The sequence below is a fragment of the Rosa chinensis genome, chromosome 4 (assembly GCF_002994745.2).
Source record: "Rosa chinensis cultivar Old Blush chromosome 4, RchiOBHm-V2, whole genome shotgun sequence".
Lineage (NCBI taxonomy): Eukaryota > Viridiplantae > Streptophyta > Magnoliopsida > Rosales > Rosaceae > Rosa > Rosa chinensis.
Window position 1 is genome coordinate 33922546 of NC_037091.1, and position 72089 is coordinate 33994634.

The 72089-nt window shown below is 37.9% G+C and overlaps 5 protein-coding genes, 1 long non-coding RNA gene and 1 pseudogene across 8 annotated transcripts; 6 read left to right on the top strand and 1 right to left on the bottom strand.

Annotated features, from left to right (window-relative positions):
- Positions 1 to 5023: 5023 nt before the first annotated feature.
- LOC112196181 lies at positions 5024 to 9800 on the top strand. Of its 2 annotated transcripts, none has more exons than XM_024336483.2 (4): positions 5024 to 5219; positions 6278 to 7121; positions 7245 to 7403; positions 9394 to 9799. In XM_024336483.2, the coding sequence occupies exons 2-4, from the start codon at positions 6285 to 6287 to the stop codon at positions 9619 to 9621; spliced, it is 1224 nt and encodes a 407-aa protein (XP_024192251.1). In that variant the 5' UTR covers positions 5024 to 5219; positions 6278 to 6284; the 3' UTR covers positions 9622 to 9799. The 2 variants fall into 2 exon arrangements, with proteins under 2 accessions (XP_024192251.1, XP_024192252.1); XM_024336484.2 differs by having other exon boundaries at positions 5026 to 5087; positions 9394 to 9800.
- An 8396-nt stretch (positions 9801 to 18196) lies between these two features.
- LOC112199161 lies at positions 18197 to 22215 on the top strand (annotated as a pseudogene).
- Positions 22216 to 22240: 25 nt separating this feature from the next.
- LOC121048960 lies at positions 22241 to 23036 on the top strand. Its single transcript, XR_005810314.1, has 3 exons — positions 22241 to 22283; positions 22469 to 22645; positions 22725 to 23036. It is a non-coding gene; the product is annotated as an uncharacterized LOC121048960 (long non-coding RNA).
- Positions 23037 to 25320: 2284 nt separating this feature from the next.
- LOC112197972 (major strawberry allergen Fra a 1.08) lies at positions 25321 to 26022 on the top strand. Its single transcript, XM_024338958.2, has one exon. The coding sequence runs from the start codon at positions 25410 to 25412 to the stop codon at positions 25890 to 25892; it is 483 nt and encodes a 160-aa protein (XP_024194726.1). The 5' UTR covers positions 25321 to 25409; the 3' UTR covers positions 25893 to 26022.
- An 11778-nt stretch (positions 26023 to 37800) lies between these two features.
- On the top strand, positions 37801 to 38574 carry LOC112198010 (major strawberry allergen Fra a 1.08). Its single transcript, XM_024339005.2, has one exon. The coding sequence runs from the start codon at positions 37898 to 37900 to the stop codon at positions 38378 to 38380; it is 483 nt and encodes a 160-aa protein (XP_024194773.1). The 5' UTR covers positions 37801 to 37897; the 3' UTR covers positions 38381 to 38574.
- A 12294-nt stretch (positions 38575 to 50868) lies between these two features.
- LOC112197896 (major strawberry allergen Fra a 1.08) lies at positions 50869 to 51644 on the top strand. The gene has a single exon (XM_024338844.2). The coding sequence runs from the start codon at positions 50960 to 50962 to the stop codon at positions 51440 to 51442; it is 483 nt and encodes a 160-aa protein (XP_024194612.1). The 5' UTR covers positions 50869 to 50959; the 3' UTR covers positions 51443 to 51644.
- Positions 51645 to 53282: 1638 nt separating this feature from the next.
- Positions 53283 to 58365, bottom strand: LOC112197118 (probable protein phosphatase 2C 33). Of its 2 annotated transcripts, none has more exons than XM_024337689.2 (6): positions 58192 to 58365; positions 57668 to 58092; positions 57256 to 57570; positions 57056 to 57173; positions 55883 to 56106; positions 53283 to 53997 (listed from the first exon to the last, which is right to left on the bottom strand). In XM_024337689.2, the coding sequence occupies exons 2-6, from the start codon at positions 58016 to 58018 to the stop codon at positions 53773 to 53775; spliced, it is 1233 nt and encodes a 410-aa protein (XP_024193457.1). In that variant the 5' UTR covers positions 58019 to 58092; positions 58192 to 58365; the 3' UTR covers positions 53283 to 53772. The 2 variants fall into 2 exon arrangements, with proteins under 2 accessions (XP_024193457.1, XP_040373960.1); XM_040518026.1 differs by having other exon boundaries at positions 57668 to 58094; positions 58187 to 58365.
- Between the last annotated feature and the right edge of the window lie 13724 nt (positions 58366 to 72089).

Consider the following 72089-nt stretch of genomic DNA (forward strand, 5'->3'; position numbering starts at 1 on the left):
AATAGACCTTCAACTTAATTTTACAAATAACCAATATGCTATCTACATATCCCTAATTTTCCCATAATGCCCATCATCCAATAATATCAATAAAAACTTTTTTTTTTAGAGTGTTCGATTCATATAGTACCAAAATCGGTAGTTGGACCTCCATCAATTTTTGAACATTGCACAATATTATTTTACTCTTGATACAACTAAGCTGAAACCCCCCTTCAATAGGTTAGAGAATATTGCATATCCGAAATTGACTCTAGGAACTGTAAAGTAAGGAACGGGTCTGTTGATTTCTCCGCTGCTTGATAAGGATGAAGACCATAACAAAAACAAAAGGGAAAAAATGGCATGAGGATGACCATTTTTTGATTTCATACCTCTAAAAGGGAAAATACTTTTTTTTTTTTTTTTCCTTTTGTGTCTTTATTGGTAATTTGACATGAGTTGACAAAGTCAACTATCACTTGAAAAAATAAAGAGGTCCAAAAGCCAATTTTGGAGGTATGAATAGAAGCTCCCTTTTCTATTTTGACAATGATAGGAATATTTCTGTGAAATAAGTAATTTCATTGGCTGGCTTGGATGGATTGGTTTTTGGCTTTAGGAGATAGCAATGTTCATGCAAAGAATGATTTGAAGGAAAAGATACTGCAATTGGTAGACCTATATATTACATAGGTAAGGTAAGGATCTTTGCGAATCTGATATAATTGATCCAAGAAGATTTGCAACGTATAAGACAATGAACATGTAGAGTTATTAATATTATAAATTGACATGAAAAAAAAAAACATAAATAAATAAATACTATTGTGTTCGATTTGATATGATGATGTTAATAGTTGCTGCAATGCTTTATTGAAGAAATTGATGGCATTGTATTGATATCATTTTGTACAGATGATTCTCTACCTCGAAATGAAGGTGAAATTATTAGGTTTTGTAAATAGTAGGGGTTGGTTCGGTTCTGTACCGTAGCCGCATGCGCAAAACCACCTACTATACCGGACTAGTTTGGTACATAAAATGTACAACCATTACCGGCCATAGAAGTCGGTATACCAACTTCTTATACTGACTTCTCGGTATACCGAGAGACTCTGTTGGTATCGGTTAGTTAGACCTTCTTTAACATACAGCAACATTCCATATTCCATATTTATGTAGGAAAATGGGACTGTGTCCCTAAAGCATACACCTGTTTTTTTTTTTTTTTTTAAGTTTTTTTTTTTGGGCAACTTTTTAATTATATTTATTTGCTAGAATCCAAATTTAAGTGTTGGTTGGACTTTGATTCATAAATTAGGAGGGGCAGGGCATGTCAAATCAAATTTAAAACCAGCCAAACACACCAAAATAACCAAACAGTTTGGACTTTATCAACTAAATTGTCAATTACGACAAAGTCAGAACCATTTAATTTTTAAACTTGTGATGTGTTAATAAGGATTCTTTAAATATATTTGTCAGGTGTGACAACTCTTCAAACAGTTTAGACTTTATCAACTAAATTGTCAACTACGACAAAGTCAAAACCATTTAATTTTTAAACTTGTGATATGTTAATAAGGATTCTTTAAATATATTTGTCAGGTGTGACAACTCTTATTTACAGGGCTAGAATTTGCATTGTCACACCCTATTGAGGATAGGATAAATGTTATCGTCTTTCACTTATCCCTAAATCAGAGGCTCATTATTATTTGCCTTTAACTCAATCCATTTACTAGGGTCTAACAAGCAAAGTCATACTGATCTCTTAGAAACACGCCAGACACACGAAAGTGAAGAAACACACCATCTTTTTCAGAATCCAATTAAAAAAGTTAAGGGTTAAATACTGTTTAGTCCCTGTACTTTGCCTCTCTCATCGTTTCAGTCCCTGACATTCTAATTTAATCTAAAAACTCTTTGACCTCACAATTTCCCTCAAATAGGTCCCTTCTGCGTCAAATTAGGAGTTGGCCTTGGATGAAATGTCCAATATACCCCTCTGTTATTTCTTTTTCCTTTTTTTTCCTTGTTTTTTCTTTTTCCTTTTTAATTTCTTTTTTTCCTTTTTTTTCTTTTTCCTTTTTAATTTCTTTTTTTCCTTTTTCCTTTTTAATTTCTTTTTTGCTTTTTCTTCTTTTTTCTTGTTCATTTTTAATTTCTTTTTTCCTTTTTTTTTCTTTTTCATTCTGCCTACTTTCTCCTTCCTCAACCCATCAATCCCATTCCGATCAAACTCCACAACCCATCTATTTCTCTCCCCAAATTGAAACCAAACCCAACAAAGACCTAGCTTGGCGGTGTATAGATGGACATCGAGCAAAAGCAAGAGGCTAGGAGCTAATCGATCACTTCTTCACCTTCTCTGAAGCCATCTCCCTCCGTTGTCTCTTAGCGGATCCGCCCTCGTCTCCATCGTCGCCGACGCCATCTCTCAAACATAAGCAGATCCCAATCAGCTCAAAAATTCGCCGCTCAACCACTCCCCTCTTGTTTTCACAGCCTACTTCTCTCTCTCCCACTCAAATCTCACTTTCTCTCTCCACATCAGGCCTCAATTTGGAAACTTTTCACTAAAAACTACCATTTTTTCAGACTCTGAGGTTTTTGGGTCTTGCTTAAAATGGTGATTTGGATTTTGGGTCTGGTTGAAATGGTGGTTTTTGATGGCCAAGTTGACCAAAACCAGAAGTGAAGAAGAAGAATAGTGATGGAAAAGAAAAATGGCCGCCGGCGTAGAGAACAATAATTGGGGTTTCGGGTCGATCTGGATTAGTTCGCCAACGTGGCGCTACTGATGCAGCAGGATATGATGGTCATTAAAAAGGAAAAAGAAAAAAGGAAAAAGGAAAAAGAAAAAAGGAAAAAAAGAAATTAAAAAGGAAAAAAGAAAAATAAAAAAAGGAAAAAGGAAAAATAAAAAAAAGGAAAAAAAGAAATTAAAAAGGGAAAAAAAGAAAAAGAAATAACATAGGGGTATATTGGACATTTCACCCAAGGCCAACTCCTAATTTGACGCGGAAGGGACCTATTAGCAAGGTTTCAAATTTCGGTTTCGGTTTCAGTTTCGATTTTGGTACTTCAAATTTAAGGAAATTTCGGAGAAAGTTTCGATTTCGGTGGAAATTTCGGTTAAAAATAAAGAAATCACATTAATTGCATTTATAAAATGATATTTTTGAATGAAACTTTTATATAGACTAAACTAACCTATAATAAACCTATTTACAATATAACCTGTCTAAAATTATACATAAATAATAGAATTGTGATATTTAATATAGACGAGTAATTAACTAAAACTGTAGTAAATTGCTAAACTAGTGTTTTTATCTATATGTAATTATAAATGTTCTGTATATTGACAATGTGAATGTGATTTTTTATTTTTTATTTTTTTTATGGCTGGAACCCAGTGAGAGGCTTGGCCATCACTCCTTTTTCACTAATAATTAGAAAAATACGACCGGGGGGGGGGACGTAATACCAAAACTCCGTGAATGAAACTGAACAAGTACAAGAAAAGCAATATAAAGTATTAGTAATAAGAGCTACTACGATGTGGCTCGATCCATGTGGTTGAACTGCTCCAATTTAGTATCATACAATACTGGCATATTGCTCCTAAGTATATGAATTTTGGAAATGATTTTGGTACTTCATCACATGGGTAATGTATGTGTGTTGATCTCTTCCCACATGCAATCCATATATCGGATATTATGGAATTACCCAATAATATGTTTCATTGTATGAAGCATATGGCATTTGGGACGAAGAATGATAAAAAAGGCCATATGTGCTTCCACCTTGTGAGCTTGATCCAATTTTGTAAGTACTTTCTAAGGTAGAACTCATTTCATGATGAGGATAATGAGAATGGAATGGGTTAGTATCACTATATTGAGTTCCAATGTCCATTGAGTCAAGACTTGAAGAAAGTGATTCAAACTCATTTAGAGACAAACGGCTATCGCGTCTTCCTTGTGCATCCCTAGCTCTTGAATTGTATTCACGATTTGCACCAGGATAAGTAGTATGATCATCACTACTTATTGGTTGTAGTGCCATGATTTGCCACTCCCCCTGTCATTTCCATAATTTGCCTCACGATTGCAAATAGAATCATGATGTGGTTGGAGACTTGGAGCATGAGTACTTTGGTAGCAGATAAAGCAAAGAGGGTTTTGTTGTATCCAATTTCAACTTGATTGGAAAAAAAAAATCAAAATCAAAATTTCATATTTTGTCAGTGACAAACAAATTTCACAGAAATTTCAGAGATATTTCGGACAAAATTTCGGTGTGAATTTTTTAATATATTTTTTGTGTGTAGATATTTCGGAAATTAAGAATTTCGCGAAAATGTACCGAAAATTTCAGAAAATTTTGGGAAACTCCTGACGGAAATGATATAGCATATGAATTTCGTTTCGGTACTTCAAATTTACGGAAATTTCGGCAATTTCGGAGAAACTTAAAACCTTGCCTATTAAAGGGAAATTGTGAGATCAGGGAGTTTTTAGATTAAATTAGAATGTTAGGGACTGAAACGATGAGAGAGGCAAAGTACAGGGACTAAACAGTATTTAACCCAAAAGTTAAACATGGTGGACAATCAAAATTACTTGGCAAATAAGTCAATATTATCTACCTTAGTTAATTTTATCCTTTCTAGAATCCAATTTAAAAAGTTAATCAAAATTACTTGGCAAATAAGTCAATATCATCGACCTTAGTTAATTTTGTCCTTTTTATAATCCAATTAAAAAAGTTAAACATGGTGGAAAATCAAAATTACTTAGCAACTAAGTCAGTATTATCTACCTCAGTTAATTTTATCCTTTTCGGAATCCAGTTAAAAAAATTAAACATGGTAGAAAATTGAACTTGCTTGGCAAGTAAGTCAGTGTTATCAACTGAATTTTTTATGCAATGCGTCATGGCTGAGGCTACTCTTTTTGATCTGATGGGTATCCGAGTCTGACTCTGTTACAATATTAAGTGAAAATGAATTGGTGGGTACTATTATTTGCCTCCTTGGCTTCTTCTCATAGTGACACGACACGCCTTAGATATCTCCAAACGTCATCACTCTGGTAATCTGTCACCTCCATTTTTTTCTCAGGAGATTGAATGACTGCAGAATCTTGTACTGTTATATATATAGCCGTTTGATTTGTACCCATCGAACCCACTTTCTCTCTTGATCTGGCTCCTAAGGCAGTTTGGTATGCTCTGGCTTTTCAACCTCCTTCATATTTGTTCATCGTGTTGTCGGTTTACTGTGATCATGAGTATGGTTTCGTTATTTCAGAGGATTGTTTATTGATTCTTATATAACCCTTCTGCAAAATCTGAGTAGCAATCCTATAACTCTTTTGTAGTTAATTGATTTCTATACAACCATTTGCAACATTGAATAGCAAATCCTATTACTGTTTTATATAGTTTGCTGATCAGGCCCGCCCCGAGACTAGGCGAACTCGGCCCGGGTCTAAGGCACCCAATTTTATGGGCCTCGAGAAAAAGTGATGTTGCACATAGTTTACAAAAAAAATGTAAGGAAAATGAAAAAAGAATGGATAGATGGGTCTTTTTCAAGATCTGTTTCTATGCGTCGATCTTTTATGGGCTTGCCATTTTAGTAGGCCTTTTGGTATTTTTTCTAATTAAATCTCACTTAATTTATTTTTGATGCGTCGTAGTGTGTATTTGTTGAGGTTGTTTAACTTTTCATCTTAATCAATTTATTTTCTTATCAAATTATTAGAATAAGAAATATTTTATTTAATTTAATTTATTTATTGATTATGTAAGTTTAATGAACACCTTCGTATAAAAAAGTGTAACACAAGTCATATTTCAATGTTACTTTATTTGCTCATGGATTACATATTCGTTTGGAATTTTGGTGTTTTTTCCTTCTTCTATAAAATATTGATTGAACTCATTTGGTCTTCTACGAAATCTATAAGTTTATTTAAATAACATTTTTTACATCATTTGGTTAAAAATAAATAATTAAACATATTAAAATGTCATAAATCTCAAGCCCTATGTATTAAATTTGTTTTGAGCCTCCGAATTCACGGAGCCGGCCCTGTTTTTGATTTCTACATAGCCTAGTTGCAACATCTGAATAATCCTCCTTAACTGTTTTGGTTGAGGCATTCAAATTACATAGCCCATGTCAATAAGACAATAATTTTACTTGGAAAGTATAAAAATCAACTTTGTGTATGATTGGCGTCGTTGTTTAACTAGAGCTTTATCTTGACATTGGCAGAAACAAAATGGCACCTTGTCAAATTTTGGTTCTTTTGTTAGCTGTGCTAGTGCTGGGATTAAGCCTACCACGTTCAGATGCTATTCGGATCAACAAGGTTAAGACCAGGACTAGCGTTTATGTCTCCCCTGAGTTTGTGTTGGAACCAGGGTCAGTTGCTAACAAGTATTTCTATAACATTCACTTCCCAAGAGGTCATATTGCCATGAAGTATTTCAATGCTGAAGTGATCGATGAAGAAGGGAATCCTATTCCTCTTTATGATACTTATCTGCATCATTGGGTTCTTGAAAGATATTACGCCCAGACAAGTTATGTGGAGTCAAGTGGTTTCGAGGATAATAAAGATCCGAAGTTTAAGATTGTGAGAAATAGTGGATTGTGCCAGGATAATGTTCTTGGTCAGTACTATGGACTCGGGTCAGAAACACGAAAGACAGATACACATGTACCGGATCCTTTTGGAATAGAGATTGGCAACCCTGCAGAGATTCCTGCTGGATATGAGGAGAGATGGATGCTCAATGTTCATGCTATTGATACTCGGGGTGCAGAGGATAGGATGGGATGCACTGAATGCAGGTGTGATCTGTATAATGTAACAAAAGATGGACAAGGCCAGCCGTTGAGCCCAGGGTACACAGGGGGTTTGCAGTGCTGTTATGATGGTACACAGTGCAGCGTAAAACAAGGCTATAATGGTGTCAAGAGAAGCCTCTACTTGAGATACACTGTGAAGTGGGTTGATTGGTCCGATTCCATTGTGCCTGTCAAGATTTATATCTTTGATGTCACTGATAGAACAAATCATTCATCAGGACCCTCTGTTAAACATGATTGCCGGGTAAGTGAACTTAACTTATTGCATAACAAGTTGTAATGTTGGTCTCAGTGTTGATAGTTTATCACTGTTCTGCCTGCTCTATTTTTCTTTAGATGCTAAACTGTCTGGCTTTTTATTGCACAGATCGAATATAATGTTGAGCCTTGTAGTACTGTTGATACGGTAAATAATCAGTGCTTTGACAATCAACGGGCAATGGTTACTATGCCAACTGGTGGTTATATAGTCTATGGTGTTGCCCATCAGCACACTGGGGGACGTGGCTCAACTCTGTATGGAGAGGTGCTTTTCTTGTACTCATAGTAATCTTGTTTCTGCTAGGCCGTATAGTAGTTTCTCGCTGGCATATGCTGGGAGTCATTTACAATAATCTCATCCAATTCATTCGCTTATCTTTTATATATCTGAAATTGTCAACTCATCCAAGCGCAGAGTAGTTCACATGTCTTAGTTTCTATAGAGCTTTTCTAGAACATCAAGTATATATCAGTTTGGCTGACCTCTATATGTAGTTTAGTAATTGTTAAACTATAAACACTTCGATGACAGGATCATTCTGGAATCCTAATTGTTTGATAAGAGGTCTATCTTCTCTAATTACTTGTTAGCCTACATGGCTACAGATACTGCTGAGTATACCTGATCCATTGATTATTATAATGCTTGGGGCTTTACAAGGAAGTCTCATTACTAATAAGTTATTAGAGTAAAACCCACCACTAGGGTCAAAATTTTTCTCCACCGGACAAAATGATACCCAACTTTCAAAAGTGATCAAAATGATACCTAAGTTTTTAAAAGTGATCAAAATGATACCTAAATTTTTAAAAACAAATCAACTTGATACCTAACTTTCAAAAGTGATCAAAATGATACCTAAAGTTTTAAAAACAAATCAATTTGATACCTCGGTTTAATTTTTTGTAACTTTTTGTTAAAATTGATCATGTGTGATGCAGTATTTTATGGGGTTATAATAATATTTTACACAAAAAACTATTTTTCAATTATTTTTTATTTTACTTTGTTAATTCTCTTCTTCTTCTTCTATCTCTGCCTCTCTCTCTCTCTTCCCATTTTTCTTTGTTTCTTTAGAAGTTGGGAAACATCCAAACTTTATTTGTTTCTACGATCGATGGTAGAATTGAAATTGAATGGAAGATTTTTTTTTAATTCTATAGAAGAAGAAGATTGGGTTATAGATGATTGATGGCCCTCTGACCACAAATCACTTCAATTTTTGTGCTTGATTTTGCATTTGATTTAACAAAGAAGTTTTAAAAAATGGCTAAATACTGACTACTACTTAGTTTGGGTCCAAAATCAATTCAGTCCCTAAACTTCTAATTTCATCAAGAACACTCCTGCACTTTCAATTTTGATCTAATAGGTCCAATTTGTTAGTCTTCCGACAATTGAGTCATTTAACTTGTTGACGTGACTCATAAATGGCCTATGTTTTATGATGTGGTGTTGAGGTGGCTTGCATAGTCAATTTTGGAGTGAGTCCCACTATTAGAAATTTATCAAATAAATAGTTTTTCAACAAATAATTCAACTATAACTTGAACCCATAACAAAATATTAATGAATTGGACCTATTAGATCAAAATTGAAAGTACAAGGGTGTTTTTGATAAAATTAGAAGTCTAGGGACTGAATTGATTTTGGACCTAAACCACAGAGTAATAACCAGTATTTAGCCCTAAAAAAATAAACTGAGGTATCAAATTGATTTGTTTTTAAAACTTTAGGTATCATTTTGATCACTTTTGAAAGTTGGGTATCAAGTTGATTTGTTTTTAAAAATTTAGGTATCATTTTGACAACTTTAAAAAATTTAGGTATCATTTTAATCACTTTTGAAAGTTGGGTATCATTTTGTCCGGTGGAGAAAAGTTTTGACCCTAGTGGTGGGTTTTACTCAAGTTATTATTATCTTGGAGCTATTTGGAACATTTAGCACTTTACTGTCTCATCTAAAAAGCTGGTGTATGCTTCCATCGGCTAGAAAAAGTTCAATCCTGTTTGTGTATTGGAGCTATTTGATACCAGACCGGTGCAAGTCTGGGCTATTCATGTGGTATCTAGGTTAAGCTTTGAGCACTGCATCTTGGATCACATCCTTCAGTAACAGGAATTAAGAATTTACATGGCATCTCAGTATCAATTGGACTGTTTCTCATCTCTCAATCGATTTGGCCTTACAGGAAATAAACAATTTATGTAATGTATTGTCTGTAACTAATCTGCTTGTTTGTGATGATGTTAGGACGGACGGGTTCTATGTTCATCAATACCAATATATGGGCAAAGCGAGGAAGTAGGAGACGAGGCTGGTTACATTGTGGGAATGTCAACTTGCTATCCACATCCTGGCTCTGTCAAAATAAAGGATGGGGAGACTCTGGTTCTGGCATCTAATTACAGCAGCTCGCAGCTGCACACAGGAGTCATGGGCCTCTTCTACATTTTGGTTGCAGAGTATCAGAAAAATTGATACTAGAAAATTATATACATATATAGGTTCTTGTACAACAAATAAATCCCTACTAGTTAGGGATACAAAGAATATTACAAATAATCTTCTAAAAATACAAATAAGGGTGCGGCTATCGTACAATACTATAATCATACTAAGTTGTGGAAAGTACGAATCTAATTGTATAATCAACATATAAACCATGATTATTCATTATGATTCTTATTTACACTTGATTACTAGATCACAACTCACACGTACCACAACTAGTTGTTGATCGTTCGAGAAGTATAGACATATAATGATAAAAGATGATCAAGTGGGTAATTGTCTAAACTCTAAAGAGATGGGCCTCCTGGTAAGAGAAGTATAAGCGGAGAGATTTTGTCCATGAATTGCAGTTTGCTGCAAATGGGTTTTGAGGAGTGGTCACTGGTCATAGAAGAGGTGGGGATTTCAATCCTCATTGAAGATAGAAATTAGTCTTCGAATACTCTCGTGGGTTCTTACAAACTCAATAATATACTTATAGCATATATCAGAATTACATATTCTCTTCCCCAAAAAAGACATTACGAATCAAACATTGAACACGAAACCATCCAAAGAAAACAAGGAAAGTTAATTGAACAAGAGGCAATGCACACTTTTTTTTTTTTTGAAAGAAGGCAAAAGCCAATATATTGATCAAAAGCCAGAATGGCCCTTACATACCCTTCCGCTGCCATCTAAGACAGACAAGAAGATGTGTTAGTACCCACAATGGTACATAGAAACTAGGTCACTCATTTGACATTGAATACATCATAAACATAGCGAGATCTCCCTTTGGTACTACGCCGGAGGCGCTAGAAAAACTAGAAGGATCCGGCCTCCCCAACCTAACTCTGAATCAGTGAATCTAGTCGCCTAGAGACCTCAATTGATGTACAACTAGAAACACTGAGACTTAAGTCGACAAGACCAAGACCCAATACTAAACTAGATTGGAAAAAAATCCACTAGACTGCCCCAAAAAAGGCCTACAGAAAATTATTGTACTTAGACAAAATTAAACATAATTTAATGGACTAGGGCAAAAAACCCTAGCCCAAAAGGGCAGCCACCACAGAAAGCCATGCAAGGCCCATCAAGCTGGTTTAGGCCAGTCCACCATTGTCAGCCTCCCCTGCCGTACGAACCAATCCGGCCATGCTCCGTCGACCCACGACCTGCATAGCCACAATCCACGCCGCCACGGCCACTCACCATCCACGACCCGAATCGCCACAAGCAACGCAGCCACAAGCCGGTGTCGCCACGGAAAAACCATCCCTGATCCGGATCCTCGCATCCCACACCACCGTCAATCCAACCCATGGCGCCGTCGGCGAAGAACCATCAGCAGGGATCGCTTGTCGAACCTGTACTGCACACCTACCATCTCGCACCAACCCAGCCGGGAAACCACACGATAAAGCCCTGCGCGAAACCTTCCCTGACGAATCCCCATGAGCTATTGGCGTCGATTTACCCGTCCGGCATCAGCCCCACCACTGCGTCGAGGCCAGAGGCCAGCCAGGACGTCCGGGCGCCACCGGATGAGGAACGATATTGCAAAGACGGAAGTCCGGCCTTAGGGTTTCTCTTGGGAGCTTTATTCAAATAGAGGCAATGCACACTTAATTACAAACCCAGTAAGGATATCATTGTCTACATCTAATTGATCGGCAACAGTGGTATAAACAAAAATCCAACAAGAAAAGCAACTCGAATTGTTTCAAAGTTCATACCTTAAACTCATTTTCTTCAAATCGAACTACAACTCTCCAACTCTCTTCAAATCGAATTTATTTCTGAATCCAATTCTGCATATAGCCTCCTTTAGAACAAAATCCTTGAGAAAACTTATGGGCTCTTCATGATTTTATCAAATTTTTGAGTAAGGTATTGTGATTTGCTGTTTTGGAAGTCAAGGAGTCGGGGAGGAGGCTGAAGGATGCTGAGTGTTTTGCTTGTCTTTAGAACACAACCTGAATGAGTTCAACTCTTAACACACCACACGACGTCATTTTGGTGTTATAAAAAATATTTAGGAGTTCGCATAAGACACCTTATGATGCACCTTTTGCACCTTCGGCGCTTGTACTCCTCAGCAGCAAAATAGACTCTTTTTTATTAGCACCTCGGGCTTTTTACGCCTGAGGTGCACCTTCTAATTCGTTGGTCCAGGCTATGAAGCAAACGGAGGTGTAGTTTCTGAAGTGGCTGTCAAGCATAATGCCTTTATTTAAGCCAACCTAATACTCAATGATAGATGTAATGACCGAAAATAATTTGAGACAGACCTCTAATTTGAGCGAAATGACTAAGCTTGTTGCAAATTTGGAAAATGATAGGAACATAAGGACTTTCGATTATAAAATATAAATGGGTCTAGCACAGTAGCACCATTATAGCTAGCCTGGCCATAAATGTTCCCATGAGTCCATTTTGAGTTGCACCATAATCGAAAAATTGGTTTGAACCTCTAGCGTCAAACCCATCAGCCTGTAGGAAGGCATCATGTGAATTGTTGGAATAATCGAAAAATGATGATTGAGGGCCATAAGTAAGTGCAGCGTACCCATTTTTGTAGCCAATATCACTATGATATGAAGGTGGTGCATATGAATAATAGGCAGTAAAAAGAGTATGAAAGAACTCAGTAAATCCATGTAACTGCAATGTACCCATGCCGACCGACCAATAATTAGAGGCTAAACTGGTTATGATATGCAGCTAATTAGATTTCTTATTAGATATAATGTCGACGTGGGAAAAGCCATAAAACTAACATCAAAGAGTATATCACAGATAAGAGTTTTGAATGCCACATGTCGGTTTGTCGTCAACTCCCTAGATTTTCAATTAGATTTTATGTGTACGTGGCGGTTTTATCTTCAACTTCAAACTTCAATAAAAATGGTGGCTTCGGTTGCATATCTCACTATCTCATCTCTAATATGTTGCATATTCTCACTATCTCATCTACGCAAAGAGCTTCATCTTCCTTTCTTGTCCAATAAACTCCTTTGATGGATATATTTTGGACTAAGAAGAGAATATGAAGATAGAATAAGATTGTTGAAGTGAATTGTAGAAGGAAGATAGAAGGTGTGAAATTATAGAGAAATGATGGTAGTATTTATAAGGAAGAATGATAGTTTGAAAATTTTACAGTTTTGTTAAGAAAAAGAAAAAGCCGTTGTAAGGTAACATCCATATAATCCTAGCCATTCATTGCAATTATGTTTGGTAATGTTAAATTGAAGACTACTAATACGCAATTTGACCGTTGGGAAGAAAATCAATCTTAAGTCAGCTAGTTGCAAGCTACCACTTATCCATCATTTGTCTTCTTCTATCAGTCCACATGCACCAAGTCTTGCTTTTTCATTTGTCGTTGTGGTCCCAACTGTTTAGATTGGGCTAGCCAAAGGGCTAAGTTTAGCCCTCTAAGAGCATCTCCAATGGAGTAGTCAAAATGCTTGCGCCAAATTTGAATTTGAATTGGCTGATGTGTCAATTGTCATTTTTGACAAATTTCTACTCCAATGAATAGATTAAATTTAAATAGTAGGGCAAAATACAGATTACTAGCCTGTAGTTTGGCTCCAAAATCAATTCAGTCCTTGAACTTCTAATTTCATCAAGAACACCCCTGCACTTTCAATTTTGATCTAATAGGTCCAATCTGTTAGTCTTCCGTTAATTGAGTCATTTAACTTGTTGACGTGGCTCATGTATGACATATGTTTTATGATGTGGTGTTGAGGTGACATGCATAGTCAGTTTAGGAGTGGATCCCACTATTAGAAATTTATGAAATAAAAAGTTTTTCAACAAATAATCCAACTATAACTGGAACCCACAGCAAAAGATTAACGAATTGGACTTATTAGATCAAAATTGAAAGTTCAGGGGTGTTTTTGATGAAATTAGAAGTCCAGAGACTGAATTAATTTTGGACCTAAACCACAGGATAGTAACCAGTATTTAGCCCTAAATATTATTATATTATTTTTTAGAATATTTTATAACAAAAATAAACCATCTTTTCCCAACATCTCCCACTTCTTCAGTTCTTCTTCTCCGTTTTTCTTGCTGCACAACTCCACTTTATCTCTCTCTGGTTTTACACTGGTTTTGACAAAACACCGATTCCTACTTCTACATGTTTCGAACCCCAATTTCTAGATTTGCCACACTTCTCATAAACTCAGATCCCATTAAATCTTATTCATATACCCAATTCCTATAATCACAACAAAAAAAAATCCTCAAATCTTTGGTGCCAAATAAAAGCTCATCAAAATGTCATCCCAGCAAATCCTACCTGCAACATAGCACCCACAATCTTCAAATCCTGCCACCTCTGAGACAAACATCTATCATGAAAGTTTTTAATGAGTTAATTTGGTCTGGGTAAGATGAAAGAGAGGTTTTAGTCTGTTATTCTCTTATGATTTTATTAGAATTCTGGTCGAAATCGAAATCGAACTCATCCATGGTGAGGAGCTACTCGTGGTGAGGTTGGGGACATAGCGGTTTTGGTCTATTCATGGTGAAAATGAGCTATTCGTGGTAAGGAGATCTTGGTAGAAATCTGAAGGGTTTGGTCTGGGTAGGAAGAATGATAGAGAACAGAAGAAAGAGAAGGAAAGAAAGAAAGGGAGAGAGAAACAATAAAAAAAATAAAAGACAGATGACTATGGCTCTGTCAAATTTGACAGCCTTGGTCGAACTGTCAATTACATGTCATATTAGACATATGGGTTGGAGTGATTTCAGAGGTTTTCTATTATCGTTGGGCATTTCAGGTGGCAAATGACCAATCCGTTGGAGATGGTCTAAGGCTATCTCTAGTAGGAGGGGACTACATTGGGGCAGGAGTTATAATTTATTATTCTTTATTTATGAGTTAGTGAACCGCCTCCAGTAAGGTAGGGCTAAATTTTAGCCCTTTAAAATATGGGGAAATGATCATTTACCCGATTTTAAGCTAAAAATTGCTCACTTGCTCCACCAACTGTTTTTTAACCCCATTTACCCAAAACACTCTAAGGGATTATTTCCCCTTTACCCAATTAATTTTTTTTTTTTGAGACTTTTTTGCCCTCTCCTTCTTTTTCACTTAGAGGGAGAAGTCATCCTCCACCTTGCCGGCCTCCGGTGACCAGTGGCAGGGCGCCGGCGATCGGAATCCGGCGACCGGACCCTAATAATATCCAGTAAACATATTATTGCCCCCCAGTAATCATATTATTGCCCCCCAATATATGATTATTGCCCCCAGTAGAAACATTACTGCCCTCTAATAATATGATTATTGACCCCAGTAGAAACATTACTGCCCCTAATAATATGATTATTGCCTCCCAGTAGAAACATTACTGCCCTCTAATAATATGATTATTGCCTCCAGTAATATGATTATTGCCCCCTGAAATAAGAATGAGAAAAATGGATTGGTCTAAGTCCGACATTTCCCATAAAAATCCACAAGCCCATTGAGCATTGACACATCACACATTTTATTATCCCCCAAACCAAACCGTAAATAAACACTACCATCCAGGCTTGCCACCTCTATTGCATGCCTTTTGTTCATTTCCTCCTCACACGTGTTGTCATCCTCTTTCCTTCCTTTCTTTCTAGCTATCCCCAAAACAAGACTCAAGTTCCCAGAACGGCAAAAACGCATGATACATAGACAAAGACCCACATAATATTTCATAATTTCAACCCAAAAACCCAAAAGTGCCGATACCGATGAGAGAAACACTTGCTTCATAGCAAGCCTTTTTTCTCCGTGTATTTCAATGGCCATTCAAGCTGGCCACCTCAATCTCTTCCCTCTCACCAACTCATCTACAACAACAGGTGCTAATCTCTTCTTCTTCTTCTTCTGTGACCTTGAGACTTCTACTGGGTTAGTTCTGATTTTTGGTTTTTCACAGCGAAATCATGAACCCGGTTAAGGATTGAGCCTTGATGCCGGACTGATTTGTGCCTCGACGACTGCATGACAAAAGATTGAGAGCCGCTTGATGCCAGACCGATTTGAGTGTCGACGATGGCGCGATTCCGGTGGCCTCGGATTGGGCCTCGACGACGGCGCTGAGCGGGTGGGAGGGAGAGAGGGAGAGAGAGAGAGAGAGAGAGAGAGAGTCTAGGTGACTGGGTCTGGGAAGAGAGAGAGTCTGAGAGGAGAGAATGATGAGTTTTAGTTTAATTGATAGGGCAAAACTGTCATTAAATATTAAATTGGGTAAATGAGAGTAAAAAACTCTTAGTGGAGTAAGTGGGAGTATATTGGCTCAAATTTGGGCATTGGGTCAATATCCCTTAAAATATTTTATTGGTTTTATGTAATACTTTTCAAATTGATGAATTTGTTTTATTATAGTAATATTTTAATTTAGAGCAAGATTAATTTTTGTCTATGGTGTATGTCAGATGAGGTATCTATGTGTTTGTTGACACCCAAATTTCCACAAGTTCGAATTTAACGAGTAAAAGGCAAAGGGGACGAGTCATCAACCTCGTAACCTAATTGGGCCTTCGAGCAAGCCCATTTCACGTCAAAAGGAAGCTCTCTATTTAGCAAGCGATACGAGAAGCCCAAATTCTCAAATGATTGACATGCATTTTCAAAGGAGCCAACACGCTTATTTACCATGCGATACGCGTAGACCCAAGCTACGTTTGGGGCTTATACGGAGGGATGTGGTGTGGAAGGTAACAGATTCTGTGAGGCCTATTGTTAAGATAAGGCCCATCGACAATTTTGGGCTTGGGGACCAAAATTCATGCTTGAGGGGCTAAAATCTTATCAAAGGCTAGTAGAGAGATGAATGCAGGCCCAGCAAAACTTAAAGCCCACTAGAGTTATTTCCTTACCCAAAGTCCATTACAACAGCCTTTAGCCCAAAGCCCGTTGAAACCATCTTCTTCCCTAAACCAGAAATATCGTGCTATCAAAGTTGCTGCTGGGATTGGTGCTTCACCATTTCTGGCAAGAACCCAGAATCCATGGAGAAGCTTTCTGATTCATATACCCAGCAGTCCCGTTTCAATTTCCAATAGCCCTCAAACTATGTGATTACAATTTACAATAGCAGAAAATAAGGGATTAGAATCCCTCAAAGATCACAGCAGCACAAAATCCGGGATTGCCACAGTCCTATACCTATACCACCAACCTTCACTCTCATAGCCAGAGCAAGCTTTCACTCTTTTGGTTTCATAGGGAAAACGAAAACTGAAGACTTTAAAATGATCCCACCAAAATTAAGAATATCCCTTCAAAACCCTAGGTTCTCAGCACGAATCCTCCCCGCCTATCTCCGCTATAAAAAGCGGGTTCACTGCCGTTGGAAACCAAGCCACAACAACCTAGAAACATCAAGCTAGAGATCAAGCTCTATCTCTAAACCTCTAGCCATCAATTCCTCCCAATCAACCTTAACCCAAAACCCAGAAATCATGTCATTGCTAGAACTCTCCTAGAAACATCAAACAAGAGATCAAGCTCTATCTCTGAACCTCTAGCCATCAATTCCTCCCAATCAACCTTAAACCAAAACCCAGAAATCATATCATTGCTGGAACTCTCTCTCTCTCTCTACTAAACTCCCAAGCATCTAGCTCTCACACCATATCTACCTATAAGTTCTGATCTCGTGAAATTAACTCCAATCGCTGCTGTTATCATCTAGCGGGTTGCAACAAAGTTGTTCTTAGGTCCAACATTTGAACAATTTTTGGCCTAGTCTCACTTAATCAAGAGGGTCTTGCTGCAAAAGGTCTAAAACACAAAATCACCCTCACAGTGTTATTGTTGATAACATTCTCAGATAGGATGAATAAATTTTTTATTTCATCATTTTATTTTGTAAATTAAATAGTACATAATTAATGGTACATTAGGAGGGAAGGGACAAAGACATATTGAAACCTGAACAATTAGGCCATAATTGATAGCATAATTGTTTACTGTTGAATTGCAACAGTTGTGTAACATGAGCCGTTATTCTTTTTTTTTTTTTTTTTTTTTCATGCGAAGACATAAAAAACTCAACCAAATAAACAAACTGTCGTTCAGATCCAGACAATCAATATAGTTACCATTTGTAAATTGATTATTTAATGAAGTAGCTTCCAGTGGTGCATGTCATTATTTGACCGGTTTGCTACGATCTTTTTATAATAAAGATACATATAGTTTTATGATCCTTTGTTGATTTGAGTCTCAAAAAAAAATTTGAATAGATGAAAACACAAATTAATAGAAAGTTTCAAATCATACAAAGAAATATAAAGTAGAGAAATACATACCTCAAATGATCGCAACTACATATCTAAGTACAGATTGGAGTGATGATTAGAGATCCCTCTGCCTGGAATCAAGGAGTGATGATTAGAGAGCCCTTACGGTGCCGTCGTCGGACGGGCCGTTTCGACCCAGATTGGGTCTGTTGTGAGGCATAGGGTCCTCGAGTATTGCAGTCTCGCTCTGATTTGGGAGATTGCAGTGGTTGGTAGGGAGTTTAGGGATAGGAAGATAGCGATGGCCGGTGGGTCTTGGATTGCTCTTCGCTGGCCGGGTTGGTGGATTGGATGGATGCTGCGATGTTTGAGGCTGGCTGGCGATGAAGTGCGGCTGATGGCAAGGCTGGGATCTAGTATTCTCTGATCTGATTGGAATGACCCGATCAGGTTGACGTTTACCGATTCTGATAAGGGGAGCGAGTGGATGGGAATCGATGGAGCTCCTCTCTGGTCTAATGGGGATGGTGGATCGATGGGGGCGGCAGTCCAACAGAAGAGGTCATGCGACACAGTGGGTTGTCAGTCGGAGGTGGTCATGTCGGGTTTAGGCCAAGCTTGGCTGGTCGTCGATGGTCTTTCTGCTTCCTTGGTACAGGCTTGGGATTGGGCCTTTTTTTTGGGCTCGGCCTGGGCTACTTTATTTATGTCTTTTGTTGGTTTTATTTACTTTTATAGTTTAATGTTGTCTCGCCTTTGGCGTGCAATAAACTCCTACAAGTGTTTTGTAGGCCTAGTCGGGCTAAATGCCTGTGTATGCACTCTAAGTGCATTATCTGACCTAACGAGGCGACGATCCATTTCGATTAAATGGGCGCATCCTCCTAGTGGCAGAATGAAACTAAGTGTCGTCGGATTTATTTTCAGGCAGCAACATAGTAAGAAAGCTATGATATTAGTAATTAAGTCTCGTTGTAATCGAGTTATCTTTCCATTATGTCACCACTATTTCAAAGCAAATGGAGTAGCTGGTAGAGCACTCTTTCCTAGTTGGTGCATGCTAGAATACATATATTTTATAGAGACTCCTGATATTATTTTGGGACGTTCTCTAGATGCTTATTGTAATAAGGGGTTTAGGCTCAACATCCCCCCGTTGAATACGAACAGTTCCGGTTCGACAGATTAGGAACCGTTCGTATTCATTGTTGTAAATTGCAGTTTTGAATACCTTAACGATCACCAATTTGGCTGAAATTTTGCAGAGATGATCTATACATTAGGATCTAAAAACTGAACGGTTAAGATCTAAATGTGTGATCTGAAATGGAGAAAAAATGGAAATCCGTACCTTTTGCTTAGGTACGGAAGTCCGCACCTGAGAATGGCTGTATATATATATATATATATATATATATATATATATATATATATATATATATATGTTCTGGTGGGAGCGGTCAGGTTGTGAGAATATGGGATTTGCAGAGAAAGAGATGTAGATGGTTGAGGGCCGACTAGAGTACGATTACTGGTGCAGCATACAATTGCAAAGATGAGCACTTGGCTTCCATCAGCTTTAATGAGGATCTCATTATCCACAACCTGGCATCCAGTACGAGAACAACCGAATTCAAGGACCCTCATGGACAGGTTGCTTTTTCGTTCTGTCTCGCGGCTTTTTCTTGTCCCTGTGGTGTTTGTGGTTTTGAGGCTTTGGCTTGCAAGCTAATTGTTTGTTTGTGGCTTTCAAGACCAAGTACTAAGAGCGCTAGATTATTCCCGGATTAGCCGACATCTTTTGGTGACTGCAGGCGATAATGGCTCTGTGCATTTGTGGGACACAACCGGTCGTAGCCCAAAGGTTTGCATTAGTTTAATGAATCTCTCTGCATATTCAAAGGTCTGCTGGGTTGTCCTGATCTTTTTGGTTTTCAAATTCCTATTGGATCAACGGAAACTAAACTCTGTTCCCAATACACATTTGTGAAACAGGCTTATTTGAATTAAAGAGAAACTGCATGTCTTACATGTATCTAATTGTTTTTCTTCCTTTGAAAAGATTAGTTGTAAATTATTATTCTTTGTTTAACTTTTCTGCCTTATTAAATCTAGAAATAGTCATAGGTGAAAAGTACTTATTACTCATTTCTCTTTTTTTGTGTTTGGAAATATAACTGTTTTTCTTCTCCTTTTCTTTTTTTAAACCTGCATATTTCTTGGTTGAAGCAGCATTCTGCACCAACTGCTGGTATCAATTTCTCACCGTCAAATGACAAGGTGGCATAAGTAAATATTAACTTTAATATTTTGATTCATTATGATTATAAGACTAGAAGGCTATTTTACCACTTGCTCTGAAGTTGTGGAGTTTTATAGTCAGAATATTTGGAAATATATTGCTTGTGCATTCTGATATTCAAAATGCGTTTTCTCTTAACAGATGTTTGCTAGTGTTGGGCATGATAAAGATTGTTGTTCTTATGAGGCACAGGGTCTGGGAGACATTCATCTTGCATCCTCTATGAGGCACCTTTTTCTGCATTGGCATTTAGAGATGATGGTTGGGTACTGGCAGCTGGAACAAGTAGTGGTCATGTTGTGTTTTTTGATATCTGGTAAACCAGAGCCTTTTACTGTTGTTCGTGCTCATAATACTTCAGAGGTAACTCTCTGTCTCTCTTTCCCCCCCACACTCCCCCCTGGGCACGCCTCCTCTCCCTCTCTCTCTATCTCATATATATATATTTGTATTTTTTTTAGTTCAGCCAAAGATTTGAATTTATGTGTCAACCAAAATGTGTCTTCACTTTGTTTTACTAGTCAGTTGCACTATTCATCACATTATTACAAGTCTCTGCTGGCAAAGATCAAAACCAAGATGCTGGTTTTGAGGCAGAAAATAGTGCATTTAACTTTCAACAGACAGTCTGCATAAATAACAATTTTTTTTTCTTTTTCAGCCAAAGATTTGAATTTTTTATATCAACCAAAATGTTTCTGGACATTGTTGTACTAATCAGTTACACTATTAATTAGTCAGGCTGTTACAAGTTTATGCTGGCAAAGGTCAAAACCTGTCATTGTACATGTAAATGAAAGCAGTTCTTCTGTTGAGACTGCGCTTGTAGGGGATGCTGTTGAAGATTCAATCCTTATGCCTGATCCACTTCCTTCTGTGACTTCATGAAACCTTTCTCTATCTATGGCAGTATCTAGTTCTCGGAATCCAGGCCGTTCTGGTTTATCTGCTGATACATTTTCAGTTACAGCAACTAGCAGTGGATTAGCGTCAACCACACTTAATGTTTCTACTGCAGAGGATACATTGCACCACATCACAGGCATTTGTGGCCAGGTGGAACATTGTCAAGATTGCATGCTCCCTGATCTGCTTTTAACTTCAAAGATGACATGGAGGTATTTTCCCCTCTTGTGGATGGTCATCCTATCACACCTACACTTGACAAGCTCTGGGATGATCATGACAGATCAAAGAACGATAGTGTAGATAAGAAGCCTTCATCACTATTATTTCCCTCGTCTAGTAGGAGGTTCCCATTGGCAGAGGACGTGTCAAGTGATCATCCAATATTTGATTGGAAGCCTAGCTCAGCTTCCAAACAGGTGTCATCCCTATAACTATAGTATCTCTAGATGAATGCCTAATGTGCAATATTTTATCTTTTGAATTTCATTAATCCAAGTGCACATAAATTATTACATGATGGTTTTACATTATTCCTTGGTTCAGGATGACGGCAAATCTTCGTTTGCTCTATTAGAATCAATTCCTGCTCCATATTCCAAGAGTGAAGACTCATCCATCACCCCTCCAGAAGCTTGGGGCGGTGAAAGATTATCTGATAAGTATACCAACCTGCTTCAGCCAAACATTATGCCATCTCGCTTTGGGATGTCAGCTCAGACATCAGGATCAAATTATATCTGGATTACCAGATACTTCCTTGTCAACAAGTCAGACAAGTATTAGCTCTACAAGCTTAAACTATGCAAATATGCGCATTAAAGATGTCTCTTTCAATCAGGATAATTCCTTGGGATTTCCAGATCACGTACGTTAACTCTAGTGCCATGCCTATGTCCCCTGGTAGCAAAGGAATCATGGGACAGTCTAGCCTTGATTCACCAACATCGTCTTTGACCCTCCATCGGAGATTCTCTACTTATGCAGAGAGGATAAATACTACATCTTCCTTCAGCGACCAAACATCACTTGCAGTGGGTTCACCAAAAACAAAGAAAACAGGAGCTGAAATGAGAGAATTGTTAACTAGCTTGGTGTCAAAGTCAGATACATCAACATATCCAAAAAAAAGTCAGATACATCAACTGCCACAGAATCAGGGATTCTTCCAGCAATGAACGTAAGATGTCTTTGATTTATTAGATAAGCTATTGCCTAATTTTGCATATGAATTGGCTTTTAAAAGAATAATAGGGGGGAAAGAAGTGATGGAACTCATCGGAAGAAGCCATTAAAGAAGTTTATTATGTTGGCTTTGTTCTGCTAGACTAACTTACAGCACATCGAATAACAATACTTTTGCAGGGAGGAACCTCACAACTGCAGAAGGCCCCTCAACAAGATGCGCAGCAGGGAAATTCCTTTACATTCCAGATTTTTCAACGTACTCTAGAAGAGATTCTTGATTCCTTTCAGAAATCAGTACACGAAGATATGAGGAACCTTCATATAGAAATTTTAAGACAATTCCACCTGCAAGAGGTATGCATCTGCTATTTCTCTGGCTGTTCCCTCTTTGCTTTCATTTTTCCTCATTCATTTGATCTGGAATAATTTACAGACGGTATGTCAACGGTATGAACAAAATTCTGGCAAACCAATAAGCTGAGCTAATGGAAGAAGTTAAATCTCTGTGGAAAGAAAACCAGCAACTCCGGCAGTTGCTCTGAGCTCTGGTGAAGATTGTATATAGTGTTAATGATTTTTGTGGATTGGAATATGCCCTCTGTTTGTGCTTTACAATTTGCCCTTCGTTAATGGGCTTCTGTTCAGTAGAAAGTTTGGGGGTTATTTTTTTCCTAGTTTAGGGTTTCCTTTTCGGCAATGAAACGTTTGGCATTCTGTACACATTATAATGAAACATCTTGATTTTATGAAGTTCAACCTGGCAACGTGCCATTTGCTGATCTTCTTTATTACCACCTCTTTATCTTTATCTTCCTTGTTTTGTCAATTGACAATTCCAAATATCAATTGAACATGAATAGCATATGGTTGCCAATACGTATGTTAGGATTTTGTGAGTACTTTTATGCTGTAATCTGTGAAATTATATTAGTTACTATGTCTATTCCAAAGCTATTCAAGGTGACGGAGGCCACCGTGAGACGTTGGCTAGATTAATTGAATGAAGTCTCCTGAAGAGAGAGAGATGGGGAAACAAGAAAAACTTGATGAAAAAGATGGGGTTTAGCGACTCACCCTTTTACACAAAAGAAGTAATTAGTTAGGTTCCGTGCTGATTATGAAAAAAATAAATACAAAAGGTGAATATGAAAAAAGATAAAAATGGAAACTAAAAAAAGATAAAAACAAAAGGTGTGGTACATAACTAAAAAACAGCTTGGCAGCTTATCATTTAAACACAACTACAAGCACTGCAAGTGGTCTAGTGGTTCTTGCCTAGTTGGGTGTGCTCCTCAACCTAGGTTCGAACCCTGAAGTTGTTAACGTGGCCAGGCACTGTGCTACAATGCACAGTTAGAGCATTTCACATGAGCCGAAGGGGTTTATCTTGGGTCTAGGAAGCCTTTGAGTTCTCCTTGACAGCATTCGATCTTCATTCCTTTATAAAGAAACTTGGTGAATCTCTCCATAAAAGGCTTTTTTTTTTAAGAAGAAAATAAAAATTATAAGGAGCTAGAATCCCCTTGGGCAACCTATACTAAGCTGGTCTAAATTAAACGCCCGAAAGCTAGAAGGTGGCAGCTGATTGCCTGATTCAGCCAAATCTTTGGAGCAGAGAGGTCATGACCAATCGAAGTAATCGCATCGGCAAATAAGTTCGCTTCTCGGAAGACATCTTGAAAGCAAAATAATGTCTTTGATCAAAGACCTCAAACGCCAAGGGGTGTCACACCTTTTCTTGATGCAATTAATTAATAACAAGAGTCCCCTCCATAAATGGCATTATGTCTCCTTACTTTGATAACTTCTTCATGTTTAATACTGATTATAAATATTATTGGATTATCAATCACACCATGCATGAATGAGATTCAGGCACGGATTCAGGAATTAAATTTGAGGTGAGCTAAATTATTAGGAATCAATAGATTTAATTAATTACATTAAGAAATCGATAAATACTCAAATTCTAACATGAATTACTCAAATTCTAACATAAATTACATTCTAATTTCGTCAAAAATTATTATAGAAGAGAAGTTAAAGTGTAATACCTTCGCAAGGTTAAGAGAATGAGAAAGAGTGCAGGAAAGAAGAGAGACTGACCCCTATAATAATGATGTGCAAAGAGAATTAGAGAAGTGAGAGCTGAGTATGAGAAATGCAAAACCAGGTAGAGAGAAGAGAAAGCTGAAAACTGAAAAAGAGGAGAGAAAGAGAAGAAAAGTTTTATTTGTCTAGTTGTCTACTTGTTATTTCCAGACTACAACATATCTTAATCATACATATATATAATAATTTTTTCCCACCAAAATGTTGGGGTGTGCCGCAGCACACCTTTGCCCACCCCTACATCCGTGCCTGATGAGGTTGTACTTATAGGGCGAGGTCGACAACAAAAGAGTTTAGGTAAGTTTGAATTATTGTAGCCTGCAGTGCATATATGGTTCCATTATGAAAAGAAAATGATGCTTGTCTGTTGTGTAGTGTTGTACGTTATTGCAGTCAAAGAAGGCTAACTAACCATTATGCTAGTTCTCAACTAAAAATAAAGTTAGTAACTTGCAGGTCGCAAAGTACGTAGACGATCATAATAGGAGTGTGTTTATCAAAGTGTTTGCAGATCATCATTTCTCCTTTCAAGTGTTTTAAATTTTTTTTTTCATTTCTCCTTTTATTCTCATTATTTCTCCTTTTATCTTTTCTTTTTCGTACTGGGAATCACAATATAAGTATTTTCACAGTTCCGGTCTGCCTGTCCGTACCTCACGACTAATTGTACTTCCAGAAGTTCAAAGTTCAAACTAGGATGACCTGACTAAAATAATATGAAAGCAGAATTCGTTCGGATCCTCCCACATGTTCAATAATTTTTTAGCGATTTCCTATTGTATTGAACACCCTGAATTGAAAATTATATCCCCTATTTTCACATGGATATAATCAACATAGGCAACAATTGAAAAAATTAAAAACCTTGTCCATACTCTCCTTCCTCCAAGGCTATAAATACCACTAATAATTCTCATACTTTCCCACATCTAATACCTTCTCCATTACCTCCACATTTAGTTACTTGTTGATTTCTTTCATTCAACTATTAACTTAAGTCATCATCATGGGTGTCTTCACTTATGAATCTGAGTTCACCTCTGTCATTCCACCAGCTAGGTTGTTCAAGGCCTTTGTCCTTGACGCCGACAACCTCATCCCCAAGATTGCTCCCCAAGCAGTTAAGAGTGCCGAGATTCTTGAAGGTGATGGAGGTGTTGGAACCATCAAGAAGATCAACCTTGGTGAAGGAAGTGAATACAGCTATGTGAAGCACCAGATTGACGGAATTGACAAAGACAACTTCGTGTACAAGTACAGCATGATTGAAGGAGATGCTATCTCAGACAAAATTGAGAAGATCTCCTATGAGACTAAGTTGGTGGCATCTTCCGATGGAGGCTCCATCATCAAGAGCACCAGCAACTACCACACCAAGGGTGACGTGGAGATCAAGGAAGAGCATGTTAAGGCTGGCAAAGAAAGGGCCGCCGGTTTGTTCAAGATTATTGAGAGCCACCTTCTAGCGAACCCTGATATTTACAACTAAAACTCTCTGTAGCTATACTGGTACTAGCTACATTCTAGAGACAACAATCATGTTTCCTTATTAATTTCTATGTTTGTGTGGCTTTGTTTTTTATTTTTCTTTTGGCATCAAGGCTATCATTTTGATCGTATATTTCGGATGAAAGAGTAATATAATTGTACTTGATATCAATCTCAATAAAGAAAGAAATAATCATTTGATAGTCTTTGCAAGTTGGATGCATGTGTTTATAAGGTTAAATCTCACTGACATCATGAAATGGTTGAGTGTGGATAAAAATTGCCATTTTTACTTTACAAAAATGAAAAAAACAGTGGGAATCTTAATTCCATTGACCATCGCTATAGAAACTTGAGAAGAAAGGTAGGTTTTTGACTAAATGTTAGTATAAGTACTTGTATTGTTGGCATTCCCTATACAAAACTACTGAGTCCTAGGTTAAGAATTGTACTTGAGAAGAATGGAATTGAAGTTCAAGATTGGTGAGCGAGACATGACCCTAAGTCCCTAACTGACTCGTATGACATTTCAGGTAAGGTTCATTCATTGCATTTTGCATAACTGAGTATTGGGATTGATAGCTGTACTTCAATCCTTAGTAGTCTGTATTGAGTCCTTGCTTGGTACATTGTCCAGTTGGCTAGTCTTTTAAAGGAAATCCATATCAAGTGTTTTTATTGTGGTTAAGTCTCTGATTTGAACGTGTGATATCTAGAGCATATATATATATATATATATATATTTTATTTAACATAAAATCTTTATTGTGTCTTGTTATCTTTTCAGGATATTTGATTCCTATTTGGTATCAATCTGCTTTTAATAGACTTAATCACACCCTAATTGTTTTAGGGGGAGTTCTATTTTTGACGCATATATATATATATAGGCTCTGCATTTAGGTTCTTTGGGATTATGCTTTGCACGACAAAAAAGTTATTTGTATCAAAAGGCAAAGCCGTGTCTTGATCGTTGGTTCATTTGTTCCATGTCAAAGTGAACCTATGAGTCAAGAATGCACTCATAAATCATTCATATCATTCTACATGTTCGAATGTCCTACGAGTTCAGTTGGGAATCAAGCATGTTCGAGAATTAAAGATTGAAGTATTCAAGACGAGTGAAGCACATCTAGAAGCTGTAGACAAATTGGTGTGAGGTAGTTCAACCGGGCTAAAGAAGAGTTTAGCTAGAGGTAACTGAGTCCAGAGTTATCCGAGAGGTTGTAAGTATACCTTGTAATTTGTTTATGATCTTATAGTGTGTGCTTGAGCACTTGGCCTTCAAGAGTTAAGGTCCCGCAGTTGTTTACCTCACGTTGAGGGTTTTACTGCGTAAACAATCTTTGTGTTTTTGTTCTCTGTTCTTGTTCTTTGTGCACACGTTAATTTCATTTGTTCTATTCTCATTGGTTAGGGATAGCAAGCCTTTTTCAATCCCTCAGCAACGTTCAGAAAATTGAGTTCATTTAGGAGTGACTTGCCTATTCACCCCCCCCCCCCCCAAGGCCATTCTAGTACTTTGGGGCTATGGTGATGGGGGATTCCTTTGCTTCCTCCTCATTTGGTGATCCTTAATTAATTAGTGTTCTTAGGAAGACACTTTAGAAAGCTAAGATCCCTGGGAAGGTCTATATATATATATATATATATATATATATATATATATTTTGGATTCGTTTCACACCAGCTCCTTTTATAAATGGCACCTGGAAATTAACATGCTTGGTGGTGAATACGCTACTAACTCAGCTGGACAAATCGATCAATATCAGCACCAAATGTGATAATTTTGACAACATCCTACATAACTATTGCTATTGGTAAGACTGCAGGCACTTACAATGAATATTAACTTATACCCTTGCATGCCAAATGAAAAACCTCATTAGATTTGCTTGCCATTTATCTTTACCAGGATCGGTAATTTGTTGTTGGGAAAGAATAGATGCACTTCTTTTTCCCTCCCTGTATAGGTCAGTTTAGTTTATTTTTAGCATTGCACATCGGTCTGCAGTCCACTATGGTTCTAAGTAGTAAAGATATGCATGATTTGTTAACAAGGAGTTGACTCATGAAATTCTAGACCCCTCATTCCAGTTTCCAATTTATATGCTAGAATCAAAGTTTTCAGCCTATTTTTATCCTCATTCGGATTGTTGTTTGTGTTCTATCTGTTTGTTCACTATGTTTGATGGAACAATGTCATCCTCTTTGCTCCTTCCCATTGATTATACTTCATAAGCTATTTGAAAGGAAACAAACAGAAACACTATGATCTGGTCTAAACATATGAATCGTTAAGGTCTTTGTAATCATGAGATGTTTGCTGCTATATCATTCTTATAAACAAATTTTCATATTATATTTTTGATGAACCTAGCTAGCTCAGTTAAAATAATACTGATACATAAATCAACCGAAACAAATGCATTTTGTGGCCTGGAAATACATCAAGCAGACCCATCATATAATGAATTATTACAGTAGCTTTAAAATGCCTACTATTTCTGGACCCTTTTTCTTTCAGCTTTTAGTGACCACATTTAAAATCATCAGCTTGCGCTAAGCATTTATGGAAAACACACAGAATACCAATTATTGTAGCTTCGTTTTTCATATGTTCATAACCACCGCTGCAGAACCCCAATCTCAAAAACTTGCATAGATGTTACCGCGTTGCTTGTAACAGATTGAATTCACTTTCAGTTTTAATTAGTACCCTGCATTCTATCTTTCTTCACCATAACTTGATCATCCTCTTTTTTAGTTTCACTTATGTTCATGAAAACCTTTGTTGAAAAGATTTATAGAATTTGATGTCTATACTTCTCATTGATAGGAAAGTATTATATACACAAAGGGTTACTAAATTACAGCTATTTAGATCCTTAGTCTAAGCAATTACAATGAGTTAGCTATTTAGATCTTTAGTCTAGGCAATTACATAATAAAGGGGAAGCTAGCTAATATAGTAAAAGCAACATGATGGCAGATTTGGTTCAAAAAATGAATAGAAATGGACCAGCTTGACTTTGAAGAAAACCAAATTGAAGTAGGAATCCACTAAGCCTCTGAAACCATGCACAAGGAACTTGCTTCAAACCATATATTGCTTTGTTGAGGCGACAAACATGATGAGGGCGAGCTGGATCGGCGAAGCCTGGAGGTTAGGTCATAAAAACTGTTTCAGCAAGAACACCGTGAAGAAATGCATTCTTCACATCCAGCTGACGGAGGGTCCAACCAAAGGAGACAGCTAAGGATAGAACTGTCTGGATGGTGGTATGTCCGACTACAGGACTATAAGTCTCATCGAAGTCAATACCAAGTTGTTGATGAAAACCCTTAGCAACAAGACGGGCTTTGTACCTCTCAATAAAACCATCAAACTTGCGCTTGATTTTAACAACCACTTACAACGGACAATATGTTGTTGCAGATCAAGAGGGACAAGAACCCATCACTACTACAATTATGGGCTACAAGGACACCATATAAGGACACTTTTTTTCCGAAGTGTCCTAATATCCCTATGAGGACGACTTAAAAAAAACAGGAGCAATAATTTGTCCGGCCCTCCAAATTTTTTCGTCCAAAGTTAAACTTCCCACTTTTGTTTCCCCCCACACACATATTCGCACACTACAATTTTGCTCGACCTGCCTCTCTCTCTCTCTCTCTCTGCGCATCTCCTCCTGGTCAAACAAATTGGAGCTCTAAACGCCCAATTTGTTCGTTGTCGTCGTCTCTCCCCAAACCCCCAACCTAGCCTCTGTTCCTAAACGCCTCCAACCCCCTTCATGATGCCATTGAGGAGCTCCAGCACCTTCATCGCACCGATGTTGCCCGTGGCTCGCAGCACCACCCGCCTAGCGACCATGCGAATAACGAGTTATGCGTCGCGCACGCGATTAGGAACTCTGCCAGAGCCTCCGGTATGCTCGCTACCTGCATCATCCAACCCATCGATATGATCAAGGTGAGTGTTGAAATTCATCAAGATTGTAATTTTTGTGAGATTTGGATTAGACCCATGATTCCAACTCAGGTCTTTGAGCATAAAGTTGGTTTCTTTTGATGGGTTTCAGATCTATGATTTGTTTGGCTCCGTTGATGGAGGAGAGGGTGGCTTTGAAATGGAGGAAGAACAAGGATGTTGGTCTTTGGTTTGGGTTGTCTCTGTTTCTGTTTTTTCCTCTTGCTTTGTCACTGAACGGTGAAGGTGGGTGATACTATGCTTCTTTTGTTTCTGTTTTTGGTTTTGGGCTTCCATTTTTGAATGTGCCCAGTTTGTGTTTTTAGACCAAAACGTTTAGGATTTTTAGAAACAAACCAGAAATGGAGAGGTGTGATTTGTTTTTGGACTTTTGGGTTTCCGTTTTTGAATGTACCCAGTGTTGTATTTTTAGCCCAACTTTCTGGAAACAAGAGGAAATGAATTGCTACAATGTGTTTTCCAAAAGTTTTATGGTTTTTACTTGTGAATTTTCTGTGATAATGTCAGCTTCTCTGTGGCCTCGTGAGTTTCTCACTCCTCTTTCCCTCTCTCTCTAAAACTGTTATTTGTCTGCATTAATACTGTTAATGATCTCCTACAGTAATTCACTTTATACAGAATTATGTGTTTATGGGTTAGTTTGTTTTAGGAATTTGTCCAGCTTGAATCTTGGCGAAGAGATTTCGCCAGCCCTTGGAGATCTGGGAAACTTGGAATCCATGTATGTTTTATGTCTATTTTAAACTCTCTCTTTTTTCTTTTAAATTTTTTTTTAAATTTTTGTGTTCATAGTGTAATAGTCCTGAAGTGGTGTGATGACTCTTTGTTTATTTTCGAATCGTAGAGACTTGCAGGGGATGAGCTAAGTAGCTAACTGGTCAAATCCCGGATGAGATTGGCAACTGTGCTTCTCTTATGTATCTGTAAGACATCTCCTTCATGTTGACTTTCTTTGTTCGTCCTTTTACTTGTTTTTCATTTTGGTTTTGCTAATTCTGTGTTGAAATGCAGGAATTTATCTTACAATAATCCGTCTGGAGACATACCCTTCTCGGTTTCAAAGCTTAAGAACCTTGAGGTTTTGTAAGTACTGTTTAATCATAAATTTTCTTTTTGAAGTATGCATGCCTCATAAATTCTTTGAATATTTACAAGTGTAATTTGGTTTGATAATGCAGGAATTTGAAGAACAATCAGTTGACTAGTCCTATCGCTACAACTCTTACCCAAATTCCAAACCTTAGAACCCTGTAAGTCCCCTGGTTTTAATCACATGAATTTCATATTTATGTTAAAAACTCTCTCCGAGAACTGACTTTTGGCTATTGGTATTCCTTTCTATTTGGGACTGATGAGTTTTATTTTTTCTGCTTTGATGCTGTTATGTTTGCAGTGATCTTTCTCGGAACCAGTTCACTGGTGAGATACCAAGGCTAATATCTTGGAATGAAGTTTTGCAGTACCTGTGAGTACCTGAAACAATTATTATTTCATGAATTTCTATGTATTGCTGCTCTTGCTTTGATTTGTGTTCTTGATTCAGTAGATTATTTACAATCCTTTGTTTTGTTGGTACTTTACTGTATTTGTTAAAAGTCCTCTATATTTCTGATTCTCTTGGTTGGAATTTGACTTTACAGTGGATTGCGAGGCAACTCTTTGACTGGAGCACTGTCCCCTGATGTGTCAATTAACTAGTCTGTGGTACTTGAAGTCATCTAGTTAATGTACACGGAAGACATTGCTAGCCAAAGCAATTGCAAGCAAGAGAGATGCTAACTTTCTAAAGGTTAGTTATTTGTGTCTGTGGCTTTTATATTGAGATTTTACTTTTTATGCAACAGTCTGCTTATTATTTGTGTTTGCTCATGTATACAATTACCTGTAAACCTAGGTTGTATCAAGCGCCATTATTGATAAGTTCATTGGTGAAAGTGCAAGATTGATAAGGGAAATGTTTGGTTATGCTTGTGATCACCAGGTTTGGGCTTGAAATTTGTTCAGCATTTTCTCTGCATATTACTGTTAAAAAGCATACCTTGTTTTTTGACTTCATGTCTAGCCCTGTATCATTTTTATGGAAGAGATTGATGCTATTGGTGGACAACATTTTAGCAAATGGACCAGTGCGGATTGTGAAATCCAGCGAACACTCATGGATTTGCCTAACCAGTTAGATGGATTTGATCAACTTGGGAAGGTACTTGAGTCCTTATTGACCTTGTTGGTTATTCACATTAAATGGATGCAAAGTTATTTATCTCGTCAATCCTTCAACTTTGGTTATCTGTGGATGTATTTGCTAAGATTGTATAGCTATGTTTTTTGCATTACATTATGTATCAATCCTTCAACTTTGCAAGCAAGAACCATGCCTTCATCTTATCACATGTCACTTGTCTCTTGTCTTCAGAAGATCTGAACATCTTTCATGAGGTGACAACTATCACAAGGTACTATTTGAACATCTTCTATTTTATTAAATTTGGGACATTTTGTGGATGAAAGAAATGTGATGCCAGAAGATATGGTTGTTTCCATTGCAGACCATGAATCACATGTTTATTGTCAATACTGATTTTGGTTTTAGAATGTTATGGTGCACTGTGAAGTCCTTAATTGACCCAAGACCACTGCCAAGATTAATGTCGGTATGTCTTTTTGGGTTCTAATTTTAGCCATACGAATTTGCTTTTCACCTTGGCACTTTCGTATAAAAACACAAGTACATGGAAATAATTGCAGGCTTGATATTAGCTTTTAATTTTTGGTTGCTGAGGAGTTTGTTGTTTGTGTAGTTTGCAAGTACCGAATAATTGATATTTTTTTGCTTTGCATTTCAAGGGTCATTACTGATCGAGCTTATTTAGTAGATGCAAGTACAAGGTGTGCCAGTATGGTTTCTTTGATGCCTCTCTTGTTGGTCCTTTTCTTGCTGCTGTTTGAGAATCATTAAAGAAATGTAAAGAAGATGAGTTTGCCCTTTGAATTATCAAGATAGAATGACATTGTTCATGTTGCGGAGATGATCAAGTGGAATATGTGAAATCTAACCTGGTTTAGTTTACATTTGAGTTGTTATCTCGTATGTTATTCATGATGTGGTCTGTTCATATACTTGTTGAACTATTTTGGTTGTTTTTCTACTTTGATTTCTGGGCTTCATGAAGCCGAAGCAATGTTAATGTGACTTTTTACTATATGTAGGTATCAATGGCATCTAGGAAGTGATTGAAAGAAGAAAGGGGAAATTGTCAATATTAGTTCTGATGCAGCTCACCTTCCTTCTTTGCCTCTATATACTCTTTATTCTACAATCAAAGCGTAAGTTTTCTTAACTATCATTTAATTTGTTTCAAGCATATTTTCCTTCTTGGATTAAAAATCTCTTAACTGCATCAGCATGCTACTCAACTTGCTAGTTACACCATGATACTACACTTATTTTTTGTTTGAAAGTATGAACTCAGGACCCATCCTTTCAAACTCTTCTCTACCAATTTATTCTATTTGATCATTTCACTGCTTCATGAATTAATTTTGTTTCCATTTATGTTTGCAGTTAAGCAAACCAGAATTATATGGAGTCTTGTATAGGGTCAGTATCCATGCTACCTGCATAAAATATTACATAATGTTATATGTGATACTTAATTGTTGCCTTTAGCATATACTATTGTCTCATAATGGATGTTAGATATCCACTGGATGCATGAAGAATGACTTGTTTGAGTTCAAAGTTTACAATTGCTGGTTAGATAATATATCAACTCCTGATGTTTCATTTTTTTTTTATCAAAACTGGGGTTGATGGAAAAGCTGGAACAAGACTTTATTGGCTTTTTTGGTTAGGTTCTTATTTTGGCAAGGACAAATCATTGGAGTTCATGCAACTCTGGATCTGTTCAAGGTTGATAGAACATACCTAATGAGAAAGTTAGTAATGTAGTAACGGCACTTTCTAATTTCATTGTGCAGTTGGTTCTCTTTAGAACGGATCTTAGTCTATATACATATTGGATTAGTGTATTTTGGTGAATAATATATTCCTTTTAGCACTTTTTAGAATGCTTCCGATATATATTTTTTTTGAATGATTTTCAACATTTAAGGACCCGGTTTATGTGTCTTAGTAAGGTAAAGAGGACACACTTTCTTGATATGAGAACAGATTTTATGTGTTCTCTATTGGATACAAGGACACTTACTTTGGACTTTAAGGACACAGTTTAGGTATCCTGGTAAGGCAAAGAGGACACAATTTCTTGATATGAGAACAGATTTTATATGTCCTCCATTAGATACAAGGACACTTGCTTTGTATTTTAATTAAGGACACGGTTTAGGTGTCCTAGTAAGGTAAAGAGGACACATTTTTCCTGATATGATAACACAATTTAAGTGTCCTCTATTGGATACAAGGACACCTGATTTGGACTTTTAAGGACACATTTTAAGTGTCCTAGTAGGGAAAAGAAGACTCTTTTCCAGTGTCCTTGTATATGACTTACAATGACTGCTGGATAGAGGACTCTTTTTTTAAGAGTCCTTAAATGTATTAGATGACTCTTTTCCAGTTTCCTTATATCCAATTCTGTAGTAGTGCATGTGTCACGTTCTTAATGTAAGTAAAGGAAAAGTACATTCATCTAGTTCGAACCAAGTGTCATCGACGAAGGTATTAGTCACTTTCTTAATGTAAGTAAAGGTACACTCATCTGCGAATACTTGGTTTGATACTTGTGTCATCGACGAAGGTATTAGAGTCACTTTCTTAATATGTAAGGAAAGTGCATTCATCTACGAAGAGTCTGTCTGTTGATGACAAAAAAAGTTCAGGCAAGTTTGTACTATGTAGTCATATAAATACCTTACAAGTAATATATATATATATATATATATATATATCAGATCCTATCCAGAGCGGAGCTCTGCTTTGAATATTAACGTGTGAAGTTCGAGTTTTGGGTCACTTTTCGGTCACATATCCACATCTTGACCGTTCAGTTTTTAGGTACTAGTGTACAGATCATCTTTGCAAATTTTCAGCCAAATTGATGATCGTTAAGGTATCTAACTCGCTTAAACCAATGGACAGACTAAATCTGTCAACCTGAACCGTACTAGCTTTAAGGCAATTATCAATGCCTTAACGATCATCATTTAGTGCAAAGATGATCTATACACTAGTACCTAAAAACTGAACGGTCGAGATGTGGATATACGACCGAAAAGTGACCCAAAACTCGAACTTCACACGTTAATTTCAAAGCGGAGCTCCACTCTGGATAGGATCTGTATATATATATATATATATATCAAGGTTCGAAAAATCGCTAGGTGCTAGTCGGGCGGTGGGTTGGGGAGGAGTGCCCAGGCGTCTAGGCAGCACCTAGGCGGTCTTATTTCTATATCATATAATTACATAAATAATATAAGAATACATAAACTTATACAGACTTAGAGTGTGTTTTAATTTAATTTTTTTAAGATCACGTAATATTTACTTATTCATCCTCAATCTGTAAGCACGTGTCTTACCTTTCACAATAATTAACATGGCAAGAATAATTAAAGCTAAAGCCTAGAAGGTTTCAAAAGTAAAACCGTGGTCGCCATGGCTTTCTAAATTCTCAACTGGTATCAGAAAAACCCAAAATGCAAACGGGTGCTCAGAGATCAGTAAGAATCAATGGAGCTTGAACTCTGTATCCCCTCGAAGACTGTACAACGTTTGGGTCCATCAGAGAAGCACAATCTCACCAAAAAGATGGCACCTTTGAATCCCCAAATCAAAAAGCTCAAAGCAAATCCTAGAGACCCAGATCGAGACCCACTTCCAGCTTCAACTTCAATTCCTTGAATCTGATCCAAAATTGACAAAAGCTTGTGTCTTTCGCTTGTGGGTCTGGTTCCCCTCTTCACTTCTGCAAATGCAAACAAAGAAGAGTAAGAAAGAGAGAGTCTTGATGTACCAAGTTAGACACAGAACAACAACAAGAGCAAAACTTGAGTACGAAGCAGAGCGTCTCTTGTTGCTGCTGTCGGTTTCGAAAATTTACACTCTTTCAATTTGGATTCCACCGAGTCGCTGCTGTCAACATGAGAAACCGCCTAGATGCCCAGTCTCCTACCTAGGCAGCCTAGTTGCCCGCCTAAGCCACCTAGGCGACCGCCCAAAACCCACCCCGCCCATCCCACCGACTTGTCATTACTCAAGGTGGAGACCCACTACCCAGAGCCTAGGCGGGTTGGGCGGCCGAGTTTTAGAACACTGATATATCTATATCTATATATATATATATATATATATATATATATATATATATATATATATATAGATCCTATCCAGTGCGGAGTTCCACTTTAAAATTACGGAGTGAACTTTGAGTTTTGGGTCACTTTTAGGTCGCATATCCACATCTCGACTGTTCAATTTTTAGGTACTAGTGTACAGTTCATCTCTGTAAATTTTAAGCCAAATTGATTATCATTAAGGAATTGATAACTGCCTTAAAGCTAGTACGGTTCAGGTTGGACAGATTCAGTTCGTCGATTGGTTTAAGCGAGTTAGATACCTTAACGATCATCAATTTGGCTAAAAATTTGCAGAGATGATCTATACACTAGTACTTAAAAACTGAACGGTCAAGATGTGGATATGCGACCTAAAAGTGACCAAAAACTCGAAGTTCACTTCGTAAATTCAAAGCGGAACTCCGCTCTGGATAGGATATATATATATATATATATATATATATATATATCATGGCCTTTTTAGTGAGGGATTTTATTTTTTATTTTTTTTGGCTATTTTAATGAATAATTTATTAGACTCACTTTTCGATCACATATTCACATCTCTCATCCGTTCAATTTTTAGATATATATGAGTAGATCACCTCTTACAAACTTTCAGCCAAAATGATAATCGTTAGGGCATTCATAACTTTGATTTACAATTATAAACATGAACAGTTCAGGTAGGACAGATTCGGTTCGTCCATTGATTTAATCTAGTTCGGTACCTTAACTATCATCAATTGACTAAAAATTTGCAGAATGATCAATACATTAGGACCTAAAAACTGAACAGCCGCTATGCTGAAATGTGATCGTAAAGTGGGTCTAATAAGCTATCCCTTAAAATGGCAAAAAAAAAAAAAAAAGCAGATCCCTTAATATATATATATATATATATATATATATATATATTAACGAAGTGTATGTCAATGAAAATTAATATTTTCTACTTTTCTAAATGACAAATAATGGTAGTGATGCTGCCATTTTTGAAAGGGACTCGAGCTTTCAAGTCTCGAATGAAGCTTCTAATAGGAATAATAATCTTGTTATAATTCTGGCTGCCATTTTTAAATTTTTTATTTATTTTCCTTGCTCTAAGCTACTTAATTATTCTCTAGTCTTGTACGTGGGAATTGGTGTCACTTTCTTTTACTTCTGCAAGAGAATCGAGTACCACATTTTGAATCAACTTGTAGGATCTCAAAGATCGAAACTCTCCAAAAAAAAAAAAAAAACAAAAAAACAAAAAGAAAGAAAGAAAGAAACTCTCCAATTGTTACTTTGGTCAAACAGTTGGTTAAAAAAAACTGAGATGTAGTTTACCACTTGAATCAAATGGGTACTGGGTCGGTTTTAACGTCTAAGTTTCACAGTTCCCATGACGGCCATGAGGCAGTCCGTACTTAACAACTAGTATATTTGTACTTCCAGAACTTCAAACTGGGATGACTTGACTAAAATATTGATGTATTAAATTGAAAATTATATCCCTTATTTTCACATTGCTGGAATAATCAACATTCAACAGCTATTGAACAATAAAAAAAAATGTCCACACTCTCCTTCCTAAAGGTTATAAATACCACATCAAGTGCTCATACTTTCCCACATCTAATACCTTCGATCAATATCGATTATCTCCACTTCTTCCACGAGCTTTTTACTAGCTTTCTTTCATCAAATCATTAACTTAAGTCATCATGGGTGTCTTCACTTACGAATCTGAGTTCACCTCTGTCATCCCACCAGCTAGGCTGTTCAAGGCCTTTGTCCTTGACGCCGATAACCTCATTCCCAAGATTGCTCCCCAAGCAGTTAAGAGTGCCGAGATTCTGGAAGGTGATGGAGGAGTTGGCACCATCAAGAAGATCAACCTCGGTGAAGGAAGTGAATACAGCTATGTGAAGCATCAAATTGACGGAATTGACAAAGACAACTTTGTCTACAAATACAGCATGATTGAGGGAGACGCTATATCTGACAAAATCGAGAAGATCTCCTATGAGACTAAGTTGGTAGCATCTTCCGATGGAGGCTCCGTCATCAAGAGCACCAGTAACTACCACACAAAGGGTGACGTGGGGATCAAGGAAGAGCATGTCAAGGCTGGAAAAGAAAGAGCTGCTGGTCTATTCAAGATCATCGAGAGCCACCTTCTAGCCAACCCTGAGGCCTACAACTAAACCTCTCACTACTATACTCGATATGCTAGAGCTGGCAAGCCCTACTTGTCCTCATTTCTATGTTTGTGTGCGTGGCTTTCATTTTTGTTCAACTTTTGATCTTTCAAGTTATTTTGATTGAGTGACGTATTTGTATTTGATTTCAATATTAAATTGTGTATTGTTTTGTTTTAATTTTCTCAGCAAACTCAAAAGTGCATGCCTGGTCGCCATGTAAATATTTAATTACTGCTAACCGATTTCAAGCAACTTGAGCTACAATCATAAAAGAACAATTATGTTCACACAGTTTGAATTCGATCAATTGACAACCTTATTAATTTGCATCGTTAAACATCTAAAATAAAGAAGTGTCCTACATGTCTTTTCGTACAGTTAATTGTCGTTCACATGAATATCTTTTGCATAACAAGCTACATTTTAATTGTTCATGTCTGTATTCTTCAATCTTCATTCTCTATAGTCACACTACTTTCACTACTATTCTTCTCATCAACATATCATATTTTTCCGTCGCTGGTGGAGTTTTCAAATAATTTGTGCATTCATACATGTATAAGCATTTAGATATGAGCGTTTTAAACAGCTGAAATTTCATTATAGTTATTTTAGTTTGAAATTCGAAGCAAATTAAATTGTTATTATGAACATCCAAAATTGTCAAATAATTCTGGAAGTGTCAGTAATGATCTCAGGTAACCATGAGTATAGGTTATCTGCCAATATAAATTTCAATCTCTAGAAACATTGTGGAATCTCAACCCAACAAGGGTACCATATGCCGCTTCGGATTCTAACTAATGATGAAACTTTGAATTGAGCTCTAAGAATAATGGTATAGCTAGCATTTGACTATAGACTAAGAGATCCTGTATCAATTCTTATTTCAATATATTCACATATGTTTTATTTGTTAAAATTTAAACTGCATTTTTTTTTTTGAAAGGAAGAAACAATCTTCAAACTTTATTGATGATAGATAAATCATCAGGGGGATATAAACCTTGACCCTGGTGTACATTACATAAATCTTCATAGAGAATATCCTAAATAATAGCAGGACTCCTCTAAATAACTAACATCATCATTAGACAAACTAGTGAAATGGACGAATCTATGTGTGTTGAAACGGAAAAAATTCCATCCATATCAGGAAAATATGAGTGCTTTATTTAAATAAAATTAAAAGCCTCTCACGAAAACAAGGATGGACAAAGTTGATAGCTTTTAAAACTCTAAGCAAAAGGAAAAAGCACAAGAGTCATTAAGCTGGTCTATTGGATTTTTACAAGACGTCAGACTTCTTGTTTTGTCAAAATCTAGATTACAAAGCAATTACAAAATACAAGAGTTGTAGTCTTCATGGAATACAAGTTTCCCAAGTAGTTCACTCCAAGTTGAACTCTAAAACTCTATGTTTCATACAAACCAAACTAATGATCGGTGCAAGATAAAAGCACTACATGAAAAGAAAAAAGGAGGGACGAACGTGAGGAGCATAGCAGCGTGAGGAGGAGCGTGAAGAAGCGGAGTTACAGCAGCCAAGGAGAGGAAGAAAGCAAGAAAGAGGAGGTGAGCCTTTCACCGATCTGCACCTTTCCTTTGCTGTCCTCAAATGATGCAGGCCTCCAGCGACAGATACCCTATGGTATATCATATATGCTCCGACACGGCGTGCCTTAGGGTGCCAATATTGTCGTCGAGCTCCAGCACGGCGTGCCTTAGGGTGCCGTAGCGTCATCTAGATCTGTCTCCCAAAGCTTTCATAGCTACGATGCTTCACCGAACTCGCTCTCAGCAGCAGCAAAGCAAATACAAAGCTGCTGGAGTACGATGGTGCTAAATGGCAACAAAGGAAACCAAAGGCCATAACCATCCCTGCTCTCTGTCAACCGTCGTAGCCAAACAGCCTACCCCAAATTTCATATCTTCTTTACAAAGCACCAATTCACCCTCTGTCAACCACCACAACCAAATAGCCTGCCCCAAATTCCATATTTTCTTTTTCAAGAGCACCAATTTAAATAACACAAAAGCGGTGCAAAGAAACTAAAAGAAATTAATGAAGGATTCACCTTCGGAATCAAGGCTTTGGAATTTCGACAATTTATGACACTGCAGCTGTTGTCCTTGTTCTGTACTTGTATACAAAAAAGTGTATTGTCAAGGTCCTAAAGTTGCAATGGGGTGCAGTGTGTCTTCTCAAGAACATTGTTCGACAAAACAATTCCAGAAGCTGTCAAGCTCTAGTTTGAAGAATATGCGATATGGCACAAAGCAAAAAAGAAAAGAAAGAAGAATGAATGTGATGGTGGCGTTGCAGGCCAGGTAGGAAAGTTTAATTAAGCCATGCACAAAACAAAAGCTTATTTAACAATTGCACAAAACAACAAAGTTAAAAGCTTGATGAGATGCCGCCATAGAAGAGAAAAAAAAAAAAAAAAACTTGGCGGTGGTTTCTAATCAAGTTTGAAGATTCAATGAAAGCTTGGTGGTGGGGTGCTCCCTAATCAAAATTGATAGTTCAATTAAAGGTTTGAACATGAAGGTTTCAATTAAATGAAATCAATGTGATCAAGACAACTGCGGAAATTGACAAAAGCACAGCAATTGATAACTACTGGAGCTTCGCAAAAGCCCTTGACATACCTGCACACCAGCACAACAAATAAGCCAAAAGTCTTGACACACAAATCACTAGACCAAGTCAAATTCATAAATATAGTGCTGTGACTTTTTTTACGTCAAAAATGATGGTGACCAAGTTGCAAAGCAATTAATAAAGCATGGACAAATCATCCTCTGTAAAGCCACGTAGTGGCTAAGGGTGTTTGTGTTTAAACTATTCCAAAATGGCATTGGCACATGAGACAGAAGCAACAAAAATATGAAAGCAATTGCTGCCGTTTTACATAAAATCAAGTAAAACAAAATTGGATGATGACAAAAACTACATCAATAGCTACGTGTTTCCTTGTTGATAAGGGAGATGATCATGGCATGTACTAGACTCCTGCTTTAAGATATGATAAGTGAAGCGGTGGCTTGTTGCCAAAAGATGAATTCGTATGATGCGTGAAGTAAAATATAAAGCTGGGTTGCGAACAAGTTCAATCGAGAAAGGGAAGAAGCAAAAGTCAATAAGACAAAGCTCAATCAAATTCTGCAGAGATTGTCTTTGGCCTTTCATCGAACAGTTGGTGGGCATCACGTTGCTATTCTACAAATAAAAGAATGAGGGACAGCGACTCAAAACAGGCTCCCAATTCGTCGGCAACCAAAACAGCAACTGCACTCTGCCTTGTTCAGATTTGCCTCAACCAAAATCCAATACTGTTAGGAAACTAGCCTTCTTGTTCGACACGTGGTTACTTTAGTTAATTATAGTTAATTAGCTTATTATATGTTAATTAGCTTTTCATGCTTAATTAGTCACGTTGGGGTTTTATCCCATATTGCTCACTACATGAGCGACACGTGTCCTCTTCTGGAGTATATAATCTCCACTGCTGTAACCTTCAGCCTTATCCATGAATCCAATTTAGTGTTATTTCTTTCTTTGCTTTTGATTTCCTGCAAATTCCTTTCAGTTAGGGCTTCCACCCTAACAAGTGGTATCAAAGCCGGACGTTCATGGGAAAACTTAAGGGGGGTGGCAAACCCTCCTCCCCACCACACGTCTCTGAGGATCCACACCTCTCCGGCGAGTTTGTTCACCTCTGAGTGTGAGCTGCAAGCATATCGTGAGGAAACCAGCTCCAGATTCGATGCAATGCAGGCCTCCTTACAGGATGCCATGGCCACTTTGTTGGCCAATTTCAAATCCATGTTGATGGATGAGTTTAAGCAGCAGCTCACAACCATCGTCAAGGAACACATCCCTCCTCCTTCCCCTGAGCTCGTCAATCACGGGAGCACGGCTATTCCCCTCCCGGATGGATCTGTGAGATTTGGATCTCTACTTTCACCGATCCCTCCATCTTCATCAGTGACTACCTCGAGTTCTTCTGGAGTGGCTCGATCTGAGGGTCTCGTTTCTCAAATTAACACCTCTCAATTTTTGGTCACTGGTGCTTTGAATGCTAGTGTGGAAATTAATTCATCCCTGCAAGCTACTAGTGGGATAATTGCTACAATTGTGAATACTGTTCCTGATCTGAATGTCACTGTGCTGAATGGTACTAGCAGAAATAAGACTATGATGAATGATGTTGGTCACTCTATTAGTAATACTAGTGGCTCAATGGGCTCTGTTGGTCACTCTGTTAGTAACATTTTTAACCATCAGTCTCACCATCTGAGCACCTCCCAACATTGCCCCAATTTTTCTAGCCCATATTATCCTGGAATGATGCAGGGAGCCAGTCAATCTATGCAAGGTCTTGACCCTTTTACAATGACTTACTCCGGGCCTTATTACACTACCATGATCAATTTTCCTTCATCAGCTGCTCAACCACCCTTGCCACTCTCAGCACCCCAATTTTTGTATTCCAAACCACCACCACAATCACACCAGTACATCCCTCCCACTTATGCCACTACTACCTCCACTCACCATCCATCACACACTCAATATCATCCCTTTCAGGCAGCTACCCCCAACTATGGCTATCCACCCAACCAAGTGTACCCTAACCCTTTGTTTATACGTCATGTTGACCCAAATCTACCTCCAATGAAGTAGATGAGGTTGGAGTTCAGTGTGTTTAGTGGGGGAGATCCTGTTGAGTGGCTTAACAAGGTAGACCAATACTTTGAGTTTCACCAAATCCCTGAGGATAAGAAATTATCAATTGCTACCATGCACTTGTCTAACAAAGCTTCTGATAGATGGTACATGTTTAGGCATGAGTTTCAAAGTACATGGCAAGGGCTAGCTGATTTGCTAATGAGAGAGTTTAGTAGCTACAACCGGTCTGAGTACCAAGCTGCCTTAGCTCGAATGAATCAAACAGGTACTGTTGAAAGCTACATGGAACAATTCACTAAACTCTCTAGAAGAGCACCTGGTTTCCCACCTGAAGTGCTTTTGTCCTGCTTTATTGGAGGATTGAAAGAAGAGATCCGGGTGGATGTGCAGGCTCAGAAGCCTAGGATTCTTTATGAAGCATGTGAACTAGCAAGGGTTTATGAAACAAGGTCTGACGGCCACAGAAATCATACTAGAAGCAGTTTCATCCATAAACCACCTACTGGGGGTTATACTAGGTCTATTGCTGATGCAAGGCCCAACTTCAAACCAGGCCAATCCATGTCCACCCCAAGAATTCCCCAGTCCACTTTCGGACCTTCAAATGGTAACAACAATGTGCGAATTAAGCTCTCTGATGCTGAGTTTGAGGCTAGGAGGGCTAAGAATCAATGCTATTTTTGTAGTGAACCTTATAAACCTGGTCACAACTGCAGAAAGAGGGGACAATTAATGAGCATGGAAATTGTACCCAATGAGGGAGAATTCATTGAGGAATCTGATGAGAAGCAGTTAATGGAGGTACCCCCAATTGTTGACATTGATGAACCACTGATCCGGCTACAAATTATGGGAGATGAGTGGGCACAGCCAGCTACCATGCAACTGAAGGGAGTATTTAACAACAGAATGGTTCACATATTAATAGATTCTGGAGCTACACATAACTTCATTCATCCTCAACTACTCAAAGGTACTAAAGTGCAAGTGCATAAATTCTCTCCCTTAAATGTGATCCTAGCTAGTAGGGCAAAAATGCAGACCAAAGGTGAAGTAAAGGTAGAGATGCAGATACAGCTGTTCAAGTTTATGGATGACTTCTATATACTGCCAGTCATTGGATGTGAAGTTGTACTAGGAGCTTCTTGGCTCAGGTCCTTGGGAGACATCCTGTGTAACTTTGAAACAATGATAATGAAATTTTCAATTGGCAATACTGTTGTTCAGTTACAGGGGGAGACTACAACTGAAGCTACTGTTATCAGCTGCAAAGCAATGACCAAGCTGCTTAAGAAGGAAAGGGAAGCAATGTTAATTCAAGTACAACCGAAACTGATGACTCAGACGATTGAGACACCACATCCTCAGATACAGGCACTCATTAACAAATATGCTGATATTTTTGTTGTCCCTACTTCATTACCACCAGCTAGAAGTCAAGACCACAAAATTGAATTGTTACCAAACACACCTCCTATCAGTGTGAGGCCTTACAGGTATCCCTATTTCCAGAAATCGGAAATAGAGAAAATTGTGCAAGAGTTACTTGACAATGGTGTGATCAAGCCAAGTGTGAGTCCTTTCTCCTCCCCAGTTTTATTGGTTAAGAAGAAAGATGGGACTTGGAGAATGTGTGTAGACTATAGATCATTGAATGCAGCAACAGTCAAGGACAAATATCCAATTCCTGTTGTCGATGAATTGTTAGATGAGGTCCATGGCTCCACCATCTTCACCAAATTAGATTTGAGGTCTGGCTATCACCAGATAAGAATGGACCCCACTGATGTGAACAAAACTGCCTTCAGAACTCACAATGGTCACTATGAATTCTTAGTAATGCCATTTGGCTTGACTAATGCACCATCCACCTTTCAATCTGTGATGAATGATGTACTGAGAGATTATTTGAGAAAATTTGCCTTGGTTTTCTTTGATGACATCCTAGTGTATAGCCCCTCTTTGGAAGCACACTTGAATCACTTAGAAAGGATCTTCATGACTTTGCAGCAACACTTTCTCAAGGTTAAACAAAGCAAGTGTAACTTTGGGGTCTCCACAGTGGAATATTTGGGGCATGTCATTAGTGCTCAAGGAGTCGCAGTAGATCCAGCTAAGATAGAATGCATCAAAAACTGGGGTAGGCCACAGACTCTTAAGGGCTTGAGAGGATTCCTAGGGCTTGCAGGGTATTACAGGAAATATGTGCAGAATTTTGGTACTATAGCCAAACCTCTCACTGACATGTTAAGGATTGGTGGCTTCAAATGGACTCCAGCTTCAATAACAGCCTTTGAGGAACTAAAACAAGCCCTCATGAATACTCCTGTGTTGGCATTACCTGATTTTTCAAAGGAATTTTTCATTGAATGTGATGCATCTGGAATAGGGATTGGAGTTGTCCTGTCCCAGGAAGGGCATCCTATTGCTTTTCTCAGTAAAGCCTTGGCTCCAAGACACATTGCTTTGTCAGTTTATGATAAAGAGATGCTTGCAGTGGTGTTTGCAGTTCAACATTGGCGGCCATATCTATTAGGGAATCACTTTAAGATCTACACTGATCACAGAACCATACAATATTTCTTGGACCAGAAGATCTCCACTCCCACACAACACAAATGGCTCCTGAAACTTGCTGGCTATGACTACTCTATCCATTACAAGGCTGGTAAGAACAACTCAGCCCCTGATGCCTTGTCAAGAAGGGAGGAGTTAAGTGATATTAATTCCGAAGTCATCACCAAGTATGGGGTACTGAATGCAATTACTGGTATTTCTTCACCAGTACATAGCTACCTCACAGAGATTCAAAAGGCCAATGCTCTTGATCCTGAGGCGAGCCAGCTAATCCAACAACTGGAGCAGGGTACCATTACCTCATCACATTATTCATTGGCTAATTCTCAGTTAATGTGCAAGGGGAGGCTATATGTACCACAACATTTAGGATGGAGATCCAAAATCATTGCAGAATTTCATAATGGTTACAGTGGTGGCCATGCAGGAGTTCATAGGACTAAGAAGAGGATTACAAGGTCTTTTGCTTGGCCAGGGTTACACAAGGATGTTAAAGCTTATGTGGCTGCCTGCCATAACTGTCAACAAAATCACTATGAGACTATCCACCCCCTAGGCCTCCTACAACCAAATGTGATCCCGGATAAGGCCTGGACAAGGATCTCTATGGACTTCATTGATGGGCTACCTACTTCTGCAGGAAAGAATGTCATAATGGTTGTGGTGGACAGACTGACCAAGTATGGACATTTCATCCCCTAGCTCATCCTTATACTGCTGCAGTCATTGTTCAACACTTTGTTACTCATGTGTTTAAACTCCACGGCATGCCTGAGTCTATCATCTCGGATAGGGATCCAGTGTTTCTAAGTAACTTCTGGGAGGCCTTCTTTAAGGCTCAAGGGACTTCACTTGATAAGAGCTCAGCCTATCATCCCCAAACCGATGGTCAGACTGAAAATCTAAATAGGACACTCGAGCAGTATCTGAGATGTGTTGTAGGGGAGAAGCCTCACTCCTGGGTTGATGCTCTACCTTGGGTTGAACATTGGTATAAACTGCTCACCACTCTGCGATAGGCATGACACCATTTTAGGCCTTGTATGGCTATGAACCTCCTTCTATCAGAGCATATATACCAGGCTCGACTTCTGTGGCAGCTGTCGATAGCCAACTCCAACTGAGAGACGAGGTGCTAGCTACTATCAAAAGAAACTTACAGGTAGCGCAGGCAAGAATGAAACAGTTTTATGACAGGAATCATACTGAAAGGACTTTTGAAGAAGGTGAGTGGGTGTACTTGAAACTTCAACCTTATCGACAGCAATCAGTCAAGAGAAGGTTGATTCACAAGCTGGCTCCACGTTTTTATGGTCTATTCCAAATTGAGCAGAAGATTGGTAAGGTAGCCTACAAGTTGAAGCTTCCACCTACAGCTCGAGTCCATCCTATGTTTCATGTGTCCTTGTTAAAAAAAGAAGATTGGGGATTCTGTTGTGGTATCTGCTCATTTGCCACCAAACATTGATCCATATAATCCCAGATGGTATCCCTCTAAGATATTTGATAGAATGCTCATTAAACGAGGAAATGAACCTGTGACTAGATGGCTGATTCAATGGATTGGTACAGCAGCAGAAGAAGCCACATGGGAGGATGCTAAGGAAATCGTACAACGCTTCCCTGATTTTGAAGCTTGAGGACAAGCTTATCCGATGGGGGTTGGATTGTTAGGAAACTAGCCTTCTTGTTCGACACGTGGTTACTTTAGTAAATTATAGTTAATTAGCTTATTATCTGTTAATTAGCTCTTCATGCTTAATTAGTCACGTTGGGGTTTTATCCCATATTGCTCACTACATGAGCGACACGTGTCCTCTTCTGGAGTATATAATCTCCACTGCTGTAACCTTCAGCCTTATCCATGAATCCAATTTAGTGTTATTTCTTTCTTTGCTTTCGATTTCCTGCAAATTCCTTTCAGTTAGGGCTTCCACCCTAACAAGTACCATGAAGCAATTTCAAAATCCCAAAGTCTCTGACAAGCAAGACAAAATTCCACAATTTGATTTCTTTTTTTCACAAATCCAACGAAGGAGTAACGAAAAATAATCAAAATCCTCACCCAGCTTCGCATAGTAAAGTCAGTTGCAAGGTTCAGACAATGACATGTTCTCTTGCCATGAACAAAAGTGCAGAACCATCTCCCAGCACTTTGAGAAAGCTCTCACTCATCTCCAATTCAGTTTTCACCTTCAACCCCACCTTCAATTCATTCGGTGAAGCTCGGGGTCCAACTTGTGTTCTACTGAGTTTTGAAAGAGGTCTGGAAGACAAAGAAGAAGCAGAACAGCTGTGGAGAAAACGAAAAGGATTAATTTCAGTTTAGTACCCTGTGGTTTGGGGGTAACATCATGTCAATCTCTGCTCTTTCAATTTGATCAGCAACACCCCTGTGCTTTCAATTTCAATCACCCGTGCCCAAATTTTATTGTTCCATCAAAATTCTACTTTGTCAATCCAGTCAAAGTTAACGTTCAAATTGGACGAAACAGTAAAATTTGGGCACGGCTGATTGAAATTGAAAGCACAAGGGTGTTGCTGATCAAATTGAAAGAGCAGGGACTGACATGATGTTACCCCCAAACCACAGGGTACTAAACTGAAATTTATCCAAACAAAAAATAAGAAGCGAATTGGAGACTTAGCAGCTGGGCCTCCTACAAAAAAAAAATGGAAGCAAGCCCCACTCTACAAAGGTCCACATCAAATCGTCAGCTCCAATCTCAAAGCTCGTCATGACTGGTGCCCATATCAAATTTGGGGCCCAATATACCTCCCAAGCAAAGTCCGTCTTAAATTTGGGCCCACTTGAAGAGTTCGGCGAGGCTCAACACAACGGGTGTCCAAATAAATAAAAAAAACACCTGAACATTAAAATGCTTCGAAACCCAAAACGAAAATCCTTTTGGTACAAAACCAAGAAACCTCAAAACTACAAATTCCCAAAGTATGAACTATAATGGTTTGATCCCTTCACAGAGTATGTAGGCAATCTAGCGACCCACTAGATGCAACCACAAAATCAAATCAAATTTCTGACTCCACCAGTCAAATTCAGCCAATCCGAATCCCTAACTCTGCTAATCAAATTCACCCAAACACCAGAAAAATCAAATCATTCCCAAATTACCCAAAAACAAATTCAAGGGCTTTAAACCCTCACAAATATCTCAAACATAAATCCAAAAATAAATGGGTCATCTACCCATTTAAATCCCAAAGTCCTGGAACTACATGTGGTTTGATCCCGCAAGGGTATGAAGGCAATCTGGAATCAAATAATCTAGATGCAACAGCATCATAAACACTATTGATATCCCAAAATCCAAGTCTTCCAATGGGTCATTCATTCATTGAAACTCTTAAACTACTAGTGGCTTGATCCCCTCCCGAGTACGTAGGCAACCCATTTCAAAATTCGGGTGCAACCGCAAAAACAAACAACCACACACTGGTTTCTTTATATATGGAATCAAAGGGTGTTTCCTTTGTAATAAGGGATTGTAATTAAGAGACACATTCTGTCTTGAATGGGTCGAACCCGAATAATTAAAACTCTATTCTATTATGAATACGAGTGAAATTACGTTGGGTGACATTTTACACTTTGTGCAACTTTCAACTCAACAATGTGCCACATTAGCTTCAAGATATATAGGCGAAAATAAATACCACTAACCTCAGCTGCAAGAACCTTGCAATCATCAATTAATCGCCCTATATTGGAGAAGTACATCACTCCTACAAATTTAAACTGCATATTGACTACTACAAATTTTGAAGTTTATATTGGATTGTTTATTTCTATCTAATAATCTAATGTCTGTAATTATACTAGAGCTCTAGTGCAAAAGTAACTCAAAATTTCTACGGCATTCGATCTTCATTCCTTTATAAAGAAACTTGGTGAATCTCTCCATAAAAGGCATTATTTTATTTTTATTTTTTTTAGAAGAAAAGGAAAATTATAAGGAGAATCCCCCTGGGCAACTTATACTAAGCTGGTCTAAATTAAAGGCCCGAAACTAGATGGAGGCAGCTGATTCAACCAAATCTTTGGAGCAGAAAGGCCAGGATCAATCGAAGTAATCGCATCGGCAAAGAAGTTTGCTTCTGAGAAGACATCTTGAAAGCAAAATAATGTTGATCAAAGACCTCAATTATTCTGTGGTCCTGGATTACCACGTGGCACTGCCATGTGGTGGTCCTGGATTACCACGTGGCACTGCCATGTGGTGGTCCCAACCAATAATATCACTCGAATGCGATAGAGATCATGTAGGGGGATTTAAAAAGATACAAAATTAATTTAAGAGACCAATCAGAAATCATTACGAGTCACATGAGCTAATAATATTACTCGAGACCACCACGTATACTATGGTCTGGGACCATGTAATAATTTCCCTTGAGTGTCACACCTTTTCTTGATGCAATTAATAACAAGAGTCTCCTCCATAAAAGGCATTATGTCTCCTTACTTTGATAACTTCTTCATGGTTAATACTGATTTTAAATTTAAATATGATTGGATTAGCAATCACACCATGCATGAATGAGGTTGTACTTATAGAACGAGGTCGATGACAAAAGAGTTGAGATAAGTTTGAATTATTGTAGCCTGCAGTGCATATATGGTTCCATTATGAAAAGAAAATCATGCTTGTCTATTGTGTAGTGTTGTACGTTATTGCAGTCAAAGAAGGCTAACTAACCATTATGCTAATTCTCAACTAAAAATAAAGTTAGCAACTTGGTCGCAAAGTACGTAGACGATCATAATAGGAGTGTGTTTATCGAAGTGTCTGCAGATCTCCTTTCAAGTGTTTTCATTTTTATTTTTTTTTCATTTCTCCTTTTATTCTCATTATTTCTCCTTTTATCTTTTTTTTTTTTTCGTACGGGGAATCACAATATAAGTATTTTCACAGTTCCGGTCTGCCTTTCCGTACCTCACGACTAGTACTTCCAGAAGTTCAAAGTTCAAACTAGGATGACTTGACTAAAATAATATGAAAGCAGAATTCGTTCGGATCCTCCCACATGTTCAATAATTTTTTAGCTATTTCCTATTGTATTGAACACCCTGAATTGAAAATTATATCCCCTATTTTCACATGGATATAATCAACATACGCAACAATTGAAAAAATTAAAAACCTTGTCCATACTCTCCTTCCTCCAAGGCTATAAATACCACTAATAATGCTCATACTTTCCCACATCTAATACCTTCTCCATTACCTCCACATTTAGTTACTTGTTGATATATTTCTTTCATTCAACTATTAACTTAAGTCATCATCATGGGTGTCTTCACTTATGAATCTGAGTTCACCTCTGTCATTCCACCAGCTAGGTTGTTCAAGGCCTTTGTCCTTGACGCCGACAACCTCATCCCCAAGATTGCTCCCCAAGCAGTTAAGAGTGCCGAGATTCTTGAAGGTGATGGAGGTGTTGGAACCATCAAGAAGATCAACCTTGGTGAAGGAAGTGAATACAGCTATGTGAAGCACCAGATTGACGGAATTGACAAAGACAACTTCGTGTACAAGTACAGCATGATTGAAGGAGATGCTATCTCAGACAAAATTGAGAAGATCTCCTATGAGACTAAGTTGGTGGCATCTTCCGATGGAGGCTCCATCATCAAGAGCACCAGCAACTACCACACCAAGGGTGACGTGGAGATCAAGGAAGAGCATGTTAAGGCTGGCAAAGAAAGGGCCGCCGGTTTGTTCAAGATTATTGAGAGCCACCTTCTAGGGAACCCTGATGTTTACAACTAAAACTCTCTGTAGCTATACTGGTACTAGCTACATTCTAGAGACAACAATCATGTTTCCTTAATAATTTCTATGTTTGTGTGGCTTTCTTTTTTATTTTTCTTTTGGCATCAAGGCTATCATTTTGATCGTGTATTTCGGATGAAAGAGTAATATAATTGTACTTGATATCAATCTCAATATAGAAAGCAATAATCGTTGTTTATAGGGTTAAATCTCACTGATATCATGAGATGGTTGAGTGAGGATAAAAATTGTCGTTTTTACTCAACAACCAAAAAAAAAAAAAAAACCGTGGGAATATTAATTCTCATCACTATAAAAACAATAAAGAAATAGTTTTCTCAAGAATTTCAATTCGTAAATCAAACGAGACCTAAGTCCTATTATTTATTTTTACATGTAATTTTTATTCACATGAATTTGTTCTACATGACAAGGCTTTCATTGTTCATCTATATATATGGGGGGAAAATTTTAGATTTGGTAAACATTTAAAAAGATAAGTATTGCCCCTTCTAACTTGTATGTATCATTCAAAATATATAATATATAGAGTTAATTAGTTATAAGTCCAAAAACCATGACCTGTTTTGATTGTAATCCGGACGAAAAGTTTTGTTAATTGTGGTCCAGTGACTAAGCATCCACATCAGCTTACTTTCCTATATTAACATGATGAGTCAACTTCTACATTTTCACATACCAAATTTACCCAGCACAATATTACTCAAAACAATCAATAATTTGTGTATCAATAAATTGAGAGTTAATGTTGTTTTTCAATCAATTTGGTATTCATAAAAACCATATCAATTATAATATGTCATCAGCACAACAATACCCTTAATTGATGCATCGTCATTAAAATATATAGAATCTCATATATTGAGGGCAAAAAAGTAAATATGATAATTAAGGCCCCATTTTCACACTTTATACATACATACATACATATATATATATATATATATATATTTTGAACAATTTATATTCTATATTAATTAAAACAAATAAAATAGAAGAGTCAATGCACTCACATGCGAATTGGCCGGTATATATAGTCTACAACCCCATCACTATCCTTCTCATACGAGAGCTACTAAGAAGCCACTCGTAACAAGAGTAGACTAAAATGTCTGAACATAATTTCTTGATGAAGCTATGAATTCTTTGATACATCATCAGGCAAGAAAATGGTCATAACAACTAAGGAGACTCATAATCTGACAAGCCGCCAACGTCATCAATTTTAATGTGTTGCATTGACTTGATAGAGTTCGAGATTATTGTCTGTTTCCTATTAAGTACATATATGGTAAAAAATTAAAAAAAAAAAAAAAATCTACGACAACAAACATCCGGAGCCAAAAGCAAGATCTCACTATCTTGTCGATAATTATCGGTAATGACCGAGCAGCGCACGCAATTGTGACATCCCAACTAGCATTCCCAAGGTCTAGAGAGTTGGTAAAGATTCTTTTTAGCAGACGCAAGAAATTCGTACTACGAGTCTTTTTTTATCCTCAGCATACAATGGCGGGATCTGTCATGAACGTGGAACTAGGGTTTGCACAGAGAAGAGCACAGAGAGGAGTATCGCCAGGCCTCATTTATACGACCTTCCTATGCCCGTACTGTTCAATACAACACTGAACAGAAATTCTCAATTTGGATCATTCTTTTATTAGCGAGTGATTGCTCATTTCACCGTGTGATCATTGTTAAGCGTATAAGCAACTAGGATGCATAAACCATTTTACCCATGCAGAGTTACCTAAAGATAATAAAAATTAGAAATAGGACTAAAAGTCCAAACAGAGTGGTGAAGGCGGCCTTAAAATTACAAGAAAAATTTAAAATTGTAAACATGAAGAAATTTACAGCAGGATGCGCAAAACCACAGTAGCCTTTGTAATGAACTAGAAAGCTTGAAGATTGTATTTACAATATGAAAAATACCAAAAAGAGGACAGACCACAACACTAGGGAAGAAATAGCACCAACATGGCCGGGGATGAGTTCCGCGGCTCCCTTTCAAACCAATCTAAATACACCCCTTATCTTTTTCCAAGATTTTGGAACAGCCGAACAAGAAAAAATCAATATTTGTTGAAAGAATGACGAGAAATATACACAATAAGAACAGAGCTAATAAAACCTTGCTACTGCTCAAATCAAGAAGGCTCAGGATATGTGAGTGTACCAGGTCAAAAGTAAAGCATGCAACTGATGCTCTTGTACCAACTCCCATCCTGATATTAAGGCAATTTTTCAGATGGTATTTCTGAAGCTCCTGAAACAGCTATGTTGTCGCCATCAACGTTAACTACTTATATTGAGTTCACTTTCTTCTCCTCTGGTGAGGAAAGGGAAGTATTGTCTGAAGCACCAGAAGTGAGGAAGAGGCAAACAACGGCACAATCATCAACCTTGGCATATGGGTGTTTAAATCTCCAAGCTCGATTGGCTGACTCCACCAGGGCTCGAGCAGCAGAGGGTCGTGGGGTTGCTGCCACTATATCCACAACTTCTTTGTTTGAGAGAACATCCCATATCTGCAAGTATAGGATACAATTACCTACTGGATATAAATAAACCAAAGGTACAAAATACAATAAATGTAAGCACATGCAAGTTGATTTTCCGTTGATAATAGTACATGTCTTCTTAGTTAATCCATTCACACGACCAACACAGATAATATTTTCTGACTAAAAAGAAACAATAGTTATCTTTGCATCAATTGAAATCTGATGAAAACACGATAATAATTTATCCACAAAAGCCACCAAATAAAACAGAACAATTAGAAATTTCAGAACCTAATTATGTCTCAAGATATGCCACAGAAAATATGGCCCATGAAAAAAATCTAAATATGCTAGGCAAAAGATGAACTTGAGGGGGAAAAAGAAAAAGACATGCCTATGTAGAGAAACTTGGAAAGAAACAACAAGGCTCCTTCTATTTTTCTATTTTTGAAAAAGTTTTAAAACTTTTTAAATTCATATAAAGAGCTGCAATTAGCTTCGATAGCAGAAACACAAAACTCGATTAATGCCCAAACAATGTCCACAGTGTTTCCACCAACAATACCATGACTGTCTTTTTTCTAGGAGTAGGATTCGGGTTCCTCTTCCCCTAGTTAAGGAGCTCCTGAGTAAAAACCAGAACAATTTGGCCACCCAGGCCCCAAAGCTGGGATTAAGCTTGACCTAATGAAATTGAAGTACATTAAAGTCTCCATCTTACAATTTACAGTTCACTCCGCTTATGCATTGGCAATACAGCTTGCCTATTCCACCCCAAGATTCAAAAGTTGACAGGCTTCTTCCCGAGTAAGAAAGAACCAAGGCAAGAATGCTAAGGACCTAAGATTGTAAGGGAATGTTTGCATTCCTAAGAAGAAAGGGATCAAATATCTTCATTTCCAAAGAAGGTTTGATGTTTAGACAATAGAGAAAGCTAATCAAAGGTGATGATAAACTTATAAGCTAGGTGAATTCTGGAGTGTCTGACCTTGAGAGCTTAAAGCAAATTCATTCTCCTCAGGTTTACTCTTGAATTTGAGGAAGGCTAACAACCATTGCTCAAGAGGCAAGGTCATTATATAAAAACCATCTCAAAATAGTTAGATCCTTCATTCAGCACGTTGCTCGTGATTACCAGAAACACTTCTGTATGGTATGAATATAAGGCATACCCAAGATGGCTAGGTTCCATCATGCTCAACTGCAATCCTAGAGTGATCAAATAGATATCCATAACTGCATTGGGTACTGTTTTGCAAGTAGAAGATTGGTAGGAACCTCTGCTGAATCAAGTGATCAAATGGATGTCAACAACTCCATTCCTTTGTATCATCCTACCCAACTAGATGAGACCCCATTAAGTGGCAGCGAATCAATACTAAGCTGCGTCTAGGTGGAGAAGAACAGAGGTGAGATGTCTGTCCTCTCTATAACAAGATGTTTACGAATGCGGCTATAGATGTCTTTCCTCTCTATAACCTCATCAAGGAAGTGAGGGGTAGACTTTCATTGAGGCTTGCTGATCCTCGCCTTGCCTCATTGGATGAAGACTGGTCCATGCGTATTAGTTTCGAACTTCAGGGTGGTGGCTTCTACACCCAAGTTGGGTGTGGTATATGTTATAGAAGTCTCTCCATTAAGGTTTTTATTTGTTCCCCTTGTTAGTAATTTTAGCAGGTGCTTGTGGTTTGTTGGTTTTTCTTGGTTATAGCTTTATTCTATGTTGCTACCCTTTTAAACTCATGATCACCCTTTTACCCATCTTTAGTTTAGATTTATATACCCACAAAATAAAATCATAGCTTCATAGTTTGCCATGAAGATAGTACAACAGCCAGATATGCAGGTAAAACTGTGTTGTAATGAATAAGTTGCATGTAAATATTATATATGCAGATTGATCTCTTACCCCATCTGTAGCCAGTACTACAAATTCATCCTTCTCAGTGAGGCGACGATAAGAAACATCAGGGACAGAGATTAAACCATAATCCTTTAGGCAGAAATCTCCAAAAGCCCGGGCCATAGCAAGCCCAGGTGAATTACTGTTGGGCAACCAAACTCGAGTGACATCAGGCTCGTTGTGGAGAGCAAATACTCGACCTTTACATAACGTAATCCTCTCGGCTTCCCCTAGATGGAGGCAAAAGAAGTGCATTAATAAATAAAAGTTAGCATTACAATATTGTGGTCTAAAAATCCTAACTCTATGAGATAGATTAATCATTTGACAGCACACCAAGGGCAGTGTATTAACCAAACATCAGCTACTACAACACTAAATTCAATTGTGTGCTTGTGCCTTCACAGATGCATAGGTCAGTGTTATTTGTAGGCATATTTGCCTGTGAACTTACTTTCATATCAAAGCAAACAATCAAGCATCTATATATCCCAAAGTCATAAAAATAATTAAAAAATTGTATTCTTCTTCTTTTATCCCTGATAAAAAAAAACATGCAAAACATCAAGAAATATTGATAACATAATATGTTGAGATAAAGATCTAACATCTGATGGATCCACTTGAAGGCAAAACCTTCTAGATACTATTCACTGAAGATTATCTACTTGAAGACAAAACCTTGAGTATACAGATTTAGTTTACTTTACCAAACACCATATTTACAGACTCCTATGTAGAAGTTCATTATGGTCATGGTACTACTATGCAGTCCTAGCTACTAACTGACGTACACCTTAATTGTCCTGTTGGCCTATTAGTGAGAGCTATCTCAGTTTGGCCATCATCAGTAACAAGAAGTTATCATAAAGAAGTCAAAAAATCCATCCATGCAAAAAAAAAAAAAAAAAAAAGCAGCAGTACTAATGAATTCCAGAACTTTCAAGGTTGAAATCTTCCGTGGTTCCAAATAAAAAGTTTTAAAGTCTGTCTCCTAACAGTATACAGATTAAATATCCCATAGTTGTTAAAAAGAAGCAAGTCTAAAGCATGTATTACTTTTTGTCTAAAGCATGTATTACTTTTTACAAAAAAATGGTAATCAAATGCAGCAGTCTTTAACATAAACATAAAAACAACATTTTTGTACTCTAACTAAATTAAGAGAAAGAAAGTTACTTGGAAGATTTGGTTTTAAGTCTACAGTCAACTGAACTGCAACGAGAGAACCCCCTTCATCTCTTGTGCCTAGCACAGCTCTAGAGTCCCCAATATTTGCAATAACAAGATCCTGACCCTGCAGACGAAACAACACATGATATTAAAATGAAAATTCATAGGTACGGTGCATCCTAAATGTAGCTAACTCGACAACGTACCTGCTTGACCAACGTAACTGCAGTTGTCCCACTGCAATAGCAATCAATACGAGGATGCAACTTAAGCTCCTTGTCCATGACCTTAAAAGCCTTCAGAAACGAATCTTTCAATGTGGCGAAAAATTCACCATGGCTGTCCTTGTTCTCCACAGACGCACCGGCGTGGTTAGTATCCGCGGCGCTGGTGTTCAACACCCATTGTGAGCTGACCTTCAAAGGTAGAGAATCCCTCACCTTCTTCGCCACCATATGACCACAAGGACCATGCCCATCAAAAACACCACAAAATATTGTATCTTCCTTGGAGCCGAAATTCTATAATTCTCCACAAACATCCCTATTTAGTTCAAATTACACATACACATGTATGTAATACTCAGTATTGAAATGAAATTGCAGAGCAAAATATCACCTCCCAAGTAATCATAGCGTCCTGATTGACACCCTTCTTGCCTTGCTTGCTGAACAGGGAAGCCACATCAGAGAAGCCATTCAGGAACAACCTCCCCGGAACCCTGTGCAGCCACATCTCCATGGAACTCGCCGCCGCCGACGAAACCGGTGACGACGAGTTGCCGGTCGACCCCTTCCTCCTCTTGTTGCTCTGCGCCGGGGAAGACACCCGGCCGTAGCCGGCGGCGTTGTCACTGGTTATGGAGAGGCACGAGCCCATCCCTAAAGCCCTGACGATGTCCAGAAAACAGTCCAACCCAACCATACAGTCATATCCACCCCTTCTTGCCTCCCCCACCGGACCTACCATACAGTCCGGCTCCGTCCTCGTCTCCGCCGCCTGATCCGTCGTCGTTTTGGACCAATCACAAAGTCTCACCCTCCCTGACAACCACAACAAAATTAATGATTTCAATTCCAATTGGATAATTGACCATAACAAAATCGAATCAGGGGTACCGAAATTTGTGATCAAACCTTTACCGATTTGCAGAGTCTCTCCGATCAGGTGGTGAAATCAAAGAGAGAGAAGCAGTAAATAAAACCCAAAACGGGAAGGGGGAGAGTGTGGTGAGATATGGAGGGCGTGTTGAGGATACTATATTGACAGGGCTGTTCTCATTTTCTATGTCACTGCTTCTGGTCAAAAGTGAATGCGATTGAACATGTGTAGTACGGACATCACGTTGTGGATAATTTATAATCCCCATTATGGATAATTACATATCAGAATCACTCTTCACGATTTGGATTTAGGATTCTGGCTTTATTTGGCGACATTAATTTGCGTTTGCGGGATTTTCTGAATCTATTGGTTCTCTCGTTAAATTATAAATTAGGAGATGAAAATTAAGAAACTATAAATTATTCTATGTCTACTTTTTTAATCTGTCTAGTCATGTCTACCTAATTACTAAATTTTTTAGCTTTATCATATTCGCGAGATAATCTAATGTATTCGCCCTCAATGAAGTGTTGCTTGAGTCAGTACCGTGGACAGTGGTGCTATGAAACTAAAGATTATTTAGTCATGAAAAATCTTTGTTGTTTAAGATTAATATTGCAAGTTCAATTTCACTTTTTATAAATGATTTTTGAGACTTTTGTTTCAAGAAATTAACTTATATGTTCAGTATCATTTGGTCTAGTGACATAGTCTTTCTTTCGTAAGTAGGAGGTTGTGATTTCGACTCACGAAGTGTTATTTATCTGATAAAAAAAAATTAACTTATATGTAAAGGTATTCTCTGCAATTTTTTTTTTTTTTACCATATTGTTGGGCTCTGACATCAAACCATACATAAGAAGGGCAGTTGGTGAACTTGTCAAGTCTTGGTAAAGTGTTGGTAGTTGGAACAACGTCTTTACAAGCGACATCTTGAGACTTTGATAATGCCTCGATTGTGCTGGGAAAATATTATTATAGATCGGGACATACAAACATATTTTGTTGACAAATGACCATGGTCTGTTTCTAAATGCACGGCAACTCTAGCTCTAAGGTCTAAGAGAAAGAAAAGGCGATGAAATTATGATCCTATGTTTATAGCAAAAGATAGGGATACGACAATTTGTTTTTTCATATAATATTTAATATATATTTATTATAGATAATATTATGGAAAAAATTGAGATTTTCACTTTAAAGTCTCTAATTTTATTAATCTGTCACGTTGAAAATAATTAAGAACTCTATAGAAAATAGCATGGATTTGATGGTAATGGGGTGGTGGTTGTAAGAATTTGGGTTGGTTATGATGTGACCAAACCGTGGAGACGTGCAGGCATGGTTCTACATTTTCCAATCTCACATTATGAATCTAAAAATTTTATATATATGACACACCTATAAGATTTAACTCGTGTTTGTTGTATAGTCGACATCTTATTAACATGACTTGCTTTTATATTACGAAACTCTTTTCATTTCGACGAAAATACTACTAAGACTCTTTTCATCTGACCCTAATCCTAAACTTAACCGATTGACTAAAGTGGATTGGTGCTAAAACAAAAATAGCATTATTGACTTGTAACTTGATTAGTGGTTATGATGTGACCAAACTGTGGAGACGTGCAGGCATTGTTCTACATTTTCCAATCTCACACTATGGATCTAAAACTTTTATATATATGACACACCTATAAGATTTAACTCATGTTTGTCGTATAGTTGACATCTTATTAACATGACTTGCTTTTGTATTACGAAACTCTTTTCATTCCGACGAAAATACTACTAAAACTCTTTTCATCTAACCCTAATCCTAACCTTAACCGATTGACTAAAGAGGATTGGTTCTAAAACAAAAATAGCATTATTGACTTGTAACTTGGTTAGTGGTTATGATGTGACCAAACCGTGGAGACGTGCAGGCATGGTTCTACATTTTCCAATCTCACACTATGGATCTAAAAATTATATATATATGACACACCTATAAAATTTAACTCGTGTTTGTTGTATAGTCGACATCTTATTAACATGACTTGCTTTTGTATTACGAAACTCTTTTCATTTCGACGAAAATACTACTAAGACTCTTTTCATCTAACCTTAATCCTAATCTTAACCTGATTGACTAAGGTTGATTGGTGCTAAAACAAAAATAGCATTATTGACTTGTAGCTTGGTTAGTTTGTAAACCAATATGATGAATTTTAGGCCTTAACAAGTTAGATGGGAAGTCATGGGACTAGGTGGACCTGTGGATATTTTGAGATGAAGTGATGAACTAAGGGCAGGACCGCAGGAGTGACTCAGATGGCACCCGTTCCAAGTCTGGAAATAGCCAAGCGAGAGCTGGCTGTCCAAGAAGAATGAGTAGCTGACAGAAGGACAAGTGGTGATCAATCTCGTACTTTAAAAAGAATAAAAATAAAAAATAGAGAAAATACAAATTGGGCGGGGAAGTCGGCTGATTATAAGCAAATGTATTTTACTACACGTAAGGACTTTTTTGATGATTTTATCTCTAAAAATAAAGATATATATGATGACGTTGGAGTTCTTATCCTAATTTAATTTTGATAAACCAAATTAGGAAATATTATCTAATGGTCCTGGCATACATATCTTCAACACCCGTCGAGATCTAGGGGCCAGATCAATCAAAACCAATCATTCAACTTTGATCAGCTTTCATCGACCTCGAATATCATTATTTTAGAATTGACCAATCATTAACTTACCTCTTTAACACAAAAATAAATTATATACAATTTTACTCTATCTCAAATTCTATATATACTAAAACAGGGTTGCTGCATTGTAGTTTATGAACAGTAATGGCTTAATAACGGTACCAGCTCGAGCCGAGCCGGTATAGGAAAAGACGTGTTTACCCATCTTTCTTCTTCTTTTACGCTGCTGCCAGTCAACCTAGCAATAAAGTTCAATTCATCAACTTCATCGTTCTTTTTTCGTTTCCGTTATCTCCTCGCCTAATCGCCTCTGTTTTTATCAAGCATCTTTCATCGCCGGAATCAGATCCTACCCATCTGGGCTATTTCACTTCAAAACCTCAAAACCCCATAAAACCCAAAAGCCAAAAACTTAAAAAGATCTAGTACCCATTAGAAGTCCGCCACCACAGGCGGACCAGGGGAAAAGTGGTGGATGCCGATAAATAGATGGATCCTTTCACACACATGCACACACAAAAAAAAAGATTCACATTGCATTTGGATGAGAAAATTTTAAATTATTGAGATTTTTTGAAATGATGAAATCTAAAACTTCGTCAATTAAAATTTCACTAGTTGCAACTTCCATTGTTTGGTTGTAAATTTTTAGAATTTGAAATATATAATAAATTTAAAAAAATTTCGTGGATGTCACGAGTTCAAATCTCACCGACATTACGGGTAGGGTAGGGGGTCATATTGTCGGCTAGAGTTAAAAAAAAAAATAAACATAAACAAAAAAGTTTAAAACAAACTAAAATGGGTATTGACAAAGAGATAAGAAGAATGGGTATTGACAATTTACCCTAATTCTAGGGAAAAAAGTATCCCTTACACCACTCACTTTTTTTTTTTTCGCTTACCCATTATAACTTTAATAAGTTCTTCCCTAATACCAAATTAATTTTTTTAGACTATTTTGCCCTCACCCCTTTGTCAAATAGAGAGAGAAGCCATAGGTGAATTCGCTAGAGTCCAGTCACCGATTGCCTGCAGCAGGACTTCTCTGAAAATCTTGTCGGAGATTCCCAAAAAGATTGTCGAAAATCTTATAGGTCGCTGGAGAGATTTATTGCCCCTCCCCCCAATATACCTTTATTGCCCCTAGTTAAAAAAAAAAAAAATTATTGGGGGGCAATAAAAATTTATTAGGGGAAAGGGGAACTAATCTCCTTAAATTAGACAAATAAAACTTTGATTGAGGAAGAAAATAAGGAGATTACATCAATTCAGAACCTTTTATTGGAGGCAATAAAATCAATAAATTCTTAGATTTCGGATTTCTCATCCATGACAAAGCAGCTAGTTGCTAGGCTAGTGCTCTTTCTAAGGATCGCATTGCTTTTCACTATGAGAATGTTTCCAGGAATCCAAGTCCATGCAAAAAGACAAAAAAAAAAAAAAAATCCTGATCATCCAAAATTTTGGAAAGATAATCTAGAACCAGGTCAAATAATTATCCCCTCAACCGACTCTATCGTCACTGTCGCCTCCTCCGCCGAGTGGCGGCTCTTCCAACAACAAATGAGTCTTCATCGGCGTCAGCATCGGAGTTGCTTGTCTCCTCATACTAACCGCCCTCTCCGCCTTCCTCTTCTTATCAATACGAAGTCATCGTCAGCTCCGCCAATCTCTTAAACCCAATTTGGGTCTGAAAAGCTCCGATGATTACATGCCGAACTCGCTCCTAACCACCATTACCTCCAACGACACCACTAAGTCGTGGTCCAACGCATTCTCTTCCAGTGGGCTTAAAATTGCAGTGGAGTCCTTGACCTCTTAAAAATTCCAAGACCTGTAGAGGGCCACCCAATTCTTCAGCGAATCCAACAGAATCAACGGCTTCTCCGTTTTCAGAGGAAACTTCGACAGCGACGAAGCCGCCACCAAGGTTATGACAGGCAATGTGTCACTCTTCGGTGACGAGATCAACGTTCTGAAGCGGATCAGTCACTCCATAGCCACTCCACAGAGAGACAGAGAGAGAAGAAGAAGAAAGGTGATTCTACAGAGAGAGAGAGAATAGAGAGATAGATCGATGATGAGAGTGGCATGACCTAGTATTTTAATGGGTGTTGCTAAATGTACCCAGCAGATTTCTTAGTACACCCAGCAAATTTATTTATTTTAAATATATCTAATTAAATCACCTAATTTTCCAAACTACCCTTGTTGTGTACCGAGCAAAGAAACATACGACGAAAACTTCACATTGTCTTCCTCGTGATTCGCTTAACCCCAATTGCAGATTGCTTATTTGCACCAGCACGTAGAATTCAAATACATAAATTTCAAGCTCAGTTTGATTGAAGAGGAAGAGAGATGATTGAGGAAGGGACCGGTTGGTTTTGCGAAGAAGGGCTTGACGGAGAATTTTTCATTGGACAGATGAGGCCTTGGCCGTGGTTGGTGAGAGAGATGGAGGACAAAAATTAAATTGCTGGCACTTGATTTCGGGTTCTCAGATTTTGGGTGTGTTCGATTCGGACCAGAATGGGTTTCTTATACCAAGGAATAGCTTATTCTGGGTGTTATGGTGTATGCAGGTGCCAAATGGGTTTGGGTGTGCTTTGGGGGCATTGTAGCTCATCTTGTTCTTTGTCTACTATGACAACAAGGGTGCGACACAAGCGACCTAGTGTTGAAGACATTGTGGAGCTCAGTCTTGAAAAGCCTCACCAATCGAAGCAATCAAATGGCATTAATGATGTTTAAGATGGCCATGGCATCAGAATATTGCTCATTTCCCACTTTGTTGGTGTACCTAGCTAGGCTTGTTTGTAGTTCATATTTCTCTACTCATGATTCAGTTAGTACTAATTGCGATATCAAATTTAGAGTCTAATGGAATTGATCGTATACAGACAAATGTTGGATTATTGGTATTGCTTTTCAATTCAATCAGTCATACCAAAAATTGAGAACTTTGGAACTCATTTAGAAAAGGAAAATTTGCAGTTTAGTACCCTGAGGTGTGGGAGTAACATCATGTCAGTCCCTGCTGTTTCAATTTGATCAGCAACACCCTTGTGCTTTCAATTTCAATTAGCCGTGTCCAAATTTTACTGTTCCGTCCAATTTGAACTTTAACTTTGACTGTGGAGCCCACTATAGAGGCTAAAAATGTCATTTCAAATACATTTTCTTCTTTTCTCCTCCTCTCTCTCATCTCCGATGGTTTTTCTTTCTTTCTCTTTTTCTCTCCCCTCTCTCTGGGCTGCATGACCCTCTCTCTCTCTCTCTCACCCACGCACTACCACTACCAGAAATCATGGCGTCCGGCCACCAATTCTTAACACTACCACCACTACTCGAACCACAGCACACACCTGACCCAAACCCAAAGAGAATCGATGATTGGCACTAGTCCAGCCACCGTACATAGCCACCAGTCCTTGCCATCTTGCTTCTTCTAATTCCGGCAACTCCTCCATCTCCACCCACCTCCTCTCCAATCACCCCCAGATCAACCCAATACTCAATCCCAACCTATCTCCTATTCGGTCATCAAAAGAAACCCATCTCCAATTCCACTCTCTCCGACCTCCAAACCCTCTTCATCTCCAAGCTCAGCGAGCTCATCAAATCCGGCGAGTCCCGACGTCAAAACGAACCGAGGACCAAGCTAGGAGCCTGGGCATCCCTCTCTCGATCCTCGACGACCAACCGAAAATTGATCTGGCCATCGACAGCGCAGATGAGGTCGACCCCAATCTGGATTTGGTCAAGGGCCGCGGTAGCGTGTTGTTAAAGGAGAAGATGGTGGAGGCCGCGTCGGAGAAGTAATTCATGGTGGTCGCCGACGAGACGAAACTGGTGACGGGGCTGGGAGGAAGCGGGCTGGCAATAGGTTGTTCTTGAATATGGCGACCACGGTGATCATTGCAGGGAAGGATGGAGTGGATGTGCAGACCAAGTGATTGCCTTTTTTCGGTATTTTGGTGGTGGTGGTGGTGGTGTGGAGGTGAGTGTTGGAACCTCTGATTTGTACTTGTTCTGTGTTGTGCAAAATGTTTATTGGTGTATTGTTAGAATGGTGAAATGGATAATTGATAGAGGTTTGGAGGTCAGAGAGAGTGGAATCGGAGATGGGAGGTAGGTAGAGATGGAGGAATAGGGTCTTCCGATTAGAATTTTTATTTTATTATTTTTTTAAGGAAAATTGTGTGAAATGACAAATTTAGCCCTTTAAATGGGCCCCTCTGTCAAAGTTAACATTCAAATTGGACAGAACAATAAAATTTGGACACGGCTGATTGAAATTGAAAGCACAGGGGTGTTGCTGATCAAATTGAAACAACATGGACTGACATGATGTTACCCCCAAACCTCAGGGTAGTAAACTGAAAATTTTCCTTTAGAAAAACAAGAACTTTCAAAACAAGAATTGTTACTAAGCTATAATAAAGACAAAAACCCATCTTGAAATAACCCAAAAGCCACTGAAGAAGATTGGTATGAAGCTGGGAAGTTTTCATCGCTTTGTTTCTTTAGCTGGGTACAAGATAAGGTTAGTATGGAAATTTAGGTGGTTTAATTAGATATATTTATAATTAAATAAATTTGATGGGTGTACTAAGAAATCTGCTGGGTACATTTAGAAACACCTTTTTTAATTAGGTTTAGGACAAAACTGTCATTTTACCATTGAATTGGGTGCTTGGGAATTAAAAACTGTTGCTAGGTTAAGGGTGCGTTTGGGGGGGGTTTTTTTGCTTCCCTACTTATAAGCACCTGACCTGTGTGCGTTTGGTAAACCAGCTTTTGCCCCACTTCTGCCAGAAGCCACTGCTTCTTTTCGACGAAAAGCCGAAGCCAGCAATCCCTTGCTTTTAGAAGCAGGATATTGTTGGAGATATGTACACTATGCATTCAAACATGCACCAACTAGCAAGGGTTGACATACCAGATTACTGGGCAACGCCATTTGCTTTACGATAGTGACATACCGGAAAGATAAAGTTCATACAAAGCCATAGAACAATTAAACCTGCTTTCCCACTATGTTGTCGGTCAAAATTAACTCCGGTGACACTTAGTATCATCCTGCCACTAGGAGGTTGCGTACATTTCAGAAGGACTCGCCTCTTCTCTAGGGAAGACAAGGCACTTTGAGTGCACGCACAGACATGCAGCCCGACTCTCCCTGCAAAAACTAGGTAGGGACTTATTGTAATCAAACACCTAATACCTGAAAAGTAAAAAAAGAAACTGAAGCAAAGTAAAAAGCCAAACAAACAAAAAGGGCCCATTGACCCAAATGGGTCCAACAGCAATGCCCAAGCCCAACATGCCAAGGCCTTCTTGCATCTCTCCGTCTCTGACCAAGGTTGCCACTGCACCACCACCACTGCCAGACTACCATACCTTATGTACCACCGACGACCTCAATCCCCCATCACAATCACGTCTGCCCAGCCTCCAGACCACCAGCGATCGACGACAACTAACGTACCGCCTTGATCCCTTTCATCAAACCAGCGAACCATCTCATGTGCCCACCGATCCCGATCCACCATCCTTCGATCCCCATAAGACGCCGCTCCATCCCGGCCAAGAAGCCGCCGCTCACCGATCCCAACCCCCAGCCATGACACCGCCCTGGATACAACCATCATCCAACGAGAAAGACGAAGAAACACACACTCCGACCCCAACCTCTGAGCCATAAGCATGCTAACCCATCAGATAACCCATCTGGCCGCACTTACCATGCACTGGTGAGGCCAGAGGCCTGCGCCAGAGACGAGGCGTAGCCGGACAGGCGCGAACGACCACGGTGGCCTCAAAGTTTCTCTCTCTAAGTTTTTTCTCTCTAGGTTTTTTCTCAGAGACTTTTATTATCTAATATAAAACATCACAGATATAAAACTTAGTAATTGTTAATTTGTTTGACCATCCAATGACAACTTCGTAGTTCTGCCATTGTGGAGAAACTACTGATACAGTTTTGGTTGAATGTTCAACTCAAAATTTTGTACTTGATCAATATGGTGTTTGGTTTACTCAAAAAAAAAATGGTGTTTGGTAGATGAGAACTCAAATAATATAAAACATATTTCTAAGCATCTATTTGAAGGGAACAACAACGAATCCTTATGGATTTCCCAATAACTAACACAAGTAATTAATATGGTTCAATATAAAACGCTAATATGTTGATATATATTAATCAAATTAAATAGTAGCCTTAATTAATGTAGTTAAATAATAGTGTATTTCATGATTTTTTTTAGTTTAAGGATATTTTAGGTAATTTGGACTGTGTACTAAAATTAGAATGAGAAATTAAATGGTAGGTGTATTAAGTAAAGAGTGTGTATTAAGTAATTAGGGGTGTGTATTTAAAACTTCTCTATTGAAAATAACCAAAATTACATAATACCAGAATGACTAGTGGTGGACATGAACACTGTCCTTCCTAAAAACTGAACTAGTTATGGGTCCATTATCAAAATTGACTTCCATGTCAAAAAGCCTAACCCCTAACCAACTATGTCACCCAACCTTATAGGCTACAGGTAATCTCGAGAATCTCAGTAACACCTCATGGACAACGGCCAGAAAAATCAATGCCTTCTTCCACACTGTGTCCCAATGAAACCAGATCATTTGTAAGGATCGCTTGTCAGCATTACCATAAGATAAAACCAAAAATAAACCAACTCGTCCCCAGGAAGGACCTAACCAACAACCTAACTAAAAACAAGACTAACCAAAAGTAAAAAGACGCCGCCACGTACAGTACTCCTCTTCCTTGTCATCAGGTGCCCCACCACAAATCCACGCCTTTGAACTCCCCAAGCCAGAGATACTTAAACCATGTAGCAAACCACACCAAGTCACCGCAGAGAAACCGGTAAAAAAATTATCGTGCTCTGCCACCGCCATGCCCACCATCTTGAAGCCCAAATTCACCACAGCTGCTGCCTCCATCTAGCGACCCACCTTAGAGTAGAATTCAGACCCATACGATTCATGGCATGTCGCCTCCATGATCTGGCCTCTGACCACTTTCTCCACACCGATCGCCAACATCTGTCTTCCACACCAACATCACTACCGTTTGAGAGAAGCAAAGAAACATACCCCACCTTAACCAATGAAACAACTAACAAAGATGGAACCCTAAGATCCCAAGACCCCATTCGGCAAGAGCCGCTACTTGTCGATGAGGCAGGGAGCCACGGTCGACTCAAGGGCGCCTCTGGACAGGCTGAAAAATTTCTTGTGCTCTCTCCAATCCTAGGTCTCTCCTGTTTTTTCCAGCGAATTGAGTCACCTATTTTTCTTGACTTTTTCATAAGGACAAAAATCAAGTGAATTTGAAATTGTGTAGATCATTTAAAAAAAAAAAAAAACTGTAAAGCAGAATTAGAAAAGATAAAGTCGTAATTGAGACGATTCGTAATCCGCAAAAATGTGATTTGACCCACTTGGCATTGAATGCCGTATTGAGTAATTGGAGCGGAAGAAGATGCATACATTCTTCCCAAAATTTTCACTTGATTTTGAATGGGATCAGCGGTTTGACTGTAGAATGCAATGGATTGTCAATAGGACTTGATTTAGGAAACGAGGTTTCAAGCTGTTCTACTTGTAATCTATGACACCTCTAATGAAACCTTCTATAGGCATGCCAAAGATATGCAATATGGACATTGATCTTGCACTGAAAAATCCATAATAGTCATTGTAAGAACAATCCATAACTCAAACTCTTTGAAATGGGCATGGCGTGAGAAACTTACATTTTTTTGGTAAATTATTGATTTGAAGGGTGAAGTTTTGTGTATGACCTCAACTAAAAGCAACTTGCGTATGAGTCTCATGGTAGTTGAGATTTGCAGTATGCTTTTGTCTTCATTCATTTCTATGCATGCTGAATAAAGATCGGTCGAGAAAGAGTAAACCTAAAGAATTGCTCAGCTACAATGGCGTGGGAACGTTTTTCAACATCATAATCAATTTATAGTGGATCAATAGTCGTGGGTTCATGCATATTATAACCTAACTTTTGTTCATGCACGTTAAATGAATGTTGCAGACAAATATAAATTTTACAATCACCCAATCATAGAAACATTTATGAATCGCATCTTGACTGACTTAGGTAATGGAAGAATATATTGCTTCCCATCACGAGAAGACTAATAAACATGTATAAAGAAATTTTAGTAAAGAAAACTGAGGGTTTCAAACAATCGTATAGGCATTAAACTAGGAGCAGTGCTAGAGACACCAAAAAATTATACCAAATTATGTGGCATCTGAATTGGCGTCTTACATGTCAAGATTTCAATTTAATAATTTCCAACAAATTTCATTGATTTTATTTAGAAACTAATTAATCAGCAAAAAAAAAAAATTGTGGTTCACCAAACAACCAAATTTGCTGTCGCCCTTCCTCAAACAAAAAACAACCAAATTTGCTGAATCTAAAGGACAAAGAAATTTGGAGGAGAATAGCACAAAGAAATTACATCAAATCTATTAGACTGCATATATAGTAGTACATCTATTTCAATCTTCCTTTAACAATGTAAGAACATGAAACCCAGTAGAGATAGATCCGGTTATCAATTGAAAATCATCATTGCTCCATGGCCATCACTGCATATCTCTATTTCTAGAATGAAAACTACCACCACTAATAGTAACATATCCTTATTCAATTGTCGGTCAACTAATGAATTAAGTCATACACAACTTCGTATTCTATTTTTTATGTTTTGACTGATAGCTTTCTCCTACAATTGCATGTTAAAGTCTCCATGATTGAAGGGTTTTGTTTAAGGTTCTTTCTTCCTTTTTCTATTGTTTATCATATACCGTTTTTCTTATTAAACAACAATAACTTTTAATTATAGCTCTTTTTATTTTAAAGAATAAAAATAAAATAAGAATATATGCTAAAAATAGTTTGATGATATGGCACCTGACACATCATTTGGTAAAATTAATTGGGATTTCAAGCATTTTTGTTAAACTAGGGGTGGACATTTTAACCCGGAAACTCAAAAAATAAAGTCGGATCGAACCAAACCAGCTGGTTCAAGCCAGTTTTTTTTTTAATAAATAAGAATGAGAGGACCAGACCAGTTTAGAAAAAAGCCAGGCAGGTCCTGGTCCACGGAGTTGGCAATTAAAAAACCCAAAAATATATAAATACAAATTTGCTCACCTAAGGGACAGTTTTAAGGGATTGTGAGGGACAAATGCATCTCAACCACATGTATTAAATATAAAAGCAGAAATTATAACAACTTAAAATTGTGCATTTATTTTCAGCTATCAGATTCACTTGTCCCTCACAATCTCTTAAAAACTGTCCCTTAGTTGAGCAGACCTTTATATGAATATTCCACATGTCGCATTATGATAGGCTGTCTATAGTTCTATAATGCACTCAACCTCATGTGACCATAGAGAGTTTCTAACCCTTTGTCAGTCTAAAAATGCGTTGTTTAGAATGAAACCCTAAAAAAAAATCCTCGATTTCCAATCTCATTCTCTGTGTTCTTTGAAGAAATGAAGAACCTAAAATTTAAATCCAGTTTATCAACTCGCAATGACCCCAATCCCAGCCTTCATTAGTTCGTATAAAGGTTCGAAAACCCAATCTCTCTGAATCTCCTCTGTCCCAAATTCAATCTCAATTTAGCCTCTGTTGCAATTCCTAAGGCATTGACTAGGAGGGCACATGAAATTGTATCGGGGAGTTCGGCACCGGCTTTGAAGGCCCAGTAGGCAATGTTTGCTTCAAGAGAAGAAGAGGCCACCACCACGTCCATTTAGGGTTTTGCCATAGTGGTAAGTGGCTAATATTGTGGCCATGAAAATACCAAGGTTCGATTCCCACCTAGGCCTGTTTTGTATTTGACTTTTTATTTTTAATTTTTTCTTTTATTTCGTCATTCATATGCCTTTTTACCTTTTTTTTCTTTCAATTTTTTAATTATTTTTATTTTATTTTTGTATTAGTTGTTTATACTTTAATTCATGTGCTTTTTTACCTTAATTTTTTGGGCATTTGACACCTAATTTCTTTTTTTTTTGAAAAATTTTACATGAACTTTTTATTATGGGTGCGGCTATTGCCACCCTACCATTTTCTTTGTTCACCCTACAAATATTTAAATTATTGAAAGACTATATTACCCAAATGCAAAATGACTAATAAGTATAATTTTCTAAAATTTAAATCTTTAAGGAAAACTAAATACATAACTAATTAAATACAAAACTACTGAATTTCTCTTTTGATAACATTAATCTTCATCTTCTCCATCCAAATTTCAATTTATTACAATTTTCTTTTGGGTGCGGCTATTGCCACCCTACCATTTTCTTAGTTTACTCTTCAAACATTTGAATTATTGAAAGACTATATTACCCAAGTGCAAAATGACTAATAAGTACACTAATTTTATAAAATCCAAATATGTAAGAAAAAATAAATATATAAGTAATTAATTAAATACAAAGACTACTTAATTTCTCATTGAATAACATTAATCTTTATCTTCTCAACCCAAATTTGAATTTATTACTATTTTTTTGTCTTTTTGTTGCTTCCTCATCGTTAATTCGTTATTCAATTCACAAAACCATTATCTTTAACTTCGTCAAAATCTTTGCAATATTTTTTGTGAACACCGAAAGTAAAAATTAATCTCTTCTTCATTGATCATAGTTGTAAATATACTAATCTTTTTACATAGATTGAAATAGAGAACATTGAAATTCCTGATAAAAAAAAAAAAAAGAACATTGAAATTGAAAGAAAAAATTAAGCCCTTGGCCTTCATCCCCTTGGCTCTTTGCTTGATGGTTGCTATATTGATGGCCAAATTTAGATTGTCAAGCTAGCTCACATCTTTAGGGAATGCAATATGACTGCGGATGCCCTTGCCAAGAATAGCATTGATCTTGAGCTTGGACTGATCACCTTTGATGATCCCCCTATTCATGCTGCCCAAACTTTCGTAGATGATCTATCTGCTGTAACTAGAGCTAGGAGGACTGGTTTTTGTTCCAGTTCTTAGTTTCTTTTGTTGTTTTGTTTGGGTCTTTTAGGTCCCGCTTGTGTCACGCCTCTGATTTTTAACATATAAAAATCGATATATAATCCCATAATTACATATGCGTGAACGTTCAGCCATCAATACAAAATACCTAGAAACTTTTTCCCT

What these genes read in the sequence shown, in the direction of transcription:
- LOC112196181 (XM_024336483.2), top strand. Translation starts at nt 6,285, where the DNA reads ATGGCACCTTGTCAAATTTTGGTTCTTTTGTTAGCTGTGCTAGTGCTG. An exon ending in CTGTTAAACATGATTGCCGG is followed by an intron (nt 7,122 to 7,244) that starts GTAAGTGAACTT and finishes TTTATTGCACAG; the next exon opens with ATCGAATATAATGTTGAGCC. An exon ending in GCTCAACTCTGTATGGAGAG is followed by an intron (nt 7,404 to 9,393) that starts GTGCTTTTCTTG and finishes TGATGATGTTAG; the next exon opens with GACGGACGGGTTCTATGTTC.
- LOC112197118 (XM_024337689.2), bottom strand. Translation starts at nt 58,018, where the DNA reads ATGGTAGGTCCGGTGGGGGAGGCAAGAAGGGGTGGATATGACTGTATG. An exon ending in ACGCTATGATTACTTGGGAG is followed by an intron (nt 57,571 to 57,667) that starts GTGATATTTTGC and finishes GGAGAATTATAG; the next exon opens with AATTTCGGCTCCAAGGAAGA. An exon ending in TAGTACTGGCTACAGATGGG is followed by an intron (nt 53,998 to 55,882) that starts GTAAGAGATCAA and finishes CTATACTTGCAG; the next exon opens with ATATGGGATGTTCTCTCAAA.
- LOC112198010 (XM_024339005.2), top strand. Translation starts at nt 37,898, where the DNA reads ATGGGTGTCTTCACTTACGAATCTGAGTTCACCTCTGTCATCCCACCA.
- LOC112197972 (XM_024338958.2), top strand. Translation starts at nt 25,410, where the DNA reads ATGGGTGTCTTCACTTATGAATCTGAGTTCACCTCTGTCATTCCACCA.
- LOC112197896 (XM_024338844.2), top strand. Translation starts at nt 50,960, where the DNA reads ATGGGTGTCTTCACTTATGAATCTGAGTTCACCTCTGTCATTCCACCA.